The 72089-nt window shown below is 41.5% G+C and overlaps 1 protein-coding gene across 1 annotated transcript; it reads left to right on the forward strand.

Moving 5' to 3' along the window:
• Positions 1-6830: 6830 nt before the first annotated feature.
• TMEM182 (transmembrane protein 182) lies at positions 6831-35072 on the forward strand. The gene is made up of 5 exons (XM_042456270.1): positions 6831-7206; positions 7544-7643; positions 8658-8756; positions 24919-25056; positions 32824-35072. The coding sequence occupies exons 1-5, from the start codon at positions 7066-7068 to the stop codon at positions 33045-33047; spliced, it is 702 nt and encodes a 233-aa protein (XP_042312204.1). The 5' UTR covers positions 6831-7065; the 3' UTR covers positions 33048-35072.
• The last annotated feature ends 37017 nt before the right edge of the window (positions 35073-72089 follow it).

Raw genomic sequence — 72089 nt, forward strand, 5'->3', positions numbered from 1 at the left:
GAATCTTAGATGATTGTATGAGTGAACAAATACTGTTTCCATAAGGCTCGAAGCAAGAGCTGTACAGGGTATGATTATTTTCTGCAATGAATCATAAGGGATATTGTGGTTAAGAAATGCCACTGTGAGATTTTCCACTAAGATTCATGAGGTGGATAGTATAGATTTTGTTCATTTCATAAACAAGCCGTATGAAGCAGCAGCCTTTAACATTGAAAATATACAAATTTCAAAGAACAGGATTATAAATAACATTTGAAAAGAATTAAAAAAGGGGGCCAAACATACTTGCCAGGGGGAGAATAATTGTGGAAATCAGAGTTCAAGCAGGATTTCCTCACCCCCTGCCATTTACAGTTCTCCAATTATAAAGTTTACAGTTTTCTAAAAGATCCAGAAACAGGTAGAAATGTTGTCATCTAATCTGTTGCAAAATACCCATGATGCATTCACTAAAAAAACAACACAACCCTAAAGCTTAACATTTACTAGTAGCAAGCAGTTATGGTTTATCTTACGATGTTGACAGATGGATAGGGAAACAGTGTGGTGAACAACAATATCATATAGATAAAAGACATTTTAAAAGACAAATAGGCAAAGTCTAAAAAGGAAGCTTCCCCCATTTGCTTTCTAACAACATTTCTATTAACTAACAAATCAGGGCAGGAGAAAGAGGAAGGAGAGTGGCAATCCACTTACCTAAAGTCATGGTAACTCACATCTTTTTATAAGTACTTTTTTTAACATATTAACACATAACAAATAAAAGAAACAAAATGAAAAGCAACTTTTTATTGGCAAAACACATATAAAGGCAATTTACAAATCTATCCCTTCACACAAAACTATGCCTCAACTACAAAACACAGACAAGCAAGAGATCTAGTAGTTGCCAGAGTATGCCAGAATAGGCACTGTGGTGGCGCAGTGGTTAAATGCCAGTACTGTACCTCAGCCACAAGGTTGTAAATTCAATCCCAGGCAGGGCTCCAGGGTCCACTCAGCCTTTCATCCTTTTGTAGGTCAGTAAAATGAATACCCAGCTTGTTGGGGGCAATTGGCTTACACATGTAAACTGCTTAGAGAGTGCTAGTTCATTGATAGGTATAAAAACACTTGCTATTGCTATTGCTATGGTTATATTTACATTCAACCTCCCCTCAATACTGAAGAATTTTTTATTCCTAATAACTCCAAAACTAACATGTTACCCTTCTACATGTTAACATATCAAATTGATATCAAACTATATTAACAGCTCTGATGAAAGGAAAGACTAAAATACAATCGAAAAAGAGTGGTCATGTGTAATAAAGTACAAAGAAAATAAGAAAATAAAAGAGAGTTAGGCGGGTTACAGACGGGCAAAAAGGGATGTACTCATGACGTCATGAAGGTAGAGCCTTCAGAGGGCTTTCCCTGAATGCCGTCATGAACACGCCCCCTGCACGCCTCAAGCGGAAGAAGCGGCTTTAAAAAGGTGCTGCTTTTTCCGCTTCTTTTTGATTTGCGGCGTACCTGCGCAGCTCCGTCTGTAAGCCCCTCACCGATACGCAGAATTGCTACGCCGCAAATATAAGTGCCGTTTTAAAAGCTCCGTGTCAGCTGCGTCCCATAATGGGTCGGGGTCCCAGGACAGCGTGGTTTGCAGCCAAGCTTTAATGCAACGTCCGCTGCCATGGAGCTGTGGAAGCTGAGGCACAGCTGCGGCGCATTTTAAGCCTCGTACCCTAACCCTAGAGCCACTTGTGCGCATGCGTTGCTAGAACCGCGGGAAGTTGTAACTTTGCCGGCGGATGTTTTGGTTGTAGAAATGAAAAGGGAAAGTTTGGGATTTAAAGTGACCCCCACACACATTCCTGCCCCATTCTCACCTGGGAAAGGGCACAGTTCGGCTGCTCCTGGCACAGCTGGTGGGCGGCTCCCCTTTGCCACAGGCAGGATGGCTCAGCCATCCACCAGCACCCCGAAAAAAGGCAGGGGGACGTCTTGGTCTCATACTGAGACGGCTGACATTAGAGCTATATGGTCCCAGCCAACATTTTACAGAACTGGAGCAGTCCTACCTGAATGCTGCCACATATCGAGAAGGGGAAGAAGCCATGAGAGCTGCTGCACCGGTACACCAGAATTGCTACGCCGCTACTTAAGTTGCCCATTTAAAAGCTCCGCGCATAGTGAGTTGGGGTCTTGGAACATGCGCAGTTTGCAGTCAGGCTTTAATTGCAACATCCGCTGCCATGCAGCTGGGGAAGCTGAGGCACAGCTGCGGTGCATTTTAAGCCTCGTAACCTTAACCCAACCCAGAGCAACATGTACGCATGCGCTGCTTGGAAATTTTGGACTTTAAAGTGCACCCCTACAGACATTCCTCTGCCATTCACCTAACAATAAAAAACGCTAAAACTGTAAATTGACATATGTACAAAGGAGGTGAGGGGAGATGGAGGGGGAAAGCGGTGGCAGCGGAGACAGCTGTGGCTGCGCATTGCAGATTCAGCAGGAGCGCGGGGACCAAAGGAGAGGAGGCATCCATGATGCTGCTGACACGGGCAAAGTGCAAGCGACAAGGATGCCAACACCAGCTGATCACCAGCTGGCAGGAGACCACCTTTGTTTAAAGGGGCTTGGGCACTTTAAATGTGCCCAGAGCTTTCTGCCGCCGCTGCTTAGCCTGAGCAGAAGCGCATTCGCCAGCCGGCAAAGGAAAAAAAAAAGAGACCCGGAGCTGAATGTGCCCAAGACCTTTTGATGCCCTCTAAACTTGCCCCCAAAGGCAAAGGGCAACTAGAGAGGGCCTGGGATCAAGGGACAGGGAGCACTGACAAGGCACTAGGTCCCATGATGTCCCATAAAGACACATTTCGCCTCCCAGGACATGTGTTCCCTTCAAACCCTATCTACTCATTCTACCCTTCCGTTCTCTCCTCCCACCATGCCTGGCTCACTGGTCCCCAAACCAGCAATCTCCAAACTCTGTCCTTCCAGGCATTTGGACTTCATCTCCCAGAATCCCCAGCCACCTTGCCCTGTGGTCTGGGATTCTGGGACATGAAGTCCAAATGCCTGGAAGGACAGAGTTTGGAGATTGCACTCACACCACTCCTGCCTAGCTTTAGACTGCACAGTTGCGCCCATTCACACCACAGCCACACCGCCGCAGTTGCGCATAATTAACCACACAATTTTTTTTTAAAAATAAACTTTTTATTAACAACAATAAAAATCTTATTTACAACTATTTACAAAGGGAAGAGGGAGGGTGAAGGGGAGATGGCAGAGGGGGCAGGGAGGGAAGCTGCTTCAGGAGGGGGAGGAGCGGTGGGGCGGGCAGCCGGCGGAGGAGTTCCTGGAGGGTCTCTTCCATGGAGGAGACTCTCTCCGCCAGCTTGTCCACTTCTCCCTCCAGCCACGAACCTCCTCTCCGTCCGGTTCTCTGTGGGTGGAAAAGAAGAGGATGGTTAGGATCAGCCTGTGCAGCCCATCACCCACTCCCACAGGCAGGGTTTCTGGGTGCCCCCTCCCCTTCCCTGGGTCACTCCACACTACCTTGCTGTCAGGCTGAAGCAGACGACCATGGCCCTGGCATCCAGGGCCAAGTCCTCTGGATGGCCAGGCAGGCGGCGGCTCGGCCCAGGCTCCTCTTCCTCGGCGGCAGCAACAGCAGCGAGGACATGAAGCCCTGCAAAAGGGGAAGGAAAGGCCCAAGTTACCATGCTGGCATGGCAGACGAGGGCACAAGTGTCGTGGGGGCTGCAGACAGAAACCCCACCCCTCACCCTGGGGACCTACCTGCCGCCAGAGGAGCCTGCTCTGGCTGCGGAGGGGCACAAGCAGCTGGTCCTGGCTGTGGCCCACCCTCGGGACATCCTCGTCCCCCGAGGATGGTGGAGAGGGCGACCTGGCAGGGTGCCCTCCCTCCCTCCGCCTCCGCCTCGGCCGCACACCTGCAGAAGGGAAGAGGAGGGATGGCATTGGCACCATGCAGGAAGGAGAGGAGGGCAAGGGAAGGGTCAAGGAGGGTAGGACAGGGCATGGCAAGAGCTCTGGCTACTTGGAGGATGGCGATCTTCCGGTCTGGGCCGACTCCCCTGATCCACAGGTCTTCAGCCGCGAGAAGAATGGTGGCTGCCTGTCACACCGGGGGCGCTCTCCCAAAATCCTCCAGGGTTTCAAAGAACGCTGCCTTCAAGTTTTAAACTTCACTCTACATTGGTGCAGCGTTCTTCAAACCCTTGGTTTCGGAGGGCACGAGATGCCTCGAGAAAATGCCCCCGGTTGGGCTTGTTGGGGCTAGCCACACCCTCCCGCGCAGCTGCCTGTGCATCAGGGAGTCCATGAGGATCCCGACCCCTCATCAGTCCAATAAGCGATCGGACCGGGACCCTCCTGCGTGGCTCTGCCATGTCAATCGCCGTCCGGGGTCTTGCACAGTTGTGCACGGGTATATATGGGCACCGGCGGCTCTGGGCCGTTAGGCCACGGTGGTCCTAGCCAATGAAAGCTTTCAGAGGGCAGTTTGAATCTTTCCCCCAAGATGTCCTGGGTGCCCCATTGATACATTCAAATGGGCCATTAGGAAAGCTTGAATTTGAGGGGGTTGATACATTGTCAAAGGGGCAATTGGCAGTGTTGGAGCTGATGTATCTTTTTGCCCCAGGAAAACAGGCGCCAGGAGACCTTTGTGTGTGTGTGGTTTGTGTGTGTGTCCCCCTCAGGCACGTGGCAAAACATGCCCACAGCACAGATCCCTCACATCCTCCCCTGCTTCTCTTCTCTTTCTCTTCAAGGGGGTCATGAGCCACTTCCAGATGGGGGTAGGCACAGTCAGCCAGTATCAGGGGCCCGATCTGCTGGCTGTGTGATGTTGAGGCTGGGGTTCCCTGGCACATAGATGCCAGCCTCCAAGGCCTCGTAGAGGAAGGTAAGTTAAAGGGGCTTGGGCGCTTTAAATGCGCAGACAGGCTTTCTGCCGCCGCTGCTTAGCGCTGCAGCTGCGAAGCTGCGCACTCTCATGCGGCAAAAGAAAAAAAAAAGCCGCGCTTTGGGCCGCCCGTGCGGAAGCTGCTTCTCTTTTTGCAGCGTCCTCCGAGGCAGCGGTATGGAGCTCCGGGTCGAAACGGACCCAGGTGAGGCATCTTCATTGCCCCCGTGTGGAAGCTCCAACACCTGAAGCACGCCCCCGGGGCGGGCCGTCTGGAAGCTCCGCATTCAGCTAAATACACCTCCAAGACGTCCTCCCCTGCCCGTCTGTATCCCGCCTATGAAACGGAAACTGGGAGCTTCAAACTATCTTCTCTTCTTTCTTTCTTTTTAACCCTCTGTCATTCTTAATTCGCATTATACAAGAACATAACCGTAAGAAACTAAGTGTATTGATACTCCACCTGCAATCTTATAACACACGGAAATAGTCTCATTTTATATCTTAATAAAATAGGTATAGGACAACCTTCTTGGGCCAATAGGAAGCATACATGCATAAAATTATAACAAATTAAAAGGGAAATGATTTGTAAATTGCAGACAAAGTTTAGAGACATTATCTCGGAAGAAGTAAGAAACTTCTAATGTAAATACAATACAAAAAGGCACTATATATTACTGCTACTAACGTAGAGTAATGATGTTCGTCTTGTGTATGTGTTAGTATGTCTAATGTTGTATATATGTTTTAATGTTGTAAATAGATATGTTATGCTTATTATGCGTAAATGGATGTTTTGTATATGTTTAATAAAAATAAATAAAAAAACAAATTTGATATCAAACGTAAAATCACATATTTACAATATTACATTGTCCATTCTCTGTAAAATCAATCATTAATACATAATCTTTTAAAAATCTAAATCTTTTCCATTTATAAGATTAGTAAATTTGTCAGTTTCTACCAGATCATATAGCTTTAATAAACAATCTTCTTCTGTTGAGAATATATTGCTTTTCCTTCTCTTGAGTATAGATTATTCTAGCTGCTTTTATCATATATTAAATAATTCTTCCTTGTTCTCCCCCCCCCCTCTTTTTTCTCAATCCAAGCAAAAAATAAGTTCAGATTTCAATTTGACTTTGAATTTCAGTATCTTCACTACTGTATCATGTATTTCTCTTTACAACTCAGTGGAAGTCACTTCTAAGCAGAAATGGCCTTTGTGTCAGTGGGGCACTAAATCTGTTCCAGATCTTAGCCTGAATTTTAAAAGAGCTATCCAAGGTGCTGAAACTTATCATACTGAAAAATAGATTCAGCACTTTGGATAGCTTCATTAAAGGTTGGGCTCAAACCTGGAGCAGATTCACTGCATACTGACTTGGGAGCCACTAGCTGCCACATTGTATAGTACTGCAATGTAAATTGCACTTTGTGAAATCCTTAATAAGGCTGGTAATAAGTCTTTAAAGACTGATTATGCTGTGAGATCCAGAAAAATAATAATTTCTGCATGTATGAATGGCAGTCAAGCAGGTCCAAGCATTTTTTTAAATAGTATGATAAGCTCCAGGGTGGCTTATATATTTCTAGGTCTCAGACTGGGACTGTGCTTTGTGCATTTGTGATAGAGTGTAAGCATTCCATGCCTGCTTATGGGAGAGAGATTACATGGTGTACATGCTGGAACTGCTTGCCAGTGCTAGATACTGAAACCCAACCTTTGCTAAATAACAAGGGCACACAGTAACTTCATCCCCCTTCCATGTCTGTTGATGAACCAAGTGCAACAATATTTCAAGTGAATGCTCAGCTAAGGGAAGGTCAGCTATTTTTGGATGGCCACACCTACTAAGGGAAGTACTGCAAAATTCCTCTATGGAGTCTCCTAAAATAGAAATCCCTGTCCATTTGTTACGTTTCACTTTAATGAGACACAAATCAAGCAACAGCAAGTGGAAAATCAAGTGGGAAAACCCACCAAGAATTTTTTTTAAAAAACTGTGATGATTACCTTTTCTCAAGAGAACCTCCAGGCCATTGGTGTAATTCTCTGCTAATTTTTTTGGGAGGAGATTTTCCCCAAAACCCTTTATTGAAAACACATATTTTTTGAAATCAAACTAACAATGAAATTGAGTGTTGGGATATTTTTTGGTGGTTTCTTTGGAGCTCTTGGAATTTTGTTCTTTTTGGTTGCCTTTGGAACTGACTATTGGCTTCTTGCTACAGAAGTTGGAAGGTGTTCTGAAAGTCTGAATGATACCATGGTTTGTATATATTTTTATTCCTCTGAATGACATCTTACAGTAGTATCAAATATGTTTATTACTCACCTAGAAATATCACCCGTTTATGTGTAAAACTCAGTTATGAGTACCTTTAACACATAGATTCTGATTTGGTCAGATATGTTCAAGAAGAGCAGAGAGAGTAAGGAGATATTATGGCTCTTCACATAAATGCATGACTTTTTCTTTATTTCTTTGAATGTAAATATTAACATGCTTTGATTTGTCTGTCAGCTATGGATGTCTACATTTGCAAAATTGGAAGCAATGAATGTAGCCCTGGTTGAATAGTAATCTCTGTGTTTGTTTTCTGTAGGAAGAGAAAATTACTTTCCACCATGAAGGTTTCTTCTGGAGGTGTTGGTTTGATGGGAAGGTAGATGACAATGCTAACAGTATGTGGAAGTTTTGGTATAGTAAGTATCCTTCTTTCATAAGAGTCTAGTTTTATGTAGAATGGGTGCTACTCTATGCCTTGTCTTGATAAATTATATTCACTTGGGAAATTCTGTTTGTATAGGGCTGCATTCTGCTTTACTCAAACATATTTCTACTCCCACAATGGGACTGTGAATTCCCTTCATCCCTGCCAAATCTGTAAAGATATCTATAGGGTTGGGGTCTGCAGAGGGAAGGGGAATCCTTTTGGCTGGCAGAGATCATTCTGTTGGAAGACAAAATTTGAAGCAACCCATAATGTCACCAGCTAATGAAGGTACTATATTGCAATTATCCAGTCATATATTTGGAACTACTAGAATATTTTAGTTTGCAGTGCTCCATAAATAAATTCATTGCTCCTTGGCCCTCAAACAGCTGGCACATTAGCTCCAAAATGTTGGGCTTCTGCATGGGCCTTCAGAACATTGTAAAGAAGAAAGGCTGTCCCTAGTGTGCTTTGCCAAATGCCTTAAGAACTTGTGCAGATGCATTCTGCAGATGCTCACATGAGAGTTCTTTATAACAGGTGCTCTGCATGATCCACATGCTTCTGCTTGTGCAAGAAGTTGCACAAATTCCTGAACAAGTGAAAGAACACGATTAGATTTCATTTCACATTCTCAAGAACTTTGATTTACAATTTTGATTTAGAGAGTGCTTGGAAATGTTACTTTTTGGAGACGACAACTATTATGTGGGCTGGAGGACTCTGGGAGTTACAATCCAAAAAGTGTTCCAAGGTCTAGATTTGGCTTGTAAACCTGACAACAAGCATGTCCTATTTGATTATTATTATTGTAAAATCCTGTTTTTTTCTGTGCACTCTACTGATATTAGTACTACTACTAATCATGAAAAACATGGTAAACAAACATATAGTATATGTGTTCTTTGTAGTGCTTGGGAAGTCTAGGTGTGGAGCGCCGGCATTTCATGTACTTCTGTGGAAATTCAAGACCACAGTTTAACAATTTGTTCTTGTTTTTCAGTGAACCAATCACCCTCTAAAAACTGCACCCATGCCTATCTCTCTCCATTTCCTCTCCTACGAGATGAGTACAATTCAACTGCCTATAATTCTGCAGTTAGTAAGTATTTTCTTGTTCACTGGTATGTGAATAGAGCTATCTGTTTAATAACGTGCAGGCTGGTTGCTGCTGAAAACAAGTTTCTGCCCTAGATGGATCATAATCTGATTTATTAATACTTGTGTTTTTCAGTGGAGAACTTTATGATACTTCCAAATATGCTTATTTAGTCAGATATAATTCCCACTGGCTTCAGTTAGGTTTATTCTTTAGTAGATCATATGAAAACCATGTGATAGGGTCACGAAAAGTCAGAAATGACTTGAAGGTACACTACAACAAAGGTATTCACAAGATTATGTTAGAGACCTTCAAAACTCTTCTTCTAGGCTTTACAACACAGAACAAGGATTGGAAATCTGTGCCCCTTAAGATGATCTTGGACTACAGCTCCCATTTTCCCTGGCAACAGACCATGTTGGCTGTGGCTGATGGAAGTTGGAGTTCACCAGTATTTCAAGAGTCACATGTTCCCACTCCTGGTATACACATATAAGAGATTTAGTTTTTCACAGAGCACACCATTATGTTTTCATATCTGAGAATGGACACTGGACATAATGAAAGGACAGCTTCTCAACTTCAAAGAAAAGCTTTACTTTTTCCAGTATAAATATTGCTGTTCTCATATACTGAATAATTGTTTTCAATAACACTAGAAAGGAGACCAAAGACTATATTTTCTCTGAAACTATAGTGGATTCCAAATTTTGAAAGTTTTTGTCAAAGCTTGTAAATATAACTTCAAACTCCTCCAGCCAGCACGGCCAAAGGCATCCTAGCATGAGAGTTTGAGGAGTGTCAGTTAAAAAAAGCAAAAACAAAAAACTTTGTAAAGCTCTGGTCCTGTTACTTAGGGACTGGCTTATGTATTAAGCTATTCCAATGCTACACTAGTGCAAATTTTCTCTATGTGGAATGTCCATTCTAGACTCAACCTTCTTCTTTCAATCCACATGTTATGAACATACAAGACCAATGATAACAATATGCCCCTAAAGCATGTGGTGACAGTTCAGTTGAGATATGTTTGGTAAAAGATTCCCAGTGTGTATTTGATTCAGATTAGTTCATTTTCACTGGGAAAGCCTTTTTAAAAACATCACACAGTATCCTGTTTCGTATTATGAATTTATTTAAAAACATGAAGAGGTACAGAATGCAATTTAAGATCAGGATGTTTATAAAGAATTACAATGGCCAAAATGGTTGAGGAAAGTGCTTTGCAAATCCTTTCACAGGTTTCAATATCATCTATCATTGCCATGAATTCTTTTCCAAAAAGAATGCTGATTTTTTTCTTAAATCTCTGAAAAGAATGATCATATCTTCTCTTACCAAAGCATTCCCTTTACTTGGGGAAAAATCTATCTAGATCTCCCAATTTTCTCATGAAAAGTTTCAATTAATGTAATTTGGTGTGGAGTAATAGGTTATTTTATACACATATATTGTTCTTATTGATTAGTGCTGTTTCCAGTTGACTCAAAATGCTCCAAAACGTATTTTAATTTCGCTTGCTTGTTAAAAAGGATGATTTGAATATAGACATCTGAGTTTTCTAGTTTATAATGAAGTGTATTTAGCTAGTTATACCTTATTCCAAATTTAAATGAATAAAATTCCTAGTGAGGAAATAGTGGTGAATTACAGATGATATTGAAGATTTCCCAGGCCAAGTCAGGCCCTGTACACTGAGACTTTAGTAATTATAATATGATTGTATTAACTTTGATCTTAAAAGACCTTTCTTCCACAATAATCTGATAAGTGGAATTTAGCAGCATGTTTGTTCTATCTTTTTCTTCAGTGACTAAATTTCCTGTGTGTAATCATTCATTAATCTATTCTAAACAGTCATACTGCTCTGATAGAAAATAATATTTATTATTATTATTAACCTTTATTTATAAAGCGCTGTAAATTTACACAGCGCTGTACATACAATCTTTTTAATTAGACGGTTCCCTGCCCTCAGGCTTACAATCTAAAAAGACATGACATAAAAGGAGAAGGGAAAGGTGGTGGGGCTAGTAGGCTAATACATATAAAGTACATAGCAATACAGGAAATGGTTCAATAAAACAGGCATCAAAAGAACATCAAATAGCAAGTGACAATTATGCAATGCCTGGGAACGCTTCTCTGAACAGGATGGTCTTCAACTCTGTTTTGAAGCTGGTTAAAGAAGTGATGGCCCTTGCTCGTGGGGGAAGAAGGTTCCAGGAGTGAGGGGTAGCAAGTGAAAAGGGGCGAATCTGAGATGGGGCAGAGGAAATACTGGGCTGGGACGGCAGACCTTGACTACCAGAACGGAGGGCCCTGGTGGGAAGGTGAGGAGAAAGAAGGTCTGATAAGTAAGGAGGGGCCAGCCCATGGAGGGCTTTAAACATCGACAGCAGGAGCTTGTACTGAATACGGAAAGGGAGGGGGAGCCAGTGAAGGGATGCCAACACAGGAAAGATGTGGTCAGAGCGGTGGGCAGACATGATAATGCGTGCAGCTGAATGCTGGACAGAAATTAAAGGACGGAGTTGAGAAAGAGGAAGCCTAGCCAGGAGGACGTTACAGTAATCAAGTCGTGAGACCACTAGGGCATGGACCAGGATCTTGGCAGTAGAGGCGGAGAGATATGGTCAGATTTTAGCAATATTGTACAAAAAGAATCTACAAGCCTTGGCTGTGTTCTGGATCTGAGGGATACACGACAGAGAAGAGTCAAAGATAAAACCAAGACTGCGGGCTTGCTGGACTGGTTGAATACAAATGCTGTCCACAGAGACAGAAAAGGAGTGTTGAAGGGTGGGCTTAGGAGGAAAGATAAGAAGCTCCGTCTTGGACATGTTGAGCTTCAAACACCGATGGTGCATCCACTGCGAGACAACTGTGAGACATGATGAAACTTGCTGTTCAAGCCTTGGAGAAAGGTCGGGGGTGGAAAGATACAACTGGGTGTCATCGTCATACAGATGGTAGGAAAAACCAAAAGAGCTAATGAGTTTACCTAAGGACAGTGTGTAGAGAGAAAACAGAAGGGGACCCAGAACAGAGCCCTGGGGAACTCCAACAGATAAGGGAACAGGAGAAGAAGTCTGACCGCCAGCAACCACTGCAAAAGATCTGCCAGACAAATAAGATCGAAACCAGTCGAGAACAGAGTCTGAGAACCCAAGGTCAGAAAGTATATTAACTAGAAGAGAGTGATCAACAGTGTCAAAGGCTGCAGACAAATCAAGAAGGATGACAACAGAGTAAAGGTCATTTGCCTTGGCCAGTAAAAGATCGTTTGAGATCTTGGTGAGGGCTGTCTCTGTAGAATGCCTTGGGCGGAAGCCAGACTGAAAGGGATCGAGGATGGAGTTGGCTTCAAGAAACTCAAGACAGCGAGAAATTTGCTATTATGTCAGGTTAATAATGACATTCTCAAGTCTGAAAAGCCCATGCCCATTTACCTGGGAGCAAGCCCTGTTAGCTCAAAGGGGCTTAACTCTGAGTAGACATGTATGGACCATGGGGTTACTGATACCTGGAAAGTAGCCAGGCTCTGACATATTCACCTTCAGTTTCTTAAGAAGGGCTAATTTCATTGTTAATTATGGTTTAAAGATCTTCATTACAAAGAGCAATTTGATTACATAATATTCATATTTAAATGGCAGTTTCCTATGAACTATTGAAAATGCGCCCTTCTATATTATTTTTAAATGTGCCACTGATGAGAGTTATTTCACAGTAAGGAAGTTGTGAAATAATTATTACAGGGTAATTGATATAATAGAAATATTTGCCTTTGAGGACTTATCTTTTCTTTCCTGTGTCCTCAGTTACCCGTTTTCCAGTGCTGTACTTAGCTTGTAATACAAGAAGTGTGTGGTGAAGAATTTGTCAGCCATGCTTACAATGCATGTGCACTGCAAATTATACATATTCCAAGACTGAAGTGCAGCATATTTCTCAGGGTATTTGTCTTTGCTGCATACTTGGCATTCCATTTCTCTCCTGAATATCTAATGTCACATCACTTTATTCTAACTATAGTAATATTAGGCATAGATAAATGCCTAATAACCACAAATGGATATAGAACCCAATTCCACATTTTATAGCCAGATTGTATATATTTATTTTCTGACATTAAGGTCAACTGAGTTCAAAGAGATTTACTCTCAGGTAAATGTAGATAAGATTGCAGTTCTTATCTGATATAATTAATCTTAGACAGACGTTGTGTTCCTGGTGCCCACTCATCTCTGATAAAGCAGAAACTTGAAACAAGGATTTTCTTCCAAGGTTAATACACACATTGCTTTTAGGCTGAAACTGTCCAAACTTGTGTCGTAACAAGAAGAACCACAGCCAACACAACATGACTGAAATCAAGATCAATATTTCTTCTTAAATTTGGCCCATTCATGATTTGTGCTTGTCCATGCTATGTATTAAATAGGACATTTTAAATATATTAATAATAATAATAATAATAATAATAATAATAATTTTTATTTATATTGTCCCGCCTCTCCCGATGGATTGAGGCGGGATTACCACAGAATTATACAAACACAATGATACTAATAACAGTTATTTAAAATCACAATATAAAACATATCTCATCTAAAAACAATTGGTACAATATAAAAATTTATCACAGCCTGAGGTAGACTCCTAGTCGGGAGGTAGCGAACTTGTTGAATCTATAAAAGATCAGGAGGGTATGCTTGCCGGAAGAGGTATGTTTTCAGCGTCTTTTTGAAGGCGTCCAAGGTGGGAATGAGTCGAAGCTCTTCTGGAAGGTTGTTCCAAATCGTTGGGGCCCTAGCCAAGAATGCTCTCTGGTGAGTAGATGTTCAAGTAGGTTCTTTGCAGATGTTCTGAGAGTGCGGGGCGGATTATGTCGGGAGAGGTGTTCCCTTAAGTAACTCGGGCCCAAGCCATATAGGGCTTTAAATTATATTTGCAAATGGGAATAAAACAATTGTGTTAAAGACAGAGGATTGTATCTAGTGGCTATGCCTTAGTGCATGGCTGGGCAACTCTTGGAGGGGATGGGGAGTTGCATTCCCTCTCCAAGAGAACTTGCTGCTCCCCCTCACAACAAATGCCCTCAAACACCCTCTAGGGCCATTGGGGCAGTGTCACCATGTTTTTGCCCCACTGGCTTGTTTTAGGTCTAAGGAGCATCAACATCATAGAAATAATGTAGTGTGATACCACATTAAGTGTTATAGCTAAATCCTGTGTAATCTACGGATTTGTTGTTTTACAAAGTCTTTATCCTTCTCTGCCAAATAATTTTTGTAAGACACAGGCATGGCAGTTAAAGTGGTACCCAAAAGCATTATTTCTACAGTGTAGATGCACTCCAGGACAAACTTTTTTTTTTACAATAGGAAATGACTTTTAAAACAACAACAACAACAACAACAACCCAATGGAAGCAAAAACAAGGTAAAAATGACCCCACATCCTGTAGAGCGTTATTGTGAGACTTGGAGGCAAAAAAATATTTTGTACCCTGGATGACTCTGGGTACCACAGAATAGTTCTAGTGGCCCATCAAAGTGAAAACTACTTCTGCTTGCCTAAGTCTGCTTCTCATTTTCACCAAGTCCTCGTTAAATTCCTAATGCATCCCTCTATGCCATAAGCCATATTTCAGTTCTGTTCCAGAGAGCTGCCCAGCTTATGGGTATACCTTTTGGAAGGCCAAGGACATATGTAAGTAAGGAGAATAGATGTAGATTAGGTGTCCCAGACTGGAAGTGCATTCTACTAAGGAAAAATCGCCCATAGACATAGCCTGCTGGCAGTGAGAGCAGGGTTTTGGGTTTTGTTTTTTTTAGCTTACAAGCTGTGACATATTTGTAAGAAGCTGATCCTTTTTTGCTTTCAGAAGTCTGAAAAACTAACCACATTGAGTTATGATAAAATACATGTGCACACACAGGCCTGGTACAGACTGGTGCTATGTGCTGGCCTGGGCCAAAAGTAGGGCTTGGGAAAGTGGAGCATCTGCACACTCGCAAGCCCTACCATGCACCATGGACACCATCTTGGTGCCTTGTGCGTCACATCCAAATGGCGCAGCATATGAATGATGTCACAGCGCCACTCCAGGGCACTTACGGTGCCTCAGCAGCAGCAGAGAAAGGAACCATGTTTCGCGGCTCATTTTTCTGGGTGCATCGTTGCCGTGCCATTCGGTTGGCATGGCCACAATCCGGGAGAGAAAGTGGTGGCCTCTTTTCGTCCCTTTCTCCTCATCTGTACAGCCCCACAATTGGTTAAAGTCAAAATAGTCATCTATACTATTGATTGAGAGCTTGCTTAAAGAGTTTACTGGAGAGGTGGACAGGTTTCAGAAGCTGAGGGGGCCCCACACCAGACTCATAGGAACTGACCCCATGCTCTACCTATTCCCTTTTTTTGGCTCCAAATTGGCTGATTGATCCCTGGAGGCCTCTTGGAGGTACAGTTGGCCAATTAATGCAGATAGGCTACTTTAAAAACCAGAAGTTTTCAAAAGCATTGTTTTTAATTTTGAAAAATGACTTGGCCCTCTCTTGGTTTACAGCCATAAAAATGGCATTTTCAGAAAACTGCTTTTTCTACCAACTGTAGGTCTTGGGTAGAGCTAATGGGCCTTTGCTGCCCATTCTGGGCTGAGCCATCCCCAAATAGTTTGCATAACAACATCAATAGCTCACAGCAATATATTGTTGCTTGGAAAATCCATTCTGCTATTTCCCAAGCCCCTTTAAAATTGCTTCTCAGTTCAAAGGGAGTACCGAAGCTCCAGGATGGTGACAGTATATGATGTCATCATCCCAAATAATGAAACCGTCCTGGTGCTTCAACTGTGGGAGCCCTGGCCTAACTACATCACTAGTTGCACACTGATAAGACTAATAAATTTTGGATTCATGCATTCCTCTAACAAAACCTTCAACATGCATAAGAGGGCTACTACCATATTTTGCCAAATGACATGAGGTTCCTACTACAATTTCTTCGAGTCCTCTGATTACATGAATGGCATTACTGAGTAATTTCTTATTCCTGTTGTTGAGAATATGTCCATAGCAGAATTCAGAATTATGTGCAGCTCAGCTATTCCTATCTTCTTGTACTGTTCCTAGCTCCCTTATATTTTTAGATGCAGTTAGTGCTATGACAAGCTGAAGAAAAATCTTGTGGAGTGGGAACTATTCTCAGTTATCCTGTTGCAACAACATAGGGTTGTCAGATCTAAAATGCATAACCTAGTTCAGCTACTATGCTACTATCTTGCATGGTTTGCCTCTGGAAATATCTTGCCTATAAATTTTACCAATATATGTGCTTTTCATAAGGTGGGCACAATTTATATACCTTGTAAGTATTGCACCTAACCTCATGTTTATGCAGTCACAGAAGGACAATTGATAAATAGCTTAATTTACACAAATACATGTGTATAAACGAGGAACTTGGTAGAAACTGAGTATTCAGGGCATCATTTAAGTTTAATTGGATTTATATCTTGCCCACCCAAGGTCTCAGAATCAATAACAATATGCTAATTATTTTACTCTTTCCCTTTCTTTCTCTTACTGTTCTTGCTCATCCAAAGACCTAAAAAAATTTCCATACACCATTCTTTGTAAACAAGCTTCAACATTGCTAAATCATTTTTGAAAGCAAGCTTTGGCTTTGGTGAATCTCTGAGAAGTCTCTGTCTAGGTCCTTGGTTCCTTCCGAGTCTTAATTTTTTTTCGTGGATCATACACTAAAATTCTCAACCTTTGGTCAGTCTCAACTAGAGTAGATCAGTTGAATAAATTGAGAGTTGGATTTAGGCCATAGATATGGATACCATGCACAGGAAAATACAATAAAGAAGAAAAGCTTGGGAAGGTTACCTTTTTGAACAAGAAGTCCTACTGAGTGTGCTTACTGGGGCATTCTGGGAATTGTAGTCCAAAAGGGTAACTTTATCAAACTCTTGTCCTTTATTCTATTTTTCTCTTATTAGCATCTATATACAGAAGACATACCAGCTATGTACAACCTCATACTAACTTTAAATGCACACCTCAGTTTTTAAAGGGCCCTTAGATGTTCAGACAGCATAGGTGTGACTGGCTGCCATGATGGACAAGCCTTCTCAACACTGTAGCTACAGAACAGGGGCTGTATCTGCACTGCAGAAATAATGCAGTTTGACACCATGGCTGCCATGGCTCAGTGCTATGGAATTCTAGGATGTGTAGTTTGTAGTGGCACCAGAGCTTCATTTAAACAGCACACTTCCAAATTGGCCCTAAGCAGCTTTATTTTGGCCTGTCTGTTTGGGTTCTTAGTTCAAAGTGCAAAAATAGTCAGCACTCCTTTCAACAAGGGGAAGAGAAGCAGAGGGGGGGAGAATTTTGCTCTTCTCCGTAGCCTTGAGCAAAAAGCTTACATGTTCTTCCTCATTAATAATTTTTGCCAACTTGACCACACTCTGATGTCTGGCCATACATGTCCTGGTTTCTGTCTATGAAATGTTAGTGTGTATAATGTCTGGCTCTGGGCATTCAGACCATAGAGGTGAAAGATCCCTGGGGACCCTGAAGGATCACCGAGGCTGCATCCACACTGCAGAAATAATCCAGATTGATACCACTTTAAGTACTGTGGCTCAATGCTATGGCATTCTCAGAACTGTAGTTTTGTGAGCCATTTAGCTTTCTATGCCAGAGAGCTCTGGTGCCACAACAAACTGTAATTCCCAGAATTCCATAGCATTGAGCCATGGCATCCAGTGGTGTCAAGCTGGGTTATTTCTGCAGTGCGAATGCAGCCTGAGCTGCTGGTAGAGTGTTTCCAGGCTGTTGTTCCTAGTTGCCAGGGGACAGTATAGCAGCCTGACCTGACAAAAGAGTAAAGGAACTTACTCCATATGTATTAGGTTGTGCTGTGTGAGTGGACTAAGGACTGTCACCTTGATTAAACAACAAGCCATATTCTGGGCTGGGAAGATTCCTCTGAAGGTTCAGTGACAAGGAAACAGCTTTCCAGAAGTCTCAGCAAGCTGGATACATCAAACATCTCCTTTGGGGAAGATTTTGAGGCATTAAATGTGTTTGCACTATTGATGCATTATAAATGTTAAAATGTTACTTTTCATTGTGAAGTCAAAGGCTTTCATGGCTAGCATCCATAGATTTTTGTGGGTTTTTTGGGCTATGTGGCCATGTTCTAGAAGAGTTTATTCCTTACGTTTCACCATACAGCTGCAGACAAGTCTACATAGGGACCACCACCAAACGCAGTGTTCAAACACAAATCAAGGAACATGAGAGACACTGCAGACTGAGTCAGCCAGAAAAATCAGTAGTAGCAGAACATGTTACAAACCATCCTAGGCATAAAATGTTGTTTGAAAACACTGAACTTCTGGACCATGCCAACAACTATCAGGATAGAATGCACAGGGAAGCCACTGAAATCCACAAACACCTGGACAACTTCAGCAGGAAAGAAGAAACCCTTAAAGTGAACAAAGTTTGGCTACAAGTCCTGAAAAACAATAAAATTAAGACTCAGTAAATGCAAATGGGAAACCATCCAGGGTCAGGAGATTCCCAGCAGACACTAATTAAACAGACACTAATCCTCTTTGCATATCCTCCCACCCTGAGGTCTTGCCATCAACAACAGAACAATACACAAATTAACACACAAATCACTCCTCTCCACCCAAGGTCACACAGTGTGTGTGTGTGTGTGTGTATCCAACTCCTTTCCATGCCAGCATTCTCTGAAGATGCCACCCACAGATGCTTGTGAAACATCAGGAATAAACTCTTCTAGAACATGGCCACATAGCCCGAAAAACCCACAAAAATTTACTTTTCATTACTTACTATTATGTTATAACAGTATAAAGGTAAAGATTCCCCTTGACATGAATGTCTAGTTGTAATATATAATAGGGTGCGGTGCTCATCTACATTACTAAACCAAGGGAGACAGTGTCGTCTGTGATCATATAGCCAACATAACTGCACAGAATGCTGTTACCATCTCACCAAAATCGTACCTATTTATCTGCTTGCACTTTTACATGCTTTTGAACTGCTAGGCTAGCAGAAACTTGGATTAGTGGTAGGATCTCACTCCATCAGGTGGCACTTGGGCCTCGAACTGATGACCTTCCCACTGTCAGAATTGGCATCGTAACCACTTAGCCACCATATCTGTCTATAACAGTATACATTTAAAAATAGAAAATGGCCTCAAATGGCCAAAAATCCACCCAAATGACCTGCCAAAACAATATTTTAGAATAATGAGTAACTATGGCACTTTACAGAGTGCCCAAAAAGGGCACTCTGCCGCACCCGTATTTGCTGCATCCGGGAACCGCAGCGGACAAACCGCGCGGTTCCCCATCACAGCAAAAAGAACCCGCAAAAAGCGGGTTCTTTTTACGGCACGGTTATGACGCCGCAAGGCATCAATGGCGCACTTGCGGCGTCATTGCCACGATGTGCGGACGCTAAGTGTGGACGGAAAGGACACCCCTTCCTAACCCTAGTATGTGCCGAGCACGTACTTTTGGGCAATGCGTAACCCGCCTATGACTTGTTATACCAAAAAGTAACAATGGCCTGTTACAGACTGTCCAAATAAAGCTGCTTCAGGTCTCTTTGGAGGTATGCTATTTAAATGATGCATGGGTCCTAAGAGTCCAGAGGTCGCGCCAAAGCCACACTCCATTCCTAAGCACTGGAGTGCAGCTTTGGTGCAGCTTCCAGATACTTAGGATGCATGCATCATTTAAACAGCATACCCCCAAAGAGACCCAAAGCAGCTTTATTTTGGCAGTCTGTAACAGGCCAATATTACAGGTCATTATGTTATTTTATTTTTGAAACTCCCTTCTGCTGGAAGCTATATACCCCCCCCCCCCCCCCGCCCTCCTTTCACCAACAGGGAAAATCTTTTATTTTTAAGTAGGCTTTTAATATTTATTGTGTCCAGTGAGGATTCTTATTGGGGCACAGCTGAATCTTGGGTATGCTTTTAATGGTTTTATATGTTTAACTTTTTAAGGATGTTGAGGATTTTTAAGGACGTTGCATTTTTAACTTTTATATTAATGTGGTGTTTTAATTGTGTTATAAAATAGTATCATTTTATTCTTGTTGTTGCCTTGGATCCAATTTGGGAGAAAGAATATAAATAAAATAAAATAAAATAAAAATAATGTCTTGATGTCCTTGTAATTGCCTAAAAGTAAGATGTTAAGATTAGCACTGATGTCTGCAACTTATTTTTCCATGGTCTGGTGCCACAGGGTTTTACAGTGAAATCCTGTGCATGTCTACGTAGAAATAAATTCTCACTGGGTTTTATAGAGCTTACTTTCAGGTAAGTGGGTATAGGATTGCAGCTGAAACCTTTTGAGTCAATGGGATCTCAGCATATTTGACATGAGCTGTATTTTACTGACTGATCATCTTAGAATGAGCTAGTGCAAAACAGGGTGGGAATGACAGTTCATTTCGCTGACAAGATTTATGATAACCTGATATGAGAAGGTTGAAGCTTTCCATCATGGCTGATGATGGTGCAACAGTTAATTGTAAAAACAGAAGATATTTACTTTTCAGATTGTGAGCATGATAAAACCCTGCTACTGTTCTTTCAATTAAAAATGAACATTTTGTCTTGATTTTGCTAATATATCCTGGTAACAGTGGGGCAGGAAGGATAGCTAAAAAAAGAGCAAACATACAGTAGTGAATTTGGTGGTAGTGTGTGGTGGGAATAAATAAGTTTATACAAATATATCAGTTTATACAAATATAGAAATGCAGTTTTGGGCTCTTCTAGATTAGTTTAAAGAAACATGAGATCTTGCAGTATAGTCTCTTAGCATTTGCTCCTTGTTGTTGCCCCTGTGGGTGTATCCACGCTGCAGAAATAAAACAGTTTGATACCACTTTAACTGCCGTGACTCTAACTTACAGAATCCTGAGTTCTCTAGTTTGGTGAAACACCAGAGCTTTCTGACAACCCGTGCTGAATAATTCACCAAACTACGAATCCCAGGATTCTACAGGATGGAGCCATGACAGTTAAAGTGGTGTCAAACTGCTTTATTTCTGCAGTCTGGCAAGCTTCTATGCCCACTTGTTCCTTTCTACATTCCTTTTTAATGATTCTTGGATCTACACTTGGGCTCTTCCATTTTTTATACTCAATATTTAAAATAAAGCATGGCTTGCTGAAGTGGTCCTATGGCCTGAAGAGCATTTTTTCCTCCCTGAAATCCCCTAGTACAATGTACTACAATGTTGTAGTACAAAAGTGACATTTCACTAATGTGTTCACACAATACACACATGCATGTATGAAGAGGAAGTGAAGCAGGTTACTTTGTTCTGTTATGTCTTAGAATTAAAATGAAATCCACTTGTGTGTGGGAATCAAATGTTGTAGCTGATGCCAGAAACTGCGAGAAAATAATCGAGGACAATAGAAAAATTGTTTAGATATTAAAAAAACAAACAAATAAAAACTTGAGGACAACAGTATCAAATACTGCAACCCACTGTACACTTGCCTCATCTGAAGTAGCATATAGTTTTATTATTGATGTTTTTGAAGAGATGTGGTAGTTTAGTGGTTAAGACACCAATTCTGACGATTGGAAGTTCAGAAGGTTGGCAGTTCAAGGCCAGAGTGCTGTATGATGAGGTGAGCTCTTGTCACTAGTCCCAGCTTCTGCCACCTTAGCAGATCAAAAGCATGCAAATGCATGTAGATAAATAGGTACCACTTCAGTGAGAAAGTTAACAGTGTTCGGTGCAAACATGCTGGCTGCATGACTACTGGAGTAGTCCTCAGACAACACTGGCTCTTTGGCTTAGTAACGGATATGAGCACTGACCCCTACAGATGATTACAACTAGACATTTATGTCAAGGGACTACCTTTACCTTTACCTTTTTCTTTATGTTTTAGGATGAATACAGAATTACAAAATACCCCATGAAATCTTCAGAGATTTCTGTCATGGATTACTGTATTACTGATTCCTACTTTCCCCAAAAGGAGACCTCAAATAAAGCATAATAACCTAGAAAAACAGTACTATAGCTAAACTATAGTATTTTATTATAGTATTTTAATATTACTTTTTGTATATTTTTAGCTATATGTGGCTTCACTTGTATCTCTTATTCTATAAACCACCTTAATTCTATAAACCACTCATGGAAAAAAGGTGAAATATAAATAAAGTGATTGGTTTAAGTACAAGTATAATAATCTAAGGAGTATAAATCTAATCTAAGGATTAGATTTAGAAGAAGGAGGAAGAAACACCAACAATCTAATATATGTGGATGACTCCATACTACCAGCAGAAAACATTATGGTCTTGGAACAGCTACCAAGGAAGATTGAGGAATAAAGTGCAAAGACAGGCTTGCTTCTGAAAATAAAGAAAATGAAAATAAGGACCACAGAGGACCTACATAAATTCAACCTTGACAATGAGGAAATTGAAATAGTTACAGATATCTTGTACCTCAGATCAAGCATTGATCAGAATGGAGACTGCAGTCAAGAGATAAGAAGGAGACTAGGAATGGGAAGAGCAGCTGTGAAAGAACTAGATAAAATATTCTTCTCTTGGCTTTACTTTGCGAACAAAGATTCAGGAAGGATTCATCCGTGCTTTCTACAAGCGCATTGATGACGTTGGATGTATCCTTGGAGCCTGTGCAATGGATTTTTCTGGTGGAGCGCAGCGTGCACAGAACTGGCTTCACCCTTTAAACCAAAGGTTCGACTGCTGAGGCCTTGACAAGCATGGATGGTGGCAGCGAGGTCCTCGGGTCGTAGGTTTGATTAGAGTTTCCTTCTTTTAGATGGTTGACCTTACAGGGTTAGACGAGCACCATCTGCCCAGGTTTGGGATTAGAGTTTTCCTTCTCCTAGGAAGGTTGCCATAAGGCTAGAGAGCCCATCCTGCCCTTTGGCACTCTTGGTCAGACCCTTCAGTTGTGACTTGCCTGGCATGGGAGGCCCTACAGGTGGCTATTATACCACCACCAGCATAGCTCACAACTTCATTAGGGTATGCAAGCCTCTCCCCCACACAGTCGGAGCATAGCTGGAGGGGAATAGGAGGCCAGAAGATGACAGTTAAGGAGGGAGGCGCCTCTTCCTTCAGGCTAGCCCTGGTGGAGCTGGGTTTGCCTGATCATTCCCTCTCCATAAAATATTAAAGAGCAAAGATATATGATTAAGAACTCATCCAAGCCACGGTATTCCATCACTACACTACACTATGGAGAGAGCTGGACAGTGAATAAAGCAGATAAAAAGAAATCAACTCATTTGAGATGTGGTGCCAGAGAAAAGTGCTAAGAATACTGTGGACAGTCAAAAAGACAAACAAATGGGTCATTGGATAGATCAAGCCTGAAATCTCCTTGAAAGCCAAGATGACTAAACTGAGGCCGTTGTACTTTGGCTACATCATGAGAAGGCATAACTCACTGGGAAAGGCAATAATGCTAGGGAAGGATGAGAGTAGCAGAAAGAGAGGAAGACTGTGCGCCAGATGGATGTCACAAGCCTGAATCTACAAGATTTAAGTAGGGAATTTCTCCGCCTCTCAGCTCATCCAGATGTCTCATCCATAGGGTCTTCACGAGTTGAGATCAACTTGAGGGCAGTTAACAAATAATCATCTCTCCATAAAATGAGAAAATAAGAGAGAGGAGGTGACCTGTCCAACTGTTAGCTGTCCAGCTGTTACCTGTTCACAAGCAACTTGAAAGCCTCTGCTCTTCTTTGTAATGGTTCTTTATCTTTAAACCAGACTTGAAAGGAAAAGCCCTTCAGACAGAGGTTTCTTCTGTGAAACAGGACACCGAGGTTGCCCAATCACGTAATTCATTTTAAAGATAAACTCTTGGTTGAATCTAGATTTAGACATACAGAGCACAGACCATTTGAAATCAATGAGAACTTTAGTTAATCATGTAAAGTCGATCTTACCTTTTAGGAGTCATAAGACTGATTGAGTGATATAGGTTGGCATAACCCACTATTTTTATCAGTATCTTTTTTTTATTAAACTACTTTAGGTAACTTCTGGTTATACTTAAGCTATCACTTAGGATACACAGGCCTATATTTTTTAAATTGTCTTCTAACTATAAATGAACATATAACAACTCATTATGTGTCCATCAGGAAGAACTAATATCCCCCCTTTCTTCAATATCTAAAATGAATTTATTTCTACCATGACCATGGTCTTTGTAAAGTGTCTCTGAAAATAGATGTGTAATTAGCCAGCTAAATTATTGTTATGAACATTTATTTGGGGAGGGGGAGCACCATATGTCACAAAACTCTCAGCCCATTTATCACCAGCTGCTTCCATTAATTCAGTATTGCTTGCCCTTGGCTCAATGAGATTCTGTATTTTTGCATTTTGATTTGAATAATATACAAAGAACTTTACTGTGTGAATGGCTGCAATGATAGTCAAATTTCACTTGGTTTTTTATTATTATAAATTTTGCCCTTTTCTCTTTGTCAGAAAGGAATTTAGTTTTCAAAACTATATATAAATTCATTCTGTGAAATTCATACATCTGTACGAAAGCTCTCACTTTTTATTTTTAAGATTAAAGGAGTATTATTACTTATTCTGGCTCTGTCCTAGAAATTTCGTTCCTTGCTTTCATTCTTGTTTCTGTTACTACTTTGGTGAAATCAGTCCTATCTAGTTGAACGATATAATTATCTCAAAGATTCTTGGCTACAGTTCAGCACACCATTTTATGAACAATTTCCATTGACCAAGTAAATGAACTTATTAACCACACACGTGCACTGGAGATGCTGAGCAACAGGATTTCATAGCACTCCAACATACATCATTATATTCCAAGATTATCAGATAGGCTTGGCGTTCAAGCCTAATGAAGGACATATGGTGTTCTCAGATTACAGGAAGCTGTTTTGGAATAAATGTTCAGCCTGCTAATGAGAAAAATGAAAGGGGGGAAGGGTTCTATGAAATTGCCTTTAAGGATGGTGTAAAAGGGAAAAAAGTAACAACCTTCTCCTCCTCTCTTTCCCATCCCACGGTGATTTTTAGTCTATCGTGGCTTTTGGTCAGTCCTCCTGCTTCTGGGAGTGGTCACTGTGATTGTCGCTAGCTTCTTCATCATTTGTGCTGCCCCCTTTGGAAGCCATGTGCTGTACAAAGCAGGCGGAGGCTTTTTCATTACGGCTGGTAAGTGTCCTGTTGAATTCTAGGTCAGTTGTCCCTTACCTGTATAAGCCCTTTTTAAAAACAAACAAACAAACAACTATAAAATTGTGCCCATCTAATGTTACTGAACTGAAAGCTGGAGCATGCCCCTGTATCTTTACTAGTTGTATCAAAGAAGGAATATTGCGAATATTTTGGGAATCATGGGAATTTTGTGACACCCAAGCAGTTAAGAAGCAATACATCTTGTATTTGTTTGTTTGTTTGCTTGCTTTTAAAAAGCTACATATTTTGGGGGGAATTTTGTGAGCTTGCCTTGCTTCAATAAATAAATTAACCCAAACAAACCCATAGCCCCAGGGAGTGTTTCCTGCACCAGCTTCATTGAAAGAAATAGATCCTAAAAAAAGAGCCCATAATGCATATGCTGTTTGTTTCAACTGGTCTTGAGCTAGAGGAATTCTAGATGGGTTTTACCCAGAGGTATTCATTTTTTTTGTTTTGGTTAAGGCAACATGCATCATAATTAGACATACAGCTGGCCCCTGTATCCATGAATTCTGTATCCATGGATTCAACCAGCCACAGCTTGACAATATTTAACCCCCCCCCCCAAAAAAAAAGCAAATCTTGATTTTGCCATGGGACTTGTCATCCACAAATTTTTGATATCCCCAGGGTCCCTGGAACCAAACCCCAGTGGATACAAAGGGCCAACTATACTTAAAAAATAAACATACTAAACAATTAAAGAATGATATAGTTGTCATCATCACTGTCACCATATGCTAAAAATATCCTATGATTATACTTTATCATACACTGTTGTTTCTTATGAGCACTGATGCTACATAAAACTGTTTTTGTTGTTGTTTGCCTTTACTTGACTCTGGCTTATAGGCCTGTTACAGACTGCCAAAATAAAGCTGCTTCGGGTCTCTTTGGAGGTATGCTGTTTAAATGATGCATGCATCCTAAAAATCCGGAAGCTGCACCAAAGCTGCCCTCCAGTGCTTAGGAATGGAGTGTGGCTTTGGCGCGACCTCCGGACTCTTAGGATCCATGCATCATTTAAATAGCATACCTCCAAAGAGACTCGAAGCAGCTTTATTTTGGCAGTCTGTAACAGGCCATAGTGACACAGTAGAGGTTTTTCCTGGTAAAATTTATTCACAGGAGAATCACCATTGCTTTCCTCTTAGGCTGAGAGAGTATGACCTACCCAAGGTCACCCAATGAGAATCCATGGTTGAGCAGGGTCAACCCTGATCTCCTAGCATCCTAGCCCAACATTCACACCAATAGACCATGCTGGTTCTCTGTAGTGCTACTATTAGTAGTAATAATGAAAGTACAGTTGAGCCTCTGGATCCATGAATCCTGCATCCATGGATTCCACCACCTGTGGCTTGAAGATTTTCTACCCTCCCCTTCTCCCCCCCCCCCCCCCCCCACCACCCCCCCAAAAAGCAAACTTTGATTTTGCCATTTTTTATAAGGGACAATTTACTACCCCATTTTATATAATGGGACTTGAGCATCCACAGATTTTGGTAGCCCTGAAGGGGCCTGGAACCAACCCCCCGTGGATACCTAGAGCCCACTGTATTACCTCATTAATAGATATAAGAAATAATGGTGTGGTCTTAGTATTAATATCCCCAGTCTACCTTCCTATATTGTATAAGAAATTTGTAGAATTTGCATCTGGTGGTTAAGACAGACAGACAGACCGATGAAAAATATATAAAGGGAGGCAATTCAACAATTTGTAGCACCTCACTTACATTGTCCTATTAGTTATTTGTGTCTCATCTTTGACTGCCATCATTTTCCATTACATAGGAAGTTGAATTTAGCTCTTGTGTATTTGTATTGAAATTTGTCCTTGAGCATGAAACCTCATTGTTTTTGTCTTATGGACATCAGCTTCATTTTCTTCAGTCAATAAAATAGTGACTATATTGGACTTCTTGATATTATGGTCATACATCACTTTGCAGAGTATGCATGAACACCTGTGTGTTAGAGAAAATTTTGACTGTAATATGGCTTTACTTCTCCAGAAACATGTAGCAGATGATATTTATGGCCACCATTTTGTGTTTATATATTCCAAAAACTGACCCATAATGTATCCAGAGTAGGGGCAGTAGCAGCTCATCTCTGAAGCAGTTCAGTACTGTTGAGAGTTTACTGATTATCAGTTTCTGTTGCTATTCAGTCCTTCTCAAGCAGACAGTGTTTAGAGTTATAGTCTCATCGTAATTTCTATATCTAGTACACATTTTGTTTGGGAGGATCTTATGGAAAGTCCCTGTGCCAGCATCCAAATGATCCTTGCTTTCAGTGCAACATTGCCAGACTATAGACATTCCTCTTGTGTATGAGTCCATACCAAGATGAAGTAATTCTTCACCACCTACACTGCAGTGACACTATGAGCATTCAGAGAAATTGCTTTTTGGAAATGAAAACGTTAATCATTCATTTTAACCCTCATGCATCACAATGGGACATTTTAGTACTCCAAATACTCTTCTATCCTGCAGAATGTACACAAAGCAAAAATGTTGGCAACTATATGGCATTGTTACCTAGATAAAAGGTAATAAAAAACTTGCCACCTACAGTTTTCTCCCCTCCTACAAACAAATAAAAATATGGTGCAAAAAATGTCCCAACACATTTGTTGATTCCCTTCTCCGAATTGGGACACTTTATTGTCCTAGACAATACATCAGCATTTCTGGTGTAGAAAATAATATATCAATGCAGAAATATTAATTCCTGTGTAGAAAATTATTTTTTTCCGTGTAGAAAATGCTATTTTCTATGCAAATCAATTCTACATAGAACAAATCTCAATTTCACCTTTTTTTGTGCAGAAAACATTTTCTACACAGGAATTAATATTTCTGTGTTGAAATATTATGTTCCATGCAGAAAGTGCTTTTTTCTCTACAAAACAACAGCATGAAAAATTTGTGCAGAATTAAGTCCCTACCTTGGAAGTTTCTTGTCAGTCCTGGAGTCTCTTTATCAGGATTTTTTTTACAGTCAAAAACATTTTTACAACCACTTTTCAACCATTTTCAAATTTTCTTTCCATCCCTAGCAGGCACAAAAGGACAGACCAGTTGATCCCCAATGCATAAAGGACTCCAGTGCATAATGGATTTTACTAGTTCACGCAACAAAAGCAACCACTACCACATTTCCCCAGTTTTGTGCATTTTAGCAAAATGCACTAAATCCAGCTTTCAAAATGTGTAAAATTTTTCAGACAATAAAAATAAATTTCAGCCTTTTCTGAAAATGTGAGGGTTTTTTTCCCTTCCTATTTATCTTGCTTATTGCATGAGGAAAAGTAGAGATTGGTGTTGGCAACCGCAGAATTTGACTTCAGCTGTGGCACTTTTTCAATGACCATGTGAAATGCCTTCTGCCTTACATTTCTGTTCTTTGCTTGGTGCTCAACCACTTGCGGAATGCTTTGGTTCTTATTAGTCACTATCATTACAGAGACAGCTGTGTGACTAGATTCCTCTTTTGTGCCTCAGCTCATGCTAAATTATGCCCTTAGATTTCTTGCCAGCCTTTAGTGAAGTAAACTCCCAGTAAAATGTTTCTACAGTGGAACTTGTTTTGCTATTGTTTTATGTACAAGCCCCTTTTCCAAATCAATGCATATTACCCTGCCAACAACACTCACAGTGAGAGCAAAGTCTGTAAGGTAAACATGTGAACAAAGCGACTTTTCACAAATTGACATAGTTCTAAATTTACTATAGGCATCTGCCCGAGGCTCCTATCACTCTGCTTGGCACCTGTTGACTTCATGTCTGTATCAGACATGGTAGCTTTGTGTCATAAAGAGCCATTCACTGTTGACAAGCCAAAGACTCTGTTATAGGGGAAGAACAAGCAAGGCCAGAAAACTGCTCTTGAATTCAGAGACATTCTTAGAGGTTCTGTATTCTTTGTCTTTCCCCCTCCCCTTTTTGTAATAAGTAGAAGTGTATGAGTGAAACAGACTGAAAAGAGTAAATGTTAATGGTGGCAGTGACTGACCTCGGAGAAGCCTGTGCCTTATCTCATTGCACAGTGCTGTGTATCAAACATGGGTCTACTTTAAAAATAAAATAGGAAAATAGGAAAGGCATTGGAAGCCTCTTTCTGTGTGAGAGAACGAGTGTTTATTTATTCTAATCTCTTTCAGACACATATTTCATGTTTTTGAAATAATTTCCTCCAGTTGTTGATTATTCATTGCAACTTTGAGAAAATTCTGTTTTTACTAAACAGCCAATGTTCATGCCCCAAGCAAAGGTCTAACTAGCTGAAAATGAAAAAAAAAATATGGAGCAGTTTTAAATGGGTCTAAAAATGTAACCTTTTTGAAGTTAATAGCAGTGATGAGGTTCATCCAAGCCACTGGGCTTGAAAACAGCAGTTCTGGCCTTTCTTGACAATTGTCAGCATATGAGTCTAAGAACAGTTTTCCCCAAAATATATACATTCCATTTGGAATGTTTGTTTGTTTTATACTCTGCCTTCTTACCAAAGAAGACATTGAAAGGTGATCATATAGGATGGAAAGAAATACAACTAAAACATGAAAACAGAATAAAAATTTGATTAAAGTCACATTAATAAACCTCAGGATTCTGAATAAAGAATACTGAGGTTTATATGTGTGACTTAAACTGAGTTTCTTTGACCATTACTCAGTCAAAGCTTACCCAGCTGATATGGCAAAGGCAGATGAACAGAAGGAAGAAAGGCAGCCTAGCCTTCCTTGGGAGGTAATAGCCACCATCTTCTGTGTCATCCCAACTGGTCTTTGAAGTTGGCAAGGCCAGGAGGAAGGCTTCCCCTGAAGTTCGTAAGACCAGGGCAAACTTGTATATAGTCTTTCAAACGGTGTTGTCTCAAATTGTACAATATATAAGCATTTTGTAAGCAAATAATAATAGCGAGTTTTATTTGGATTTCCATCTTATGGACCAAAACGTCTTGAGGATAAAGGAGAGCTAGGCTGGGGCAATTCATTTATCTGCCACCCTAGAACCACGTAGGACACCGAAATCTGAGTTAGGTATTTTTCTGGGTTCCAATAATTTAAAAAATGGCTGAAAATGGGGAAAAATAACAACCTATAAAGAATTTTAAAAATGATTTCACTCCTAGTATTGCAATACAAAAACAGACCTCTTACTCACTGGAGGGCCCTGTTTGCACTCTGTGAAGTTGGCCTAGGGGGCAAAAAAGCACTTTGCTCTGCTTGTGGTTCATCATCCAAGGAGCTCACACAGCTGGTGTGGTGACTCATGTCACATATTCTCCTGGAGCATCTTCACACTACTCTATTACAGTGCTATGATTCCATGTTAAATGCCACATTTCCATCCCAAGGAAGCTTAGACAGAAGCCATGCCACCATTGAGGAAAATGGCACTTTACCCTCCACCACCCCAGATGCCAGCCTCACCTCTCTCATCCTGGCAGGTGGCAGGGGGAGGGTGCCTCTTCTTCATCCTTTTTCCTGCCTTTTCCCACTCTCCTTCTGTTGCCGCTACCACGGCTCTTTCTCCTCCCTTTCGTTCTCCTTCCTTCCTCCTCCTTCTCCTCCTCTTCTTCTTCGCCCTTCCTCCTCCTTTTCCTCCTTCCTTCTCCTCTTCTCTGCCTCCTCCACCATTCTCCTCTTCCTCCTACCCCTTCTGTCACCCTGCTACTGTTTGTCCTCCTATTCCTTCTTCTTCTTCTTCCTCCTCTTCTCCACTCTTTCTCATCCTCCTCCTTCCCCCATGGGCTTGCCATCCGCAGATGCTCAAATCCGTGGATGGCAAGTCCGCAGATATGGAGGGTGGACTGTATATAGAATTTTTAGTGCCTCAGCACTGAACTATAAGCTCTGGATTGTGTAGACTGCAGCCATGGCAGTCAAAGGGATTTCTAAAGGAATCATGTTAAGGTTAAAGGTACTATAGTGCTGTAACTGTGTGGTGTGGAAGGGTCCCTAGTTGGCCAACTAGAAGGCAAGCCAGTTGGGTTGGGGGTGGGCCACAAGCAGAATGCAAAGTTTCCTCTCTGTTCCACTGAGGAAGATAAAACTGCCTCTCTACCTCACTGAAGGCCATAATAAGAATGATTAATGCCATCATTAGATGACATTCCCTCTAATTTTTCACAGATGTAAACCAGGACATGTGTGACCATTCAACATCATTCATACATTCCGCCTCGCACTCTCAGAACGTCTGGGCAGCAGCTACTGAAGGTGCCTGGGGCTAGGTTGGCCTCCACCACTCGGAGGTCGTTCTCCATAGCTGCCCCAGCCCTTTGGAATGCGCTGCCCACAGAGCTCCGCTCGTCCACCACCCTGGCCCAATTTAGGAATGACCTCAAAACCTTCCTATTCCAACAGGCATTCCCCGAGTAAATATCCTGTGGGCCTCCCTCCTCTCTTTCGTGGCCAAGAGGTTGGGCTTTGGGGCTTTACTGTTTGGTTGTTTTAAATATGTTTTTATTGGAATTGTTTGTATTTTAATTATGTTGTGAGCCGCCCTGATCGGAGGAAGGGCGGCATATAAATAAAATTTTTATTTATTTATTATTTATTAGAGTGTGGTCAAGATGACAAAAGTTATGAATGAAACAGAACACATAAGCTTGTTTTTACCTGAATCTGTTGGGAAGAGCAAGATTCTGTCCCATGCCCATTGAGTTAATGGAGTGCAAACTACTTTTGCACTTTGAACTCAATTTGCAGCAATTGAAGTAAGCAGAGGACAAAAGGGAAAAGTAGGAATAGGAGAGAGACACGTTAAAAGCAGCTGGAAAAGTGGGGCAACAGAGGATTAATCAGGACTGTCCCTGCCAAATCAGGACAGTTGGAGGGTATGAGATGATGATGATGATGATGATGACGATGATGATGTCTTTATATAGGTGCTTTCTGCACTGCCATTTGGGACGTCCGGAGGACGTCCCATTTTAAAAAAGGGGCGTCTCTTTTAGACGCCCCATGGCCTAGTACGGACTCCGTCCGTACAAGATGGCGCCGGCCCTTCTACATGGCCGGCGCCATCTTTGCGTATCGGACGCTTAGCGTCCGTACGCGTCGCGCCGCTGCTGACGTAGCGAGCGTGCCCCTGGCGCCTCGCTACGTCGCAAACGCGACGAAAAAAGAAGCTCCATTTTGGAGCTTCTTTTTTCGGTCCGCGCGGGAGTCGGGCCGTCTGAAGGCTCCGGCTCCCCTGCGGATGTACTGGCGGCGGCAGCAGACCGCCGCAAAGCGGCGGTCTGTACCCCACCATAGTGTGTCAGAGAGCATTTCCTCAGTGATCCTTACAATATCCCTGTGAGCAAGGCCAATATTATGATCAGAGCATGAAAAAGTTTCTTTTTTTGACTACAACTCCCAGAATCATTCAGTGACTGCAAGAATTAGCCCAACATATATCGACTTCTTCAACCCTTTAAATAATGAAGAAATTTGGCTGAATCTGCCTCATGTTTGTGCTTTTTTGTTCTGGTCCCTACATCCTCTCAGTTCTTATGGCTATTAAGGATACATTGAAATTAAACTAGTTATGTGAGGTAGTCTGATAGACATTTGTTCTTCCACAGGCTCTTCCAGGTATTTCCAGAACTTGGGGGAGGGAATCATTTTTGAATAGCAGTTCCCCAAATCTCACAGCCAGTACGGTCACAGTTGTTTCTGAGATGAGGCCTGACAAAACCATCTAACAGTACTAAAACCTGTTATTTCTTTCTTTCTAGGCATTTTATTCACACTGGTGGTTGTGCTGTATGTCATCTGGGTCCAGGCAATGGCTGATCTCGAAAACTATGTGATCATGAAAAAAATAGACTGTCCAGATTTTTCTCTCTATGCACGTTATGGATGGTCTTTCATGTTGGCTCCAGTTGGAATATTTTTTACTATATTTTCAGGAATGCTGTTTCTATTGGTGGGGCGTACAATTTATCTGCATTCTGATTAGTTCAGTTTTTGAAATATTGGAATCATAGAGAGGGTTTGCTGAGAAGCTATTTTTATACATTATTATTATGATTATTTTTCCTCCTACAGTCAAATGTTTGATAGTGCTATTTTAGATCTGCGTAAGCAACTAGCACAGTTCTGCATACATTTACTCAAAAGTAAGTTCCTACTGAATTCATTGGCACTTGGTTCCAGGTAAGTCTAGCTCTAAGCAAGTTTGACCATGTGTCTTCTTTTATTAGGCAAGTGATGTATAAAATGGATATGACAGAGGTGCTTGTGTTGGAACAAACAAATGTTCCTTAGTGCAGTTCAGCTCCCTGTTTGTTCTTGTTTCAATACTCTTCATTAGGTGTAATCTGAGCAAACATTTTGGTTCTTAAAATAACATCCAATTGTCTGTGGAATGCTTTAGCCAACATTAATGTACAAAAGATAATGTCAGTGGAATACTGCTTTGATGCGGCTGTGTGTAGCTTAACTTGGGGGTGCCTCTCCAGATATGGAGGGCAAATACCAGCAGCCCTAGCCAGCATAGGCAATGGTGAGGAATGCTGGGAGTTGCAGTCCAGCAACATGTAGAAGGCTATATGATTCCCATATCTAGCCTAGTCCCAACTAGAACAGAGCCAATGAATCAGTGGTAGTTAAGTCAACACTTATGTAAGGTCCATTGATTTAATTGGTCTACTCTATTGGGAATTGTCAGCCAGACATCCAAGGTGCAACTCCTCAGATTTGTTGAACAGCTGTGCTGGATAGGGTAGATGATGTTTTCAGTCCAACAGTATCTGGAGGACCACACAATTTCCTCCCCAAACAATAAGATTCAGGCCGACATGTGTCACAGTTTATGTGCTTCCATCTGGTCCAAATCATTTTTTAAAGTGCAGGAGAGCTGGAATGTTTATGGATTCAGTTCTCTGTAAAATCAGATTTTATCAGGATTTTTATTTTTTATTTTTTTGAAAAAGGCTTGATTTTTCTGTCTTTGGTGTTCCTGATTGTAGAAGATGTGATTGTTTTTATTGTTTTTCTTTCCCTTACAGTTATGATTCATTTGGCCAAATTACAGCATCCCCACTCCATACCCGGGTGCTCCACTTTACATGGAAGCCGCACTGCAACCTATTGAATGGGGCTTGAGCTTATGTGGTATTTGCCTTACGCGGGGGGTGGGGGGGTGCAGAACGGATCCCCGCATAAGGCAAGGCTCCACTGTATTCGGCTTACAGTTCATCAGCCACTTTTTTTTAACCATCAACCTGATTCTTTTTGCACCATACACAGAGTGGAGAAAGAAATAATGGGAACTATGTGATAGAAAGATGTGTAGAAACTTTATAGGTCAATTGGGGGAGTGTTTGAAACCTCACACAATAAGCCGAGTCCCACTCCAACACATAGCTGGTTAGAAATTAGAAAAAGCAATAACAACAGCATTTTCACAAAGCAGGATACCACTGTTAATTACAGCTTATTATTTTTTATAAATATTATTCATATACCATCTTATCCCCAGAAGTGAGATTCAGTCTGTACGTTCTTCATGAGGGTGGTAATTATACACTCCATGGGCCACATGCAACCCTGGGAAGTAGGTCCAGTGCAATCCTTGGGACCTCCAAGGCCTTGGTATCCACTCAAGGAAATTTACTGCTAGACTCCCTTGCCACATTTTTCAGTGGCAAACTCCTTTAATAGCATCCAGACAAGTTAAATATGATCCTTTGAGGGAGTTTTCTTTACCAAGAAAGAGCAAAAATCCCTTTCCCCTGAATAGTCCAAAAAGCTGACCAGGAGTGATGCAGCATCACTTCTGGTTCTCGAAATGGCAGCATCAACAGTGTGGCTGTTGCCCTTCAGAGATGCCCAAAATTGACTGGTGCAGTTCTCTGAGCTCATGTGTGCTAGGGTTCGAATCCCTCCTGGGCATGGAAACCCTCTGGGTGACCTTGGACATACACTGCTCCCTCGGGTTACGAAATTAATTCGTTCCGCGGCCGCTTTCGTAACCCGAAAAGCCTTCGTAAGCCGAATTGCCATAGGCGCTAATGGGGAAAAGCCGCGTTTCGTGCGAAAAAGCGCCGAAAAGCACCAAAAATTTTTTTCGTAACCCGAAAAACATTCGTAACCCGGAACAATTATTTTCAATGGGGATTTTTCGTATCCCGGAAATTTCGTAACCTGGGTATTTCGTATCCCGAGGTACCACTGTATTACATTTTCTTAGCCTCATAAAGAAGGAAGGGCAAGCCCTCTCTGAATCAGTCTGGCCAAGAAAATCCCATGATTTTTAAGCAAGGTCACAAGAGGTTGGAAATAACTTGAAGGCACATAGTAATAACAACAATCACCTGTTTACCTGTTGAAGCTGTCCAAAGAAAAACTTCCCAGGAGTTTACCAGGAAATGTATTCCACAGCCTACTTCTTACATCAAGGGCATACAACATGTGGTCCTCTAAGGATGTTATTTGGACCATAGCTCACATCAGTTCTAGTCAATAAAGCCAACAGTGATAGATGCTGTGAACTACAATCCAACAATATCTGCAGCCCTTTCACACTCCGCAATTATAGCAGTATATTCTAATTTAACTGTCATGGCAACATTGTATGAAATCCTACATTTCTAGTTTGGTAAGGTACTCTCTGGCTGGGAATTCTAAGGGCCTCCCATCTACCAGTCCAGGGTTCCATAGCATGGTGCTATGGCAGTGGAAATGGAATCACGGTACTAAAATTGTAGATTGTGACAGGAGCACTACACTTGCCCCCACTGTAGTCTTAACAGCATGGAAGCATGTCATAATAATCAGCCTACATCAGACTGACTCCCCTGAATTGATTGGGAAATCTGTGCATGGGAATCCTATGCTTTGTTCACATTGGTGGTTGTCCTGTGTGTCATCTAGGTCCAGATGGCTACTGATCTTTAAAACAATGTGATTAGAAAGAAAATAAAATGTCCAGAATTCTCTCTCTGTTTATTAGTGCATAATACAGAGCTCTAATCAGGAATGGCTATTTATTTCATGATCAATGAACCAGAAGAAAGTGATTATCAACTAAAAGTATGCCAAAGCTACATCCTGAAAATATGGGCAGATTGCATCGATAGAATTCTTATCTCAGCATTTGCCAGGAATATATAATTGGATTTCTTAAAATATAACTATGTGTGTGTGTGTGTGTTTGACATATGTTTTCTATGAAAAATGGCTGTATACGTTCTCTTTTTTTAAAAATAAAAAGTTAATTAAGAAAATATTTGTATGAAGAAAGGTTTCTCTCCCTCCTGTCCCTTTCCAAACAGTGCAGTAGAATTTCATTATTTTAGCACAGTGATGGTATCTGCTACTTGCTTGGATAACTATTTTATTCCAGAGCTAGTGTTACCTTTCCCACTTTTTCTCCTGCATGGACTTTATGCTACTTAGTGTTTCTAGGCTGTCCTCCTCTCAGCTCTGACTTCTATGCAGGTATTGCCTTACTTAACTCCAGGCCATTGTAACAGAAATTTCAGGAAACTTAGATTTCTAGGATTGGCAGAGCAATAGAATGGACAAGAGGACCTAGTAACTGAAAATCCATAAGTTTATTTCCAGTTGTCGACAAAGGAAAACATTGAACTCAGTGGAATTCAAGTTCCAAAAAGCTGAGGCCCCGAACAAGACAAAATGGCTCTTTTTATATTATTCAAGACAAAGAAGCTTCTTCAATACATCTGATTGGCTAATTACAATTTAAACATATAGAATTCTTACAATCAGAACAGAAATACATGCATACATTAAAACTGCATCATCACTATTTACCCCCTCCTGTAGGAATTCAGTGGAATTCATCCTAACCTTGCTTCTGAATGTCAACTATGGCGGGGTACAGACCGCCGCTTTGCGGCGGTCTGCCGCCGCCGCCAGTAGGTCCGCAGGGGAGCCGGAGCCTTCACACGGCCCGACTCCCGCGCGGACCGAAAAAGAAGCTCCATTTCGGAGCTTCTTTCTGTGGCGCATCTATGACGTCGCGAGGCGCCTGGCGCGGACTCGCGACGTCATAGGCGCCGCGACACGTCTGGACGCTGTGTGTCCAGTACGTAAAGATGGCGGCACCCATGTAGAAGGGGCGCCGCCATCTTGTACGTATAGGATACGTACTAGGGTTAGGGGGGTGCGGAAGCACCGCCCCTTCCTAACCCTAGTATGTATCCTATACATACTAAATGGCGGTGTGTATCCCGCCTATGTATCCTTATCTCAGTAGTTTATGTTATGTCTTTCTACTGGTGCCAGCTTCCACCTAGGTCAAGATGCACTCACTATTCCTTTCCTCTAGTTTTCCTAAACTCCAAGCCTTTATTTCAAAAACCATCTCTCTGGCTGACAAAGGTGACTCCATCTTTCTATAGTTTTTATATTTCAAAAAGGAATTTCCACCACACCATGTTCTGGGATGTCCCTGTTGCTTTGGAGAGGCTAACAGCATTTATATATTTTATTTATATTGAAATAAATATTTTTATTCTGCCCTCTAATGTGAAATCTCAGGGTGATATGCAATTAAATCAATATAAACAATTGAAAAAATTCAGATATAAAGAATAAAACAACCTATGTAGGATAAAAGCATTTTAAATAGATCACCACATTAAAACAACAAAAGTCAAAACAATTAAATCCATCAATGTATACACTTTTTAGAACAGCCAGGCCTTAAAAGTTTTAATAGGAAGGCATCGGTTAACTCAGAGACCTAACAAAATGTCATAGTTCCATCCTGTGGAATCCTGGGATTTGTAGTTTGGTGCATTATTCAACCTGGTCTGTCACAGAGCTCTGGTGCTTCACCAAATTAGAAAAAAGCGGTTGCCCGACTTGGCGGGCTGACCGCTTTGCTGCTAGACGCAGCGAACAACTACAAGCCCCAGACTGCTCTGGGGCTTGCCCCAGCTCCCTATTGGTGCACGGGGCGAAAGGGAGGCCCTTCCGCCCCGCGACGCTCTGGGAGCAGGGCTCGGTGACCGGGAGTTCCGGCCCTCCAGGGCAGATGATTGGTTCAGCTGCCCTGGCGGAGGAGTCTCCTGGTCAGGTGGTACTGAGGGCGGGGCTTAGGCCTATATAGGCCGTGCTGCCAGCCGCGGCCCTCAGTCGGCGCTTGGCTCCGGATGGTTAGGAGCCAAGCAGGAAGGGAGGAGGAGCTGAGCCTTCTCCCACCCACCCACTGCTTGGGTTTGGGTTTTTTTGTCACAACTTTGGGGCGGCAGCATAGGCCAGGATCTGCACGGTGTGGTACCAGGGCTACGGAGCTCTGGTTTGGGAGTCAGTCGGGAACCGGGGGCGAATAGGGCAGGCGTATGGCCATTGCGGGGGCCATAACGCGAGAGCGCCTCCCGGTGACTAGGGGCTTAGCGAATATGTGAACGCATGGCAGAGATGCGGTCATACGGTGTTCCTTAGCCCCTAGATCATCCCAATGCCTGGTGGGTGCCAGGTTGTGGTTAATCAGACAAACGTGGGGTTGTTTGATTTTGCAGATCCTGACCTCATGCTTTGTGCCAACCCTACCAATGGTTTGCTTAATAAAGGTGTGGCCTTTCCTCCAGCACGGTCTCCTGTGGTTATTTGGCAGCAGCATCTGAGGCAAATGCAGGATTCTGTAAGATAGAGTAATGACAGGTAAAGTGCTGTCAAACAGCTTTATTTCTGCCTAAAAGATACCAACATTGGCACTAATTAGGCCTCCCACAAGAAGACATTCCATAAACTGAAGCCCCACAGCAGAGAATGTAATCTTCCATGTTCCTATGTGAAGTATCACTCCTACTAGAGACACTTCCAAAATGCCTCAGTTTGTCAGCAGATAGAAACATTTCTTCAAGTATCAATATTTCAAGCTGTGTAGCGCTTTCAATCTGATGGTGATGCCCAGTGCCTTGAATTTAGACCAGAAATAAATAGTTGTTCTATGTTGTCTATATGATACTCTCATCAACAATCTTGCTATTGCATTTTGGACAAATTGTAGGTTCTGAGTCATTTTCAGCCCCCTGTAAAAGCCACAAAGTAGTCTAATTGAGAAATCACTGGTGCATGGACTAGTGTGCATGCATCTGAGGAAGTAGACCAAGTCCACAAAAGCTAACGCTACAAAATATTTTGCTCAATTTGTCTCAAAGGTGCTACAAGATCCCTTTGCATACTGATATTTTAAACTAAGACAGTTATGTCTCTGAATTGTACTGTGACTAAGGGGATAAACAGACGGCCCTTTTAAGCCACTATCCAGGCAGCTTCAAAGTGTGGCGTTTAGACATTGCACATCACAAAGCTGCCCTGAAGCTGCCCAGAAGTCGGGTGGCAGCCCAGATGTGGGTGGCTTCAAAATGCTCCGGTGGTGCAGCATCTACACACTGCACACTACCAGAGTGCTTGAAGCTGCCATGGGGCCATAGCTCAGGAAAAGATGGCTTTTCACTGGCCAAAAAAGGAAGAGATCTTTGCTGCTCCTTTTTTTGGCCCACTTCAAGGTGGACTGGGGCCCAGCATATTTTCGCCCTTCCTGCCCATCTGTTTTTCCTCTCTTTCTCTCTAGGAAAAGCTGTAGCTGGTGCACCAGTTCCGGATCCCTCTGCGTAAGGCAAATTCCGCCTATGCTCAAGCCCCATTGTAAACAATGGGGCTCGTGCACGGCGGCGCAGCGACGCAGTGGTGCATGGGGCGCACGCGCCCATGCAATTGAATGGGATGCGCCGCCCCTTCTGCCCCGCGCGCGCCCCACAGCTTGAGCGCGTATGCTCAAGCCGCGTAAAGCGTGCCCGCGTATGGCGCGGGCGCGCTGTATATTTTGCTTTGCTTCTGTTAAACACAATAGCATGTTTGGCATTTTGAGCCGGTCTCCTGTCTTATCCTGACTAGACTCAACTTTGGCTCCATCTAAAAGACTGCATCATATTCTTTCAGCAATGAAAAGGCTCTCTCCACAACATACTTCAAGTATGGAAAGAACTTGGACTAAAATCTCAGCAAATGACTTAAGGGAAGACCTGTATGAGGAGAGGTGGAAATTGAGATACACTGCTCCCTCGGGTTACGAAATTAATTCGTTCCGCGGCCGCTTTCGTAACCCGAAAAGCCTTCGTAAGCCGAATTGCCATAGGCGCTAATGGGGAAAAGCCGCGTTTCGTGCGAAAAAGCGCCGAAAAGCACCAAAAAAATTTTTCGTAACCCAAAAAACATTCGTAACCCGGAACAATTATTTCCAATGGAATTTTTTCGTATCCCGGAAATTTCGTAACCTGGGTATTTCGTATCCCGAGGTACCACTGTACTTGGATCGCAGTGACTAGGTTCTTACTGCTAATTCTGGAACTGTTACTGTTTGTGAGGCATTTTTGCTTAAATACTTATAAATAAGTATCTACTTAACCTACTTCAAACCATTATGAATATATTGATTCATATGGAACACGTTGGCTGACACATCATGCAAACAATTTTGTAAGTTTGTTCAGCTTGTTAGCTTCTAGATGCTCTTCAAGAGTTCTTGCTGAGCCTTTCATTAGGCTCCTTGTGATTTATTAAGCCATAAGTAAAAGAGGTAAGGGAATGATCTAATTAGAGAGGGAAAGCTGGGTTACTGTTTTTCTCAGCTGGGTGTTTATTGATGGCAAAAGCCCTATAATGCTCCAAGATATACAGTGGTGCCTCGGGTTACGAAAATAATTCGTTCTGCGGCCGCTTTCGTAACCCGAAAAGCCTTCGTAAGCCGAAAACCCATAGGCGCTAATGGGGAAAAAGCCGCGGCTCTGCCGCGGCTCCATTTAAAATAGCGCCGGAGTTTTTTCGTAACCCGAAAAAACTTTCGTAACCCGAAACAATAAATCCCTATGGGATTTTTTCGTATCCCGAAAAATTCGTAACCTGGGTATTTCGTATCCCGAGGTACCACTGTACTAGTAAATTGTTAATAGAACTCCACATTTCAATGGTGATTGACTTGTGCTTTCATGCTTCAGAAGATATGCACAAATGCTTTGGTTTTGAATTCCACATACCTGCTGTGTTCCAACTACACCAAAATAAAAGCACCTGGGCCCATCCTTTTCTGGTTTTACCATCCCAAATGCTAGTAGTACAGTGTGCATCCAATAAAACCAACAGATGTGGGTAGGTATTTTTTTTTTTAAAAAAAATTAATATTACCACCAGATCTTAATTTGTTTGCAGAGTCTAGAGTAGAAAGGAAATTCCCACACATTTTTTGATGCTCAGATATAGAGCATTAGAAAAGGGCGGAGGAAGCATTTGGCAAAGGTTATTTCTCCCATTCAGTGGTGAAATAATGAATGGTATAACTTCAGACAGGCCCTCACAGGGAGATCCTCACTGTGCCTGCCTCCTTGCTACAAACCAGAATGTGAGGTTTTAAATTCTCCCTAGGGAGAAACAAATATAGGACCACACTTTGGCTGATAATATTACAGGCCAGTAACTGACTGATTCATAACAAAATTTAGTTAATGCAGATTTCTTTTGAACCTCTAAAAGTCACACTAAATTGCAGAATTCTCCTATAACATGTAAGATTGCAACTGTGAGTCTGATAGTTCACTGAGATCAATGAGATTTAGGAGCAATCTACACAAGTATTTCATTATGGAACTGTGCCTAGCTAATGCATGTAGCACGTGATATACTCTACACCCCTTCTCCTGACTCCTGACTCTTTCCCCCTCCCCATAACTACATTTATTTACCTTTCTTCCATGATCAAGGTTCATGTGTACTACCAAGGCATTAGTATTCTGATCCAGCATTTTTATAAATACAGTTGGCCCTCTGTATCCATGGATTCTGCACCCACAGATTCAACCATCCATATATATTCCAAAAAGCAAACCTTAATTTTACCATTTTATATGAGGAACACAATTTTACTACCCTACTGTATATAATGGGACTTGAGCATCCATGGATTTTGGTAACCAGGCAGGGATCTAATTGGGGGCATACTTATCAAATTTGCAGATGACACCAAATTAGGAGGTGTAGCTAATACCCCAGAGGACAGGATCAAAATTCAAAATGACCCGAATAGACTATAAAGCTGGATCAAAGCTAACAAAATGAAATTCAACATGGAGAAATGTAAGGTACTGCACTTAGGGTGGAAAAACGAAATGCATAGATATAGGATGGGAGACACCTGGCTAAATGAGACTATGTGTGAAAGGGATCTAGGAGTCCAAGTAGACCACAAGATGAACAGTGCGATGCGGCAGCTAAAAAGGCCAATGTGATTTTAGGCTGCATCAGTAGAAGTATAATGTCTAGATCAAGGGAAGCAATAGTGCCACTCTATTCTGCTTTGGTCAGGCCCCACCTGGAATACTATGTTCAGTTCTGGGCATCACAATTCAAAAAGGACATTGAAAAACAGGAGTGTGTCTAAAATGTAGCAAGGTCTGGAAACCGTGTCCTATGAGGAAAGACTTAGGAAGCTGTGGATGTTTAGTCTGGAGAAGAGAAGGTTAAGAGGTGATATGATGGCCATGTTTAAATACTTGAAGAGATGTTATATGAGGAGGGAGCAAGGTTGTTTTCTGCTGCTCCAGAGAACAGGACACGGAGCAATGGATGCAAACTGCAGGAAAAGAGATTCCACCTCAACATTAGGAGGAACTTTCTGACAATAAGGGGTGCTCGACAGTGGAACACACTCCCTCAGAGAGTGGTGGAGTGTTCCTCCTTGGAGGTCTTGAAACAGAGGTTGGATGGCCATCTGTCAGGGATGCTTTGACTGAGAGTTCCTGCATGGCAGGGGTTTGGACTGGATGACCTTTGTGGTCTCTTCCAACTCTACGATTCTATGATTCTATCTTGGAATCAAACCCCAACGGATATCAAGGACCCACTGTATTACTGGAGGGAGTGGCTTTTTAAAATCCCCTTCTTACTTTCCCCCTTTTCCTGGTTTTATTTCTTCATCTCCCACCCCTTCCCTGGCTCTTTTGCTTGGATTTGCAATCAAAAAGTGGTGGCATGAGTTTTTCTGTCTGGAGGGAAGTTGTTTCTCACTGTGCACTTACAGAGTTGCTACTGTAGCTCTGAAGCCAGTGCATCTGCTTGACTCTGTCTAATGATATGGTTGGCCCTGGCCTGAGAATCACATGGATCAAGTGGACAATACAGTTCTTTTGGAAGAAAGGCAATAGGAATAGCATCATCCTTAATTAGAATTCTACTGGCTCCATCAGAACATTGGAAGCTACATTATCATTGTTGTGTGCCTTCAAGTCTTTTCTGACTTATGGCAAACAAGGGTTTTCTTGGCCTATTTGTTCAGTAGAGGGTTTGTCTTTGCCTCCTTCTGAGGCTGAGTGAGTGTGACTGGTCCAAAGCCATCCAGAGGATTTTCATGGCTGAATGAGGATTCAAACCTTGGTCTCCTGAGACATACTCCAATGTTCAAATCCTACACCAGGGTTATATTCACACCGAACAACTACAGCATTTTAACTATCATGACTCCATTTTACGGAATCCTGGGTTGTAATTGAGTGAAGTGCTAACAATTCAGTGAAGAGGGGCACCAAAGATGTTCTGTGGAGTAGCTCAACAAACTATAGGTCCAAGGATTCCCTTGGATAGAGTCATGGTACCATGGAATTAAATGGCCATAAGTGGGCACCTTTGATCAGACTATGTGTTCATCTACCTCTGGATAAGCAGTTGCTGGGAGTTAGGATGCTCCATTGCCTCCGCAGGAGAATGTGGAAGGCCACATCTTCTCACTGCACTACCCTGGTCTTTTATTATTTTTTTTACCACAGGAAATAACCCAGAAGATATTTTTTTTACCCCGGGCCCCCCAAAATTGCTTCTGGTGCTGCATGTGGCCCATAGACTTTGCTCACCTGATCTAGCCCATCCTGCTTCACTATGATAACAGAAGCTCCTTAGCGTCCCAGGGAAAGGTTTCTGTCACATCGCTTGATCGTTTTAACTGGAGCTCCTGGGAACTGAATGCAAAGCATGCCCTCTGTCACTAAGTCAGTGATACTGTGGCTTACAGATACAGAACTGAAAACAATATTCAAATCATGAAAAAAAATGTCTGAATGAAAATTCCAGCTGTTTAACAACTACAGGAGAGTAACACTTAAAAGGGTTAACGGAAAGCCTTTCCTTTCTTCATTGATGTGACTTGATGTTATATAGCTTTACTTTGAAACAGATCATTCACACTGCAACACACATAACAGTGCCAGTCACCACATGGTATACTTGGCAGCTATTTTAAGCTCAGATCACATTACCCCGCTGCAGCATTTGGCACCAGTGTTCCCGACTAGTTGTACGACTGATCTAAACAGAAATCATCTCACAGTTTTTTTGTTCCCTGAAATTAAATTTGACGGCATGATCCCTATGATCCTTCCTTTTTTTGTATGTTATTACTTTTTGGAACAGTGTTTTACTAGCACCACAGGGGAAATTCAGTGAGGTTGTCAGTCAGATATAGTGAATTATCAGATACATTAGCTGCTCTTCCCTCTTACATTTGCTTAAGAGCTTATAAACCACAGAGAACAAAAAAGTGCTAAGCAAAAAGAAATGACCTGTCAAGGGTATTTGTGCATGACTTCAGAAAGAATTAGGACAGTTTCCAAATCCATAACCAGAATCTCTTAGTTTACATCAACAGTACATACATGAATCTTTAGGTTATATAGAGAAGAGAATGAACAGTGTGGGTTTTTGTGGTTATTTGTTGTTTGTTTGTTTTAATGCAAAGCATGTGTCATGATGCTATTCTGTACATCTTGGTCTGGTTACATTTATAATATTTTAAAAACTTTTATTTATTTATTTATTTATAATGTTTAAATACCACCCAATTGGATATGCACCTAAGGGCAGCCTGTAAAGGCCGCCCCACAAGGACAGTAAACAAAACCAACAATTCTGTAACATAAGCAAATAAAATACCTGAAAGGGAAGCAAGATGTTAAAATATTTGAATGTTCAAATATTAAAATGATGTTATAAGGCAGTAACATAATCTCAACTAGTAACGCTGGGAATATAGTAATAAGTGGCTTCCATAAAAGGAAAGCTCTATTGGGAGGGTTTTCCAAGAAAATATGATACCTGAAGAAGCAAAAACATATGATAGAGGTCTATCAAACTACTAATAGAGTAAAACAGGTGTGTGGGGGCAACTTTGTGGAGGCCTTTTCAGTCATAGCTGTCTGAGTGTGCATCCAGATATTTTCTTTTCCCTTGATATCCCAGACAAAGTGATGTCTGGAAGAGATGTGATGTCACATGTGGTCACATCTGTTCTGGTCACATCCCGTTGCTGAATACTTTGGGAGAGTGGAAACTGGGAGAATTGGGAATGTGTGTATTGAGGTGCTTTGGGCATGAGTTTGGGGCATTTTATCAGAAAATCATGCTTCTCCAAATTGGGGTTTTCATCTGACTTGGGAAGAGGGATGCTGATGGTAGTCTGAAACCTGCAAAAGTAGGGTCTGCAGGTCACACTTTCCACACTCCTGGAACAAAGAGAGTTCATGAAGAGACATTTTATTTCAATATTCAAAAGTACTGTTCAGTGAAAGCTGTTCCCATCATAACGTTCATATGTCTGTAGCCTTAGTTGGAGAGGATAAGAAAAATCTTGTTCCATCCCCACTCCTTTACATTGCTACCTCTAGTAGATAAAACCAATATTGTCTACACTGGCTTTGCTGTTAGTGCACCTTCAAGTCAACTTTGACTTATTGTGACCATATCACAAGGTTTTCTTGAGAAGAAATAGGTTTTCCATAGCCTTTCTTTGAAGCAAAGAGAGTATATCTTGTCCAAGGTAACTTTGTAGCTGTCCATGGAAGAGTGAGGATTTGAATCCATTAACAGCAATGGCTCTTTGTTTCTCTCCATCTTAATTTTTCTGTGCAGCATAATTTTAATACAGTATTTCTTGTCTAGTATGGGTTGAATTGCCCTTATCTGGAATTCCAAAATCGGAAAAACTCCCAAAACCAAAACCTTTTTCATGGGTGGCTGAGATCTTAGTGACAGATTTCCTTTCTGATGGTTCAGTGCACACAAACTTTGTTCCATGCACACAATTATTTTTTAAATTGCATAAAATCACCTTCAGACTATGTGAATGAGGTGTACCTGAAACATAAATGAATTTTGTATTTAGACGTTGATGCCATCTCTGAGATATCTCATTATATATGTCTATGAAAACATAGGTATTCTAAAACCCAAAATAAATAAATAAGTAAATAAGTAAATAAGTAAATATAAAATCCAAAATCCTGAACACTGCTAGTCCCAAGCATTTTGGAAAAGTGAGACTCAACCTGTATCATCTTGATTTTTCTTAAGGTGTTCACATAACTTCAGATTGTTTTTTCAGTGCCTTCATCACAGGGCACTTAACATCAACTCATTTAAATGTAGATTTCCATACAAATATATTTCAGGGCTTTAGTCAATCAAGGAATATAGATGTAGATATTCAAATATCTGCATACATGAACAGGTACACAGTGTGTGTGTATGCGCGCGCGCACACACATGCATACATGCACACCTATACATTAGGGATAGAATGTGAATTCATCAGTTTCTCCACAGGAGTCAAATTTGGAATTCCTGACCCCTTGAGAAACTTGTGCAGAAAGGAAAATGGCATGTAGAAGGTTCCAACAATTTGTGACAAACTTTTTTGTTCTTGACACACCATTTTTGAAAACTTTGCAGGAGTTTGAGAAACTATGTAGCTTTGCAGTAAAAATCTACACTCACAGTATTTTCACTACACAGAGAAAACTATGCAGCTTTATGATAAAAGATACCCCCCTGCCTATGTTGTTTTCTCATTATGGACTTGGAAAATGTGTACAAAATTCAAAACTAAATCATACTGTATATCTCTATACAAAGACACATACATGCACGCATGCACATATATAGTAGATATATACATTTCTATACATACATGCACACACACACATACACAGAGAAAAAATATGCCAAATTTAATGATACATTTTGATAATAATAATAATAAAAAAATCTGCTGAGGAAAACACACCAGCTGCAAGAATGAGCAATGTCATAAAAGACCTCCCATTTGACAAACTTGTTTGGTAATCCTTCAGTTTGATACTAGACAATACATTACATGAAACTTCATAGCTGACAATGTTTCCTTTCACTGTAGGTATAATCACCCTCTCCATTCCTGCCCCTAATTCTTCATAGCTAAAATAGATCAGATAAATTACCACCCTGCCAAGTGAAAATATGTGATGATAGTTGTCATTTATTTTAAAATACTTTGTCGCTTGTCTTCTAAAGTCATCATTCCCTTAAATTAAGATGTAGCATGCAGAGGAGGTGTTCACTTTTGGTACACATTCTTTGCTTTTGAATCAGCACTGACAGGGCATTTGATCAATGGCTCTCCTCTTCCTTTAACAAACTCTCTGTCAAAGGACCATGGGACAGCCCCCCCCCCCCCTATTAAACAATACCACAGGCAGGCTAAAATAGTGGATGGCCAGAGAAAATGTAAGTGACAACAACCTTAGAGCAGCAAAGCAGTTCACAGACGCAGGTTTAGTGAATACACTGGTTTCGGCTGTGGACAGAAGTGCATTGGCACAGTTAAAACTAGTGTGCCAGCTGCACCCATTCCTTGAGAAGTTGGATCTGGCTATGGTGACACATGTCTGGATTATATCCCATTTGGACTACAGTAATGAGCTCTGTGTATGTCTGCCTTTGGAAACTGTTCGGAAATTTCAGTGGGCCCAGAATGCTGAGGCCAGGCTGTTGACCAGGTAAAGCCATCATGTGATACCCCTGTTGAAACAGTTGCCTTGGCTGCAGGTCCACCTCTGGACATAATTCAGAGTGTTGGATTTATCTTTTAAAGTCCTACACAGTTTGGGTCCAGACTATCCCCATATATAAGCCAGCATGTGCTTTAAGATCTCTAGGGGAGTGCTTTCTCTCAGTCTGCAGCCACACTGCAGATGTAATCAAGTTTGATACCACTGTAACTGCCATAGCATAGTGCTATGGAATTTTAGGAATTATAGGCACATTACAGAGCGCCGAAAAGCGGCGCTCTGCCTGTGCCGTCATTAGCTGCGCCGAGAAGCCCCAGCGGCCAAACCGCGAGGCTTCCCGGAGCAGCTAAAAAGAAGCTCCAAAATGGCGCTTCTTCTTGCATCGTGGAAATGACATGACGAGGTGCCAATGGCGCACTTGCGGTGTCATTTCCGCACCGCGATATGCAGACGCAAAGCATCTGCTACATCAAAATGGCAGCGCCCATGTAGAATGGGCGCCGCCATTTTGTATGTGCTCAGCACGTACTAGGGTTAGAGGCGTCTGGAAAGGACGCCCCTTCCTAACCCTAGTACGTGCTGAGCACATACTTTTGGGCGGTGTGGAACCTGCCCAAGTCCTGCAGTTGATTGAACTACAGACTGGAATCCATAAAAGCTCACGCTAACATAAAATACAATAAAAGATGTAGCTGTGTATGTCTCTTGCAGCATATAAAGGAGGAAGGGAAGAGGATGGGGAAAATGTGGCAGCATTTTTAAGACTAACTAGTTTTTATTTTACCGTGAATTTATGTTTAAGCAGACTTTTGGTTCTGCAGAAATTCTGTAGAAAAGACTTCTATGATATAAGGTAAGAGAAATCTCAAAAATGCAAGTAAGTTTCAGAAAAAGAAGAGGCACTAGGGATCACATTTAAAACATATGATGGACAATGGAGCACACCAGAGAATTCCAAAAGGAAATTTGCATGTGCATGCTTCATTGACTACAGAAGAGATTTTGACTGTATGGACCACAAAAAACCATGGAATGCTCTCAAAGAAATGAGTGTACCACTACAGTTAATTGTCCTGGTGTGTAACCTGCACTCAGGACAAGAGGCTGCTGTCAGAACTGAGTATGGAGAAACAGAATGGTTTTCAACAGGAAAAAGGGTCAGACAAAGGTGCATTCTATTATCCTATATATTTAACTTGTATGCAGAAAATATTGTATACAGAGTAGGCTTAGACTCATGGAGACTGAGAGACTCTTAGAGAGGAGGAGTGAAGTAGGAGCATTAACAAACTAAGATATTCACAGATGACACAATACTACTAGCAGAAACCAACTATGGCCTGGAACAATTACTGAAGAGGGTCAAGGAAGAAAGTTTCAAGGTAGGTTTGAGGATGAACATCAAGAAAACAAAAATAATGACCATGAAAGAGCTACAAGAGTTCATCCTACTTAATGAGAAAATTGAAATAGTAGAAGAGTTCCCATACCTTGGATCAAACATTAATCAGAATAGACAGTGCAATTAAAAAAAATCAAAGATTAGGATTGGGAAGGGCAGCAATGAAAGAATTGGAAAAAATTCTAAAGAGCAAAGATGTAACTTTGAACACTAAAGTGAGGATTGTCTAAGCCATCATATTCCCTATGAACATAGACAGAAGTGACAGCTGGACAGCGAAGAAAGTGGATGGGAAGAAAATAAGCTCATTTGGGATGTGGTGCTTGAAAAGAGTGGTGAGGATACTGTGGATGGCCAAGAAGAGAAACAAATGGGCTCTAGAACGGATCAAGCTGAAACTTCCCCTGGAAGATAGGATGAATAAACTGAGGCCAAACTTTGGCTGCATCATGACTGGTTAGAAAATACAATATTGTTAGGAAAGGTAGAAGGAAGCAGAAAGAGAGGGAGTCCACAAGCCAGATGGATGGACACAAACCAGAGAGGCCACAGGCCTGAGCCCACAGGACCTGAACAGAGTAGTAGAAGACATGCGGTCTTGGAGAAGTCTCATCCACAGGGTCTCCACTAGTTGAGGTCCACTTGGGAGCAGTTAACAACAACAGACGTTTGGTAAGCAAATTTATTGTTTCCACACATCTGACCACTGTAAAGATCTGAAAGACCAGTATTGCTCCTTTGAAATTTAGGACAAGGGGCATGATTTGCATATTTCTGAATCCTGTCACAATGGGTCCTTGGTATCTATTAGGGCTGTTATCCCCAAACTGTGCTCTTTAAGGGATTTTGGACTTCATCTCCCAGAATCCCAGACTATTGGCCAACATGGCTGAGGCTTGTTGGAGCTGAAGTCCAAAATTTCATAAAGGGCACAGTTTGGGGACCAGTGTATTAGGGTTTGGTTCCAGGATCCCCCATGAATACCAAAATCTGTGGATGCTTATATCCCATTATATACAATCAAGTAGTAAAATAGTGTCCCTTATACAAAATGTCAAAATCAAGCTTTGCTTTTTGGAAATTATTTTTTTCCCAAGCTATGGATGGTTGAATTTGTGGATAAAGAATCCATGGATATGGAAGGCCAAATGTACATTCTGTCCTACTCCCATAACTATATAAATATGGCTTATACCTGAGGCTCTAATACCACTTGGTACTGCTTTTGAAGAAATGGGATTATATCCATGAAAGCTCAATCTAAAATAAAACTAGTTAGTCTTAAATGTGCTGCCATATTGCTCCCTTTCCTCTTTTTTATATAAAAAGTTAGACTTAGGCCCTTCTGCATGGGCCAAATAATTCAGCTTCCCCTGTCCTCTTGGATGGGAGTCTGGACAACATAGGGCCCAATTCCGAATTCAGGCATGAACAAACCAGATGACATCCAACCCATTTAGCACCAAAGCCAGGATATACTTCTCTTTATAGGGGGTAAAAAAAGTCCCTGTTTTTCCAGACCTTTCCAGAAGGCCTGAGCTCTCCATTCCAACACAGTGCAACCCACTCTGCCACCCATTGCATCTGCTGTGGGCCACTCACTCTGAGGTTAGAATGAAACGTCCGGCCATGAGGCTGAAGTTTCCACCCTCTGCTCACAGGAGTGTCAGGATGTGAAGGGTTAAAACACAGCACACAGGGAAATGCTTGATGTGTGTGTGTGTGTTTGGCCATGAGCAGTCAGCACAGTGGCAAGGCTGATCATCCACAGCTGATGCTCATTGGGCCAAGGACATTTCAATGTCCAAGTGCACGTAGCCATGGATGATGAAACATGTGTCTGGATTGCAGAGGAGACACATGGTATGGCTACACACCTGAACTCACTGGGTTTGGGAGACCACATGGTCTGGAGTCTATATAAACCCAGGGGTTGCAAGGGTGTGTGTGGGTTTGAAGTAGGAGTTGGACTGGTATGTTGTGGAGTTTGAGAGATCTAGTTTTGTATTATAGCACTGTTAATAAAGAGCACTTTGGGGACTTTTGTCTCTCTGGTGGTTTATCAGAAGAAGCTACAGCATCGGTTTGCTGTGTGTCCCTGGAGGTTCCTGCATTGCTGCAGTTCCTGGAAGACACCCAGTTGCTGTCATCCCAGTTGGACTCTGGGAGCCACGCTTCGGCTTCTGGAAATTTGCCAGCTCTGCTCCAAGGGTCTGATTTAACCCCAGGACTCGTTTGAGTTGCTGACAAGGGTTGTTGGACCCCAGCAGTTGCACTGACAAGGAGTGACCTCCAGAACAAAAGGGAATCACTCATGGAAAAAGATGGAATCATCAGTCAGTGGCTTCCTGAGCAACAAGGGAGGAGACCCTTGTTGCTAACAGCAGTTATGATTCCAGCAATTATTTTCATTTTTCCCTCCAAAGACTTTACCAAAATATCCAAATTGTATACTCAGGATGGAAATAATTTGAGATTTTTTTTTTTAAAAAGTGAACATGGGAGAAAGTGGAATTGTAAGTCTAGTAGTAGCTGCAGGAAGGAGGCTTTTCACGTCTTACTTATTTTTTGGAAGAACAGCAGACCCTTCTACCTACAAAGCCTGGCCATGCTAATTGCAGATGCAGAGAAGTGTAGTGCAGAAATGTATTTTTTTGCAAGCTCTGAACCATGCCTGGAAAGAAAGCCAACATCAGGGACTAGGAACCTTTTAGACAAATTCCGATTATGTCTAACATTCAGTTTCATGGGGCAAAATCATGACATACTAATATATTTGTCCCAGGTATAGATTTATTTCTTTGCATTGAGAATGTCTTCCAGCCTTATGAGCCTCAGTTACAGAGATATGTGACTAAAATGTTTTCCCTGCTTCTGAAGACTGTCGAACTGCATAGAGAGTATTAATCATGCTGACACAGATCTGCCTTCCATTTGATGAGAGAAGCAACTAAGTCAGGAAAGGAAAGAAGAGAATCAATCTGCCTGATTGCCCTGACTCTTCATTTTGCACTCCACAGCCCCTTGCTGAGCTTAGCAGCAGGGGAGCAAGCACTCGCATGCCTAACAATGTGCCACGAGGTGGTGCTGTGGACTGTGGAAATGGCAGGCGTGTGACACAGATGTCTGAGCATTGCAGTTACAGAGATGGGAAGCACATTGTGGGGAGAGCTGATCTGAAGAAGAACAACAATGCTTCTGAGAGAACAGGGGTGTATCTTTGGCTGCAATCATGTTGAGGATCTTATAAATTACTTATTATCTGAACCCTTGTATGCAGGCCCAAGGGGAGGGGGAATCTGTCAAATATCCTCCTGCGTTACTCAAACAAAATTAAACAGGATATAGTGAATGGAGTAATTGAAGATATCCCACTTTATATTATCTATAATATATATTATCTATAATTGCAATATAGTTAGCATAATTTTCTATGTGTTGTGTGCCTTCAAGTCTTTTCCAACTTATGGCAAAACTATCATGGGGTTATCTTGGCAAGATTGTTCAGATGGGGCTTGACGTTGCCTTCCCTGAGAGAATTTGACTTGCCCAAGGATTTAATGGCTGAGCAGGATCCAAACCCTGGTCTCCAGAGTTGTAGTCCAACACTCAAACCACTACACCATTTTCTATAGCTGCCAGGAAGTTACAGGATTATTTCAGTAAAGATTTTTAATGTTTCTCAGTTTGAAATTAAGGATTTCCCTTGTATTTGCTGTACAGAGAGTTTGTCACCACTCAAAGTGGTTCAAAAGAAGTTTACAATGCATTTCATTTGACCTCATTACAGATTGTTATTGTTATACTGAGTACAAAATTCTCATGGCCTTTGCCTAATTCACATGTGTGAGCAGACATGCACAAACTGGCTTGGGCTATTAAGTTTATTTTAATTTTTTTTTTGTCCCCAAAAGTGGCATTTAAGGGTTTTTATAATTAAAAACAATTTAAAAGAGCAGAACGTTAAAATCATTATAATGAACACGACAGCTTAAAAGGCGATACTGAAAAGAAGCACCTTCACACCCGTCCTAAACTCAGTGAGAGTGAGATCTGATTGTAAATCATCATCATCAACATCATCACCACCATCATTGTCATCATCTTCTCCCTTCCAACCTCCCACAGCCCCCCACCCAGTGGTGATAGTTTCAAATTACTGTTGTCCTCTGAGAATTTTGTCAGACTGATTGACAGACAAGGGTGATTTACGCTATTACCCATCTCCTCCTTTTTCTTCTCCGCAGAAGCCATGCTGCATATCAAGTATGATGAGTTAAATTTGAGACTTTTCAGTAGTTATTGCTATGCCTACTGTGTCCACATTTGTGCTCTTTTGCACATAAATCAAAGCATGGAAGTTAATTGCTGATGCTAATAACATGCCATCTACTCAAGAAGGGCCAAAGGAGATGTTATGAGAGACACACGCTTACTGTTGAGGGCAGGAGCTTTCCCTTTCCTTCTGCACATCTGCAGAGTAAAAAAAAACCAAACCCAACTCATTTTTGTTTTTTAAAAAGGAAGTGCATGAAATAACATCATTGCTCTTGGAGCTTCCCAACCACCTGTCAAGCTGCAGCCAAGGATGTGGATGGAATAGAGTAAAAATGGTGATACCAAGTTCCACAATATCTTTTGCAACATGGCACCAGAGAGTCGTGGGGAGGAGGCTGCTGCATTTGGATGCCTTAGAAGAAGGCAATGACAAACCTTATCCAAGTAAATTTTGCCAAGAAAGCTCTATGATCGGGTCGCCATAAGCCAGAGGCAACTTTAAGATACAAACCAGCAGCAGCAACAACAGAAATAACAACTATACAAAATTGCACAGCCAAAACAATCATATTCCAGTCCCAAAGGGACATATATTAGATGCTTTTTTTTGGAAGTTGTAGGGCCAAAGTTGTCAGAATAGTAGAATTCAAGAGTGAAGCCTGCTGTTACAATAGGGGTTAGAAAAAGAGTAGGGGAGGGGGAAAAATACAAACTTGTATTTTAAGCTTTCCAGATACATATTTTCCCATGGTTGAACATTTGGGTTTGGGTCAGCTTCTGCACATAGGAAGTCAGTATTTCATCTTTACTTCATCAATAAAATGTTTTGGATCAGTCCAGAGTTACTCATAGACTGAATCCCTCACCCCCCTCAATGAAGAGAATGTCATGAACCACACACCCAGTCTCTTGCAACTGCTGGCTTGTCTGAGGAAAAAAACCCTCCTGTTCTGAAAGGAATATGGAGATTGAAGCACAACAAAAGGAATGGATTTTTAGGAAAAGAAAGATGGTTTCCAGAAGCAGTCAGGTTTCTTATCTCTTACCTTGCATTCCTCAAATGACTTGATGACTTATTCCTCCCATACATTTGAGGAACCAGGCTCAAGTTTGCAAAAACTCATGCTACTAGTTTCTTTCTTTCAGTTAGTCTCAAAGGTGGTAAAGGATCACTTTGCATACTGATTTTCCAGGCTATTATGGCTATGTCTTTGAATTCTATTTCTCCCTTGGCTAGTCTTCTTATCACTTTGTCACCCTTTTAGTCATCCTTGTCTATTCTATATCCATGCCATATAGTGCTCATATATATATATATATATATGAGAGGACAAAACCAAAGAATGAATGAATATACAGTATATATTAATATTGTATGTCAATGTTGTATGTCACCATTCATATTGTATGCTAAAGGCTGTCATACTTTGGCCACATCATGAGGAGGCACCACTCACTGGAAAAACCAGTCATGCTAGAAAAGGTAGAGGGAAGCAGAAAGAGAGGAAGGCCACATGCAATATGGATGGACTCTATTAAGGAAGTCATGGGTATGAATTTGCAGGACCTGAGCAGAGCCGTGGAGCATAGGGAGTCTGGGAGATGTCTCATCCATAGGGTCACCATGGGTTGAGATCAACTTGAGGGTGGATAATAACAACAAATTGTATGCCATTACACACACACACACACACACACACACACACACACCCTTTGGTTTTGTCCCCTCCTTCACCAGGTTCTTTCCATAATCCAAGTCCTGGAGTCCTCCAGGTTTCCATAATTGGAATCTTGGAGTCATCCTTTTCTCCTTCATGATCTTCACTGCATACTGATCCCTCCACTCTGAAACAGTACTGTTTCAACAGAGTTTTCAGTTTGTTGGCCCAAATTTCCCATAGAACTAGCCTATCCCTGTTCTTATCCAAAAATAAGGGAGAAGAAAATAAAAACAGGATTATGACATCCAACTGTAATGGCAATGAATCTGTTAATAGGACAATCTGATACGTGTCCATTCAAAAGTAAGCCCCATTAGTTCAGTGGTGCTTACTTCCAGGTAAATAGATACAAGATTCCAGCTTCAGAGTGTTTGCCTCCAGTCCCTTCTTTAAGGAGTCCATCAGGCTATGTGTACAATGATGCTTGAAGACTGATTTTCAAGGAGAGCATTGTGATGTGCAGAATGTAGCAGGAAGCAATAAAACCTTCAGCAGAACATTTCAAACCATTAGAAAAACCAAACTTTATTTGTCTGACTGATTGAGGGTAATTTGGGTACCAGTGTATGTGTGAGACCTTGCTTTGTCCTTTGAGATTGCTAGGGAAAGCTTTTTTCAGGAAACTTCTTTTGTCTTGGTGAAAGAATGTTTTGCTGAGAGTTGAAGGAGCAATGGTGTGTGTGTAGGATGAGAGAAGACGGAAAAACTCCATCTTCATAAAATGTGGATTATTGGGAATTTTTCTCTAAAATCTTTCCCCAATAGCTAGCCATGTAAATTAGTAGAATTTAGGACAAAGAATGGAAAAGCTAGCTTTTTTGACTGCACTTCTGAGACTGTCCTAGCCAATATGGCCAACCTGGTGTCAGATTATAGTCAAAGGAAGTTGTGTGAATTGTGGACACCTCCATATAGTTGTAGAACTACAGTTCACAGCATTCCTTACCATTGGCCATAATGCCTAGAGTTGCTAGAATATGGTCTCACAATCCCCACCTGCAACAGATGATATGATCAGCTTTCCATATCCATGGATTCTTTATCCATGGACCCACCATCTTGAAAATATTAAAAAATAATTACCAAAAGTGAACCTTGATTTTGTTATTTTATATAAGGGACACCATTTTACAGTGCCACCACATTTAATGAAATGAGCATCCACGGATTTTGGTATCTTCAGAGGTTTTTGGAATCAAACCTGTTGATACCAGGGGTCAACTGTAACATAAATATATGACAATCCAGATTAGTATAGTGTGAGATGTCGTCCTAGAGGAAAGTGCTGAGGATACTGTGAATGGCCAAAAAGACCACCATAAATAAATAAATGGGAGGTAGGGCTAGAACAGATAAAACCTGACCTATCCCTGGGATACAAGATGACTAAATTGTGACTGTCATACTTTGGCTGCATCATGAGAAGATATGATTCATTAGAGAAGGTATGAGAAGGTATGACAGTAATGCTGGGAAAGGTGCAGTAGGAAGAGAGGAATACCGCAAAACATATGGATAGTCTCAATCAAGGAGGCCACAACCCTGCACCTGTAGGAATTATTGAGGACAGAGGGACTTGAAGGTGTCCCATTCACAGCATTGCCAAGAGTCAACATCAACTCAAAGGCAAACAACAACAACACATAGTGTGCTACAAAAACCAGACATTTTGGAGCCTAATGTATTTTATTTAATAGTGTGTATATGTATATATCATCCCTTTTATTCTTATTTTAAGCAACTAAGGAGGGTGGGTGCTGAAATGTTTTGCTTATTAATTGAACTATTAAGTTCTGTTGGTTAATCAGTCCAATATATTTCTACATCATCATTTATATATTGGTTGTATCCATGTCGCACTAAACAGAAAAAGTTTAAAAATATTTTGAAGCACTGAATTTAACATTTGCACAAGGACATAAACTGGGTTTCTGCAAGTGATATAATCTAGATACACCGCATAGTATTTGAATATAAATGCATTTATTAAAAACAAAACCCTGAAAATAGTTTCTTAAAAATATTTCTACAGCTTTACCTAAATCAAGGGGATTATCTCACCACTGAAAAACGTGTTTTACTGCTGCTGAACTGAAGCTTCATTTGGGCTGTATCCTGGTGTTATCACATGGATTTTCTCCCCCAAACCACCATCTGGGTACAGCCCAGCTCCAATGCAGGTCTCTGAACTCGCTTCGGCAGCCATTTTTCAAAGTCGGGAGCTTTCTGACTTTGAAAAATGGTCACTGAAGTGAGTTCAGGGACCTGCATTGGAGCCGAGCTGTACCTGGATGGAAGTTTTTGGGGAATAAGCCATGTGATAACACTAGGGTACAGCCCGAATGAAGCTTCAATTTGACAGCGGTAAAACATATTTTTCAGTGGTGCGATAATCCCCAAGTAAAAGCCTAAATACAAAGTATCTAGATAATAAAAAGAGGAGACTAAGCCCTCCAGGTATTGAGGTCCATGTTGGAGGAGAAGGTGGGGAATAAGTCCAACAAATAAATAAATGTAAGCTGGACCCATGACCTCCCTCACTCCTAAATATCACCCCAAGTTACATAAATGGTAGGATAAGATAAAGGCCCCAAGTAACCCTGCAATACTACCTACACAATAAAATTGTATGATATAGTGCTTTGCTCAGGCATGAAAACAGATTGCAAGCATTAGCCTAGTTTTTCTCTCCATTCCAAAACAGGGCTGGAAAGAGATACCAGTGCTCAAAGTAACAGGAAAATTACTGTATTACAACTATCACCGACTGGTATCAAAAGTCAGCACAGGATGGTTACAGGTCGTTGCTACCTAATGAAAGCAACAATAATTTAAAATAATCAGACAAATGGCACCATTAATTTCAAGAAATCCATAGTAGAATCCGCTAATTAATTTTTGGCCTCTTTAACTACAGGGTATTTGAAGCCACATGTTATGAATCATTTTCAGTTGAGATATTAAAATCAGATTACCAGAGAAAAGCCTTGTAAATATTTGCCTTCAAATGAGTCTGAGAATAAATATATATTCAGTAATTCATCCATATTTAGCAGATATTAAAGAGACAAAGCATAGCTTTAAATTCAATTATCATTTTATACAAAGGGAGGAAATATGAAACTTGGCTTGATTAGCTTGTTTCTTCCCATGCTTTGTAATACCTTATTAAAATTTGAACTTTGAAATTGATATTATCAGTCAAATAATGTCAGAAGAAATATTTAATCTGTGGTTAGAGCCTTAGTTAATAGAAGTTTTATTTGAAGTGTGTTATGTCTAAAAGAGAGAAAATATATGAAGGGAATCCAGACTTGATCTGGAAATTTGATTTCACTACTGTAATTCCATTTGAAACTCTAATACCTAAACAAACCCTTTGGATCTCACCCAATTAGAATTAGAGATTTATTTAGGCTGCTTGGAAAAAATGCTGGCATTTAGGCTGCTATTATGTCTGTATTAGCTGCTATACTATACATGCTGAATTGACCAGGGACTTGGTTGGTGGCCAAGCATCCAGAAGCCAAATGTTTTGTTGTGGGAAATGTGTTTGTCCTTCGCCCTTTGCTTACCTCCTTAAAAATGTCTTAACCATGTCCCTCACATGGCGAATTTAAGACACTCCTAAGCCTGCAGAATATGAGAAGCACAGTGCATGTGCTTCCTGTAGAGCACAATATTTCTACTGTGAATTTAGCTAGAGAAAAAAAAAATACTTGCTTGTGTAGACATCTCACAAGTACCTCCTTTAAAAAGAGAGGACATAAAGTAGCATTTCTGCAGCTAGCAGAGAGAACAGGAGTTTCCACTTGCTGACAGGAGAGAAAGAGAGAAAATAAGAGAGAGACAGGAGTTTAGGACCATATCTTCCTGTTCTAATGCTGTAATGATCATGTAAATTTGCAACACTGCTTACAGAAATAAGCAAGGTGAGATAATTTAGTGTCATCCTAGATCTTTCAATCCATGGCCATTTTTGGTCTTTCTTGGCACAATACAATTACAGCACTTTGATACCTCTTTAACTGTCATGGTTGTGCCCTTTAGAATCCTGTGTTGGTAGTTTAATGAAGTATTTGGAATTCTCTGCCAGAATTCTCTAGGAATTCCTCTAAACTACAAATCTCAGGATTCCTTAGCACAGAGCCATGGCAGCTAAAGTGCCATCAAAGTGCTGTAACTGCATTGTAAAGGAGATCTTTCTCTCTCTCTCCATGCATCAGATTATGCCAAGGCAGGGAGTGAGACTGGAAGGCTTAAACCCAATATCATGATAACTTCATTCATTACTACTGTGATGGAAATTTTCTCCATTCCATTCTACTCCACTCTCTTCCCTCTTATTGTTGTTATGTGCCTTCAAGTTATTTCTGACTTATGATGACCCTAAGGAGACCTTATCACAGGGTTTCTGGGGTTGAGTGTGTGTGTGACTCACACAAGATCACCCAGTAGGTTTCCATAGCCAAGCAGGGAATCATACCACTATCTCCAGAATCCTAGTCCTACACTCAAACTACTATGCCATGCTGGCTTTCCCTCTCCTCTGCTTCACCTGAAGCGCTGTTCTGCATTATTTTCCCATCCTCTGGAGCAGGTTTAAGGGTGGATGAGGTACATAGAGGTGCATGTTTCTGGAGAGGGGGAAGGAGGAAATTCTTCCTTCACAGTTCTCAAGGAGGAAAGCAATGCTGTTAGTAGAACAATCCCACTAGATCCTGTTTTGGATTGCAAGAGGATTACAGATACAAAGCTTCCAGAGGAATGTATGTGTGTAATATGCCTACACAGAGTAACTAGGAGATACATATGAAGTTGAAGGCTTTCATGGCTGGCATCTATGGTATTTTGTGGGTTTTTTTGGGCTATGTGGCCATGTTCTAGAACATGGCCACATAGCCTGAAAAACTCACAAAAAGACAGGAGGTACATATGTTGACCCTGGGACATTAACATTCAACTGGTGAGTTATGACTCACAAATGGATTGATATCTAAGACCACCATTTTGATTTTTGTATATAAATAGCCACCTCTCCCTCCTTCTACCTTGAAAATGAAGCACAAACTGCTCATGCATGGTTTCACATTTTCCTACAGTCTGTAGGGATGCATAGGCTCTCCATGTTACTTCTGGGTTCTGACCACTTGGGCACTTGGAAGGAGGATCAGTTTGGCTTAGTTCCTCTCCTACACTGATGTGGAAGAATTCAGGTATATATATACAAGCTCTGTCTTTTGTTGTATTCACACTTGAAAAACCTCTTTCTTGCCAGCATCCCTTCACATTTCACCTGAATTGTTTACTCCTTTCTCAACTCGGTCATATGCAAAATGAAGCTCAAAATAATCCAGACAGGAATATGCTCATCTGTTTCTTCCACAGGAGTGAAACCAAGGACATGTCTACACTGGCTGCTTAATCTGGGCCAGTCCAGAGAATTATGTCCTGAACTGGCCCTGGACTGACCATGATGGCGATCACATGCACTGGACCAAATTTGACACAATGCCACATTGTGCAGATGGGTCCACTGAGCCAAACTGCATTAGCCTGGCTGGCCTGTTTCCCTCTGTAACAATGCCACTGCAGCCTCACTGCCCAAACAGCTTCCTGCAAGCGCCTGGCTGTTACCATGCTTCTGCTGAGATCAGGAAAGGTGAACCAGGCCCCCCTGGCAGGTGGCACCTGTTTTCAGAGCCAGTGCTATTTCCTTGTGGCCAGGAGCTCACTGTAAAGCCTCTTCTGTGTGCCACTGCTTCTGCGAAGGTCAGAAAGAGATCTCCAGACTCTTTATTGATCACATGTCTGGGCACCCATTTCTCTCCTCAGCAGAAGTGCCGGCACACTGGGCAGACTTTACACTGAGCTATTCTCCACAAGGAAGCAGCACAGAGCTCTGAACACAGACCATCGCCTTTCCCTGTTCTGCGCAGTGTGGGGAAGGAGGATGGTGTGGCTCTTGGCGTGCGGTTCTTGGCATTGGCACAGCGGGGGACCGGTAGTGCCAAATTGGACCTGATCCAGCTGCTCACATGCCAAAAGAACCCAAAGGCACTGCCACACACTGAATGGTCACAGTTCAGTGGGACGTCACTGAAATACATACAGCTGCCATATAGGGAAATTCCTTTTCACAGGTATAGAAATGCCACTGAAAACCACTTTGGTCCCTCTACAAAACATGGTCTCCCATTCCGAAATATGGCCGAAATATTGTAGTGTGCCCCTCTAAAGAAGCAGGAATTCTTGTTGTGCACTGTTGCTTCTTTCACTAAAGTATATTGTTCACTATTCTATTACACACCTATATATATATGAGTTTTGGTTGTGATGGGGAGGAAGGAAGGCTGGGAAGAGCAGAAGGCTCATTTCCCAGGAGGACACAGTGCCTCAGTAGGAAAGGAAAAGGAAATGTGGTTTTGTCACCCAGATGTGGATTTATTCACCAGTTTACAATGCCACCATTCTCTCTCTCTCTCTCTCTCTCTCTCTGTGTGTGTGTGTGTGTGTGTGAGAGAGAGAGAGAGAGAGGAGGGGAGGGAAGAGAAAATTGTGATTTTTGGCTTCAAATTACCAAAGGATATAACTGTTTGTCCTACAAATGAAGTACATTTTAGTAACACCCTGGTAGAATATATCAAGCAATACACCCTGTGTCCACCTCAGAGGGCAGTGGACAGCAATAAAATGGTATTAACTCTCATAGGCTGTTTGAAGAAGAACTATGCCAGAAAGCAACCCCTGTTGTGCCATGACAGGGAAGAACATAGCGGTCCAGTCACATTAGGCAATCACACCTTGCAGTGTGTTCCACATGGGCTAAATTTAGGTGACTGACAGTGGGAGTTCTGTGATTGATACTTCCTACATTTTTCTTACTCTCTTCTCTCTTTATTTGTAGGAAGTCACATGGCAGTTTGAGGATTATCAGAGTGCCAACACTGTCTCTGTGTGAGATATTTAACAACTTTTCATCATACCCCATTTTAAAATATTGAAATGAATGCAAAACAAATACAGGTACTGCACTGAACCCATCTTTGTTTTTTCCTAATGGAGGGAGGATTCACAGTAGTCTTGAACTCCCTGGGAGGTATCATGGGAATGATCCTCTTAGCTGCTAGACCTACGGAGCTGCCATGTGAGGATATCACTGAGGACATTCAATACCAGGATATAGCTATAGCTTATCTGCCTGAGCCTCATCTGCCAAGGAGCGAGAACAGTGGGCAGACTACAGCAAAATCCAAAACCTTTATTGGCCATCACTAATGCCGTAAATATACCATGAAAGCTTTTGTAGCCTCACTGGTTTCTTCATCAGGCAAAGATGTTAAAAATCACACAGGAGAAGAAAAGTGATGATGTCATACATTTTGCCTTAAATGTTATTTCTGTTGTCCTTTAAAAACCCATCTAGAAGCCATCTAGGCTGGCAGAGGCCACTTCCTTTCTTGGACATGTGGGGACATGAGACCAAAGAACAATAAAACATAGGTAATAAAAATTCAACTCAATTAGCTACAAAAAAGTAATTTCCCTTGAAATCCAGGCTGCCCCTGTCCTGTGCAAAGCTAACTGCCACTCTTGAAGTCAGAGAACATTGAATTTCTCAAGAAGCCCCTGTACTGTTACATTTGGGAAAGCATTTAGGTGCTCCATAGGTAAAACTTACCAAAAGGAAGTGTTTTGTAGTCCAAAAGAAAGAGTTTACTTTTGTTGAAGATAGAAATTTCAAATAATTAAGTCCTAGTCTATTGCTCCCTTTATCTCACAGTGCTGTTTCCTCCCCTCTCTGTACAATCTCTACATGATGCTGAAGATAAAAATGATGATGGATGTCCTGCATTGTGGGATTTGAAGACTCTCTCATCACTTGCAGAGTTTGGAAAAGTTTCTTTTTCAGACTGCTGCACCCAGAATCCCCTAGCCAGCATAGATTGGCTGAGCCAGATATGATGATCCCCACCCCACCGCCAGAGAACCCAGGGAAAAAAGTGAGAGCTTTGATTTGCATTCTCTGTGGTGTTAACATCTTTCCTCTTCTGTCACCTCCCACCGCAGTGAGCAAATAGGGTGCATTTAATTGCAGCCCTCTGAAAAATCAAGGTTAGAGAAGCTAAGGATGTTGATGTTGGCTGGGTAAAACTGTTGTGACAAATGTAGCTCCAGGGAACTCTCTAAACACACTGGATGAATTACAGGAGCAATCTGAGGAAGTCTGATACAGTCCCTGCCACTTTACAGCTCCTTGACTGCCCCTAGTCATCAGGTATTAACAAGTTCTGCTGCAGAGTATACAGCACAGGGACTATACTCTAAGGCCTGTTAGAGCCATAATCCTTTTTTAATGCTTTATGTCAGGCATCCCTGCTGCACTCTAACCACACTTTAATAATAAGACAAAAGTGATATTTTAAGGTAACAGTTAATAAATAACGTGACTTATCCAATCGCACCTTTCACTAAAATATTATTATCTTTTGACAGATTCATTACAGTGGAGGCATCGGGAGCTGATGAAACACACTCTAATTCAACCACTAGTACGTTTTCCACAGTTGTCTTTCTTTTAATTTAATTCTCCTATTCTGAAAGCATACTGTCCATTGCAATTATCAAGCAAGCATTTAATCTAGCATAACTACAGCATTTTAATCTTTTCTTATGGAAAAACGATTAAATGGTCATAATGTTGCTATGATGGGCATTCATTTACTCCTGACTTTTGGAAGTTTCTTGGAGTTAAATCTCAAGTACAACTAAACTTCTTTTCAAAAAGGCTGTCTGCTTGCAGGTTTATTTAGACTGCTAATAGGATTGCTGGTTTAGGCAGACTACCATGTATCACACACAATGTATATATGCAGACTCATGTACACACACACACCTGCTCAAGTCTTATCTTCTTCAGGGCAGGCCTTTTTCTCTGTCCTACCATCCACACATCAGTAGAGGTTGCAGGGAGTATGGAGCACACCGAGTGATGCCATCAAAGGGAGTGACACCTGGCAGGGAAGTCCCTCACCACTCACTCAGGACCCTTCCTGGATGCCCCTCTCTGCTGTTTGTCCACTGTGGTCGCTGGTGGGGATGGGGTGCTGCCACTGTCTGGTGGCTCCTTTTGAGTTTTGCAATGCTGCTGGTCAGGTCAGGAAAAGGACCTGCTGTCCTAGTGGTGGCAGCCGACTCTTCCTGCTTCCTAGAAGAAAGTCCACAGCAGGGCAGCGGGAGGAAAGTGAGGATAAGATGCTAGACAGCTGGGTTGGGATGGGGTGGAAGTGAGGTGAATAGGAGGTGAAGGGCAGATTTCAAACACCCATTCTCACCTACATCTGCTACCTTTCACAAAGGGCCTACAAGATCCTTTCGCATACTTCATTCCTTAAAGTTTTCAATGGCCAACCTGTCAACTTTCATGTATGTTAGTGTGATTCAATCAAATGTTAGAGAAATAAAGAAATGCCTTGATGGATGGATAGATTAATTTAAATATTTTTATACTGCCCTTTACTATCTGCTAATTTAAGGTGAAGAAAGAAAAGAAGGGGAAAATGTTGGCTCTGAAAAAGTAGAAAATATGAGCTTTCTTCACACGTACTGTAGGTTGCCTTTTCTTTCTGCCTCATATGTTTCTGGAGACATAAAACATTCTCGCCTTGCTTAAGGGAAAAATTTAACACAACCTTTACAAATTGTGTTATGTGGAAGTATAATTAGCAAATGAATGCCAGCAGATAACTGTTCAGAAATCAATCTTCGAGGGTGGGGGCAGAGAAAAGAACAGTGTGTAGTGTAGAAGATGGGTGAAGCAAGAAATAATTTACCAAACAAATTATTTATTATGAAGAGTTTGCTTGATTCATTCTCAGTGCTGACTGTTCTTCAACTGTGTTGTTGGTTTATAAATAGAAATTCTTTCTAGTAGAAGATTTCTGCTTAATTTTTAAACAATGTATGGATAGCATTGAGCCCCTTGGGTTGATTCAGGGTACTCTCTTGGTGCACCGCTGAGCAGCAACAGGCCACCCTCTTGTTTCCTGGGGTGCTACTGGTATCAGCCCTGTGGATTGTTGTGATCATTCAGAAAAAGAGGTGAATCTTACACAAGACAATGGCACTGCTATGGAAGATAGTGGTTGCACCAACACTACAGAATCAATGCAGTTTGGCACGACTTTAACTTTCATGGCTCAATGTTATGGAGTTCTGGGATTTGTAGTTTTGTGAGATAGTTAGCCTTCTCTGTCAGAGATCAAACAAACTACAAACCCTAGGATTACATAGAATGAAGCCATGACACAGTTAAAGTGGTGTCAAACTGCATTAATTCTGCAGTATGGCAGAAAGAATTTCTTTCTTTCTTTCCTGGAAATGTACCAGGGATTGGCAGTCAATGACTCAGAGACCAGCACTGGTCTAGGAACCATCACTCTGAATAGCAATGCTCTACAGTAATTCTCTCATTGAATTCAGTGGGGCATATCCTTAGAAGTAAAGTAGGTATAGGATTTCAGCCTTACTCCAACACCTACCTGACAGTACATAGTACTGAACTTATGTGGAAGCTGTAAATCTGTATTTTATATTTGTGTTTTCAGGTTGCTCTGCTAGAGATGTTGTTGAAAAGCTTCTTACTTATATTTATGGTTAAGAATACATACCCTTTTAAAATAATATTTTCTTTTTTTTACTGCTGGGCAGTCCCTCTCCTCCTTTTGTGTTGCCAAATTAAGTTGATCCTGTCTTGAAGAAAATCTGAGCTGTAATGTTAGCATGCATTAATTACAATTATAGTAAAAGGGGACCCATTGGATAGACATGTGAGTGTTCAGAGAGCTGCAAGTGCTACACAAGCTTCTATGTACTTCCTGGTTTATTGTTATAATGTGCAGTAAAATAGAATTAATTTAAAAAATCAATGACATTTCAGAAATCATGTAAGAATATTAATCTGTCTAATAATTAGACATAGGGATCAGGGGATCAATGAGATGAAGTTTAATTTTAGGCAAGCCTTGCAGTTTTAGGATCAGCGAGTTCTTCTTGTTATGTAAACATACAGTAACTGCAGCCACATAAAGTCAAACTAGGATCTAAAAACTCTTGTTAAACTGTTTGACACCCTGGGATAAACAGGTTCCAGACAACAAAACAAAACTCCTTTAAAACCTGTCAAAATAATAATTTACTTATTTTTATATCCAATAGGTTGCAATCACTTTATCTTTGCCTGTAGGTTTTGTTCCAGAATATGGAATAAGAAGATTGAGATGCAAATGTGATAGTCACAAATATATGGAATTGGTTAAATCTAGTGCATGTGTTTTAGGGACGAATGAACAACACTAATGGTAACTTTTCAGAATGATATAGCTGACAGGTAAGCACAGAGAAATATTTGTTCTTCTACTGTTAGATAAAGAAAGATCAAATTTTAAAGCCATTTCCCATCTTTGTTGACTTTGTTTTGCTTTTTTTCAAGTTTCACCCGCCTATCTGTAGGACACATTAAAAAATCCTTGTACTTCTTGAATTGCTAAATTTGGCATAGTATGTAGAGAGATCTTGTAGCACATTTGGGACTAACTGAAAGAAAGAAGTTGGCAGCATGAGCTTTCATAGATTTGAGTCTACTTCCTCAGATGCTAGTAGACTGAAGTCTAGGAGAGCCTATGCTGCCAATTTGGTACAGTTTCATTCCATGGCTAGTTTTTAATAAGGAACTGATTGTTATAGCCAAACAACTTCTTAATAGGAACATGCTAGAATGGGTTGGGAGGGAAAGTACATGTGTAGCAAAATATATTCTTTTAATAAAAAAGGAAAAATGATGTCCATAATATGTGTTAAGTTTATATCTAATCTAAAAGTGCTTATATTGTGTGTGCACATTCAAGTCACTAGCTGACTTATGTTGACCCCATGAACTTCATAGGGCCTTCCTAGGAAACAAATATTAGAGATAATTTTGCCAATTCCTTCCTCTGAAATATAGCCCAAAGAATCTGGTATTCTTTGGCAGTCTCCCATCCAATACTAGCAAGAGCTGACCCTGCTTAGCTTACAAGATCAGAAGGGATCTGGTCCCTTTAGTATTCAGGCACATTACCCTTATATTATTGTCTGTCAGCTACCCTGTTGTTGTTGCTTTTTAAATAATTCTGGGTAAGCAACAAAGTAAGTTCATACAGAATCCTTCTTCCAAGCTAGTGTTTCATTCCACAATAGTAATGTCTGACTCATGTATACAATACCGGGTGATTCAAAAAGAAAGGTGCAAACGTAAAGCTGTTCTTATTTGATTTTTCCCATTCTTTTTGAATCACCCTGTATATAGCATATTCCCTAGCCTGGTATCTTGACCCTCTGCCACCTTTAACCAACTTTTTGCAAACTTCTGTGATATCATTTTTAGTGACTGCAGTTTCTACACAGTTTATTTTATTTTTATTTATTTACAGTATTTATACCCCGCCCTTCAGCCCTAAAGGCTCTCAGAACATCTTATAATTATTATTATTTTTAATTAGATGGTTCCTTGCCCTCAGACTTACAATCTAAAAAGACATGACAAAAGGAGAAGGGAAGGGTGGTGGGGAAGGCGATCAAGTCCAGTCGTTCTTCAGTTCAATCAGTTTCATGCCTCCATCCTAAGGAATCCTCTTCTTAGAATCCACTGCTAGAGAGCTCTAGTTCATTCCTCTTAACTACACATAATGTATCAGGTTTCCTCAGAATAGAACTAGGACAATTAAAGTGGTGTGAAACTGATTTAGTAGTATAATGCAGAAACATCACTTGGTTAAGTCTTGTAGTCTGGAGTGGTGGCGAGGTAGTAAAAAGTGTTTCCTAATAGCCTTATAGGTTTGTTGACTTTCTTTTCTTTTCAGTTGGCCTTTTGAGAGAGCTGCACTTTGTTCCCTTCAGTCAAGAAGTCACTCCAAGGAAACTAGAATACATGTACATAAAAATATACAGTTGGGGGAAGATGACATTGCTATGGTGGAATAGAAAAATAAGGAAAACCATCGTCACATATGCACCAAACAAGCGCTCTGTACTTTGTGCCAAATATTGTTTGGATTTGTATTTTCAACAATGTATTTTCATGAAGTGTTAGTAAGTGTTATGCTATCATTGGATTTAAAAGTAATCCCACTAATAAAAGATGGGCAAGTCAGAGGAAGTAGTTGGGGAAGAGTACAGGAAGGAGGACATAAGGACACAAGGAAGGTCCTACCAATGATAGAAGCAAAGCCATGTGGGGTTCAAAAATGCCCTGAGAAGAGAAACTGCAGAACAGCAGCTTAAATTTACAGATGAATTCTGGACATTTGCTGGTTGTGATGAGAATGAAATATGGATTAGAAGTAGGCATGCATCATGTGAATTCAGACAATGAGGTGCATCTGCACTGTAGAAATATTGCATTTTGACATCACTTTAAGTGTTGTAGCTCCATCCTATGGTATCCTGGGAACTGTAGTTTTACAAGATGTTTAGCTTTCTCTGCCGAGGTGTGCTGGTGCCTCAAGAAATTACAAATCTACAGTTAAAGTGGTGTTAAACTGCATTATTTTCACAGTGTAGATGCACAGAGGTGTTGTTAGAGGGGTGTGAGGAATGGGGATTGCACCAGGTGACACCGAGGGGTGTACATCCAGTGAGACTGGCACAGCTACTGGCACAGCAGTACCCCCTCAGCAGAGGCTGCTGATGGGAGGGGGGGCAGTGTTTTTTGTTCAGAGACTGGCACAGCTGCGGAACAAACATTCTCGTCAGACTCTGAATGGGCCCTCTGGAAGACAAAGCATTACACCACCACCACCACCCCCAGTAACAGCCACTGCTGTGGGGCATTGCCTTCAGACTGTGGAGTGGCTGCTGGCTCTGCTAGACCCCAAATGGCTCCTCTGGAGGCTGCAGTGGTTTGACTGAGTGATGGCCAGCTGGCCAGGGCCAAGGGCTGACACTAAGTAGTAGGAGAGGATGTCAAGGCAGGGCAGGGCAGGGCAGTCCACCCCCCCTTCCCCACCAGGACCTTTCTAGGACCTGCACCGCATTATACCAGTCTCTGTGATGCCACTCTAGATGCACTCTAAGAAAGTACAAACAACTATGTAAGATCTGCCTCTTGAAACTTGACAGTTCTATGGCATTGATTTACCTGATACCTATATAGGGAGGGTAACACAGATGTTACCCATGCTGCTCCATATAAATTTTGATATAAATGATATCCCTTATGACCCCTAGTCGTCTGTCTGCTATTGCCAGCAAAGCAAAAGGACATGTACACACCACCCCTAAAGGGTACCCTCATTGTCATGACAGATAGTCTAGGACAGGGGTAGGCAACCTGCGGCCCGCGGGCCGGATGCGGCCCGGTGAGGCCTTAGGACCGGCCCCAGCCTAGTCCTGCCGCCGATTGCCGCCGGGGCCTTTGGGGGGCAATTGTCTATAGAAGCCTCAGAAACATGCATTTATATTAACATTTTTTTAAAAATCAGCAAATTTTTTCGCGTGTCCTCCATTTTTTTAAAAAAAGTGTCTTCCATTTGAAAATTTTGTCCTACATTTGTCCTGGTTTATTTATATATGTAATTTTTTTAAAAAAATTATTTATTTATTTATTTATTTGGCTTCGGCCCCCCAGTTGTCTGAGGGACAGCAACCCGGCCCCCGACTCAAAAAGGTTGCCTACCCCTGGTCTAGGAAGTCGCAAATGGGATTATCATATTGACCAGGAAGAGCAAATTTTTGCCTTTCCTGAGGCGCTTGCCCCCTCCTCGAGTCTGTTGTCCGAGCAGCTCAAGACCACTAAGACAGTCAGACAGAGACATCCGGGTGAAAAGCAAGTCATTAAACACCTTTGCCAGAGGCAAGATTTTGCCTTATAAAAACCCCAGACTTTTGCCAGTTGGCGCGCGATCTGAGAGGTCTCTATACTCCACATCAGTCAGACCTTTGACGCCAGCATTTCCGTTCAAACTCCATGCTGTGGAACGGACTTGTCCCATCACCACTCTTTCCATCCGATTCCCGGAAGAAGTCTACATTCTGGTACGTATCACCCCAGTGATGCCTAAAATCCTATTCCACGCTAACCTCTGGTTTTCCTCAGCCTTGTATGAGTGAAAGTGTGTTAGTAAATTGAGTGTGTTTTCCCCTGTATTAATAAAGTGAACTTTACTTAGAAAAGTCTGTCTCAGCTCCATTTATTGGAATCTCCTGGTCTGCTCCGTATACACCATGGGAGGCGACCCTGCAGGACTGTTGTAGCCAGCCCATCTCGCAATATCGAGCTAATAGTAAATTCCCCTAATCAGGGAAGACACACATAGATACACATTGCATTCTATGAAGATTTTCACACCAGCTCAGAAGCGCTGGAATAACGTTGCTGGATCGTTGAGGAAGCACACGTTTGAAAGCCTGGCGCTTCCTCGTTGTCAGGGAATCATCAGCTCCCTCTAGCATCAGTTAATCATTCAGGAGAGGAAATTTCCTCTGAATGCAAAGTTTCCATTCAGAGGAAATTCCCTCTCCTGGAACAATTCACTGATGCTAGAGGGGAGCTGATAATTCCCTGACATTGAGGAAGTGCTCCAGACTTTCACAATGCGTGCTTCCTCAACGATCCAGCAACGTTTTACCAGTGCTTCCAAGCTGGTATGAAAATCTTCTACGTTAACAAATATTTTGCTACTGTATACAGTTGTCCGTTCACTTGCACTGGAGTTACAGGTAAAGGACCCCCACGAATGTGGGAAAACTGCAAATTAAAAAAAAATAAAACACTATTCTTTTTATGTAAGAGAACATCTCTCTAGGAATCTCCAGCTCCTTCACTGCAACTCTATGGTCAACATCTGCCAGCACATCATTTGCTGGGACAGGCCTTATACATTAAGTCATCAAATGCCAATCTAATCTGAAAATTCTTTACTTTTTTGAGAAGAGAAAGTAGGAAGGGTGTCTAACTTCTCTGTGAATGGAGTTCCAGGGGTAGCCATTGAGATGTCCCTCTCATGTGCTTCCACCAGATATACATTTGAGGGTGGCAGGACATACAGAAGGCCTCCTGTGAAGACACACCCAACTAAAGATGGTGGCAGATTTGGGTGTGCAATGCCGGTACCCTGGTGAGATCAAACTCTTCTACCCAAAAAGGCTCTGATGCTGAGTGTAAAGTTCAAAAAGGGGGAAGTTTAATTTAAAGAACAAAAGTAAAGAGTTTTCTCCTCCCCAGCTCTAGATAACTTGAAATAAAAGATACTTTACAGTTTGACTTTCAGCAATCTTCAGGGTGTCATCACTCTGGGTTTGATCTTGGTTTGATCTCCTCACTCAATGGAGCTGGTGCAGGGTCTTTCAGCTCCTGAATTCTTTGACTTGATGTAGGTAACTAATTTTTCTGACTTGTTCCTGGTAACTAAAATGGCTAACATGTAAGAAATGCCATTTCTGGCTGTCTAGGCCTGTTTGCCACCAAAAGACAGCTCTCTGCAAGCTCACAGCAAAGACTGCTCCAATACCAAAAGCCTCTAGCCAAAACAGAGCATGCTGGGAAGGGGCAAACCAAACCTGGAAAAATGCAGGGGGTCCTACAGCTCCTCCCACAACTAATACAATAAACATTTCCTATACTAAAACACACTATGGCCTGAACTAATATGAAGAGAAATGCAGGGGGAGATTCAAACAGTCTTGGCTGGACATCACACCTCCCTAGCAGATCTCAAAGC

This window comes from Sceloporus undulatus, chromosome 3, assembly GCF_019175285.1.
Source record: "Sceloporus undulatus isolate JIND9_A2432 ecotype Alabama chromosome 3, SceUnd_v1.1, whole genome shotgun sequence".
Classification (NCBI taxonomy): domain Eukaryota; kingdom Metazoa; phylum Chordata; class Lepidosauria; order Squamata; family Phrynosomatidae; genus Sceloporus; species Sceloporus undulatus.

Coding starts and splice junctions, on each gene's coding strand:
- TMEM182 (XM_042456270.1), top strand. CDS start 7,066: ATGAAATTGAGTGTTGGGATATTTTTTGGTGGTTTCTTTGGAGCTCTT. Junction 7,644..8,657: donor TATGTGGAAGTTTTGGTATA/GTAAGTATCCTT, acceptor CTTGTTTTTCAG/TGAACCAATCACCCTCTAAA. Junction 25,057..32,823: donor AGGCTTTTTCATTACGGCTG/GTAAGTGTCCTG, acceptor CTTTCTTTCTAG/GCATTTTATTCACACTGGTG.